The sequence below is a fragment of the Protopterus annectens genome, chromosome 2.part0 (assembly GCF_019279795.1).
Source record: "Protopterus annectens isolate FY-2018-M chromosome 2.part0, PAN1.0, whole genome shotgun sequence".
In the NCBI taxonomy this organism is placed as follows: Eukaryota; Metazoa; Chordata; order Ceratodontiformes; family Protopteridae; genus Protopterus; species Protopterus annectens.
The window spans coordinates 237,603,416-237,666,144 of record NC_056728.1 but is presented as its reverse complement, the minus strand read 5'-3'; the positions used below and the strand labels follow the sequence as shown (position 1 = coordinate 237,666,144).

At 38.3% G+C, this 62,729-nt stretch overlaps 1 pseudogene; it reads right to left on the bottom strand.

Annotated features, from left to right (window-relative positions):
• Positions 1-23,615: 23,615 nt before the first annotated feature.
• LOC122793712 lies at positions 23,616-32,654 on the bottom strand (annotated as a pseudogene).
• Between the last annotated feature and the right edge of the window lie 30,075 nt (positions 32,655-62,729).

Below are 62,729 nucleotides of genomic sequence, written 5' to 3'. Positions count from 1 at the left end.
TTCAGTGGTTGTTTTTTCTTGTTATACAATAAACTTCATTCTTCCAGTTCGAGTCGAGGATTTGGTCAGTTTGTTTCAGCTATTACACCAGGCATTTGTGGGTGTTTTTTATAAAGTTGCTTGTGGTTTAATTTGACTCCAATCTAATGATAGGGCAGTAGCTTCCATTATTATAGTGTCTCCTGGCTACAGAAAGAAAGAAAGTATAACAAAAACTGTAAAAAAACACATTCACTTTCTTTCAGAAATGATCAGTACGACCATTAGTTTCTTTGTCTTTTTTCCTTCTTTTAATACAAACATTATTGTTCATGAAAAATAAATTCAATTAATTTAAAAATGGAAAAAGTAAAGCCATTGATTACCAATATTTGAATAAATAAGCATTACTTAATAAAAAAATGAAGTCACCCAATGAAAAGATATGATCAAAAGACTAAATTAGGGAAAATGGAATATATTATACTTATATTTACACTCACACATATAAAAAAAATCACCATGAATAAACAAGATATAATACAAACAATGAAAAGTCTGAAACAGGGTAATAAATATAATTCAATTTATTATGGTTAAGCATTTTCATATTATAAACTTCTGTATAATAACTAGAAATGGTACAACTACTGGATATTTAACAATATTCGACAATATTAATTGTTTATTATTGTTATATTAAAAATTCAATAATTTTTGTGGAGAAAAAGAGAAAGGATTGGACATAAAAATGAAGAAGGGTTTGACTATGAGGGTGTACAGCTAAGAAGGATGAGTGACAAAGCATCACTCTATTGCTGACAGGTTACATTATATTATCTTATATGATATGACATTATATTTTAATTAATGGGCAGGAGCGATCATCCCTTTCTGGATATCGCATGATATTATTAATTACTCATTTTCACATTTGCAGTATGATGTCATCAAAAGTCATAAACTGGAGCACAGCTCTAGTGAGCACGTCTTCCTCTACCAACAGAATGCTTACAGTAAACTCAGTGCTTATTAAAATAGTCATGCTTAATGTTCTGATCAATCTTGCTGGTTGAATTTCAGTAACACTATCCAGGTATGAGGATGTGTTGTGTAAGATAAAAGCAAAAGTCTTTCTTAATGACATTAAAATTACTTTCTGTGATGTTTTGTTAGTTTCTATGCAATGTAAATGGGACATATGTACCCACCCCCCTTTCCCCAACAAACATGTACACAATTTAAAGGCAGTAAATTATCATGTGAGAATAATTTAATGACTTCAGCAGGGCTCGTCATAAAATAAAAATATTGTCACAAAAGAACATAAGTATAGGAATATTTGTCCCTGCCAGTTTTGTGATAATTACTCTCCCCAAATATTTTACTCATGAGAATCCTGTTGTGTAGATATAATGAAATATATACATTCATACTGTAAATTTTTTGTCATAGCATAAAAGGATGGAATGAATAACCCTGCCATGTGATAACTGTTGCGCAGGTAGACTATGGCAATGCATTACTTCACAGAGTAGCTTAAGGCATTGTACTTATGCAAGGCAGTGAGTCATTGCAGAATGTCAGTGTTGCTTTGCAGTTCCATCTCTGTATACTGTACTGATACACTGTAGCAGAGATCGAGTAATATATACTGCAAATACTATTGTAAATGGATTTTTGCAGCAAGCAGGGATTCCTAAAGAGTTAAATCAAAAGAAATTATGTATTGGCCATCAGAGATTCTCTGAGTATTGTTGCATGCTGGATATTTGGGGTAGGTCAGTAAAAAGGTTGAAACATTCACGTCCGCCGCTAGTTGGGTTTGGTTTTATTGGCCTTGAGTACCTATAATGACTTAAAAAGTAAAAAGTTATGGGCATACAGAAACTATGTAGCTGAACCACTGTATGTCCTTGAGGGATATTTGCATATATCACATGGGCCTCTGTTAGAGGGGGTTTAAGGTATCACACACAAACTCTAGCTTGCCTGCATTGTTCTTGCAGATTGTTACTGAATGGTTTGACTGTGTGTCCATTTTACCCTTTGATGTAAAGACACACACATATATATATATATATATATATATATATATATATATATATTCAAAATGATGTAAGAAAACATACACATATTGGTAAATATACATTCTTATGTTTACAAATATCTATATGCATATACAAACAAAAAGATATGTGTATACATACATTTTTGTGTGTATGACTATTTCTGTGTGTGTGTGTGTGTGTGTGTGTGTGTGTGTGTGTGTGTGCGTGTGTGTGTATACACATATATAAATATATATATATATATATATATATATATATACACACACACACACACACACACACACACACACACACACACACACACACATAAATACATATGCACATAGGTCTTTATGCTTTTGCACATATATTCTTGAAAATATATAGTTATTGTTACTTAAGTACTTATTTGTGTGACAGGCAGAAAGCTTTTAAAAATGCATTATTCTGTGTAGGTCACAAATCATTTCTTAATATAATTTTGTAGAACACACATTATTTTCAAGATATTTGATGCACATATAAGATGGGTGACCACAAATCGTCACCATACCCTAGGCAGAGCGAAAGTGGGGGGATGTGCAAAGTAGCAACTGAATGACCTGCATAGTAGTTAATGCTGGCTGCACTGTTCAATTTATTTGGTTTCAGAAATGAAAAAGTGTCTTTCTTAAAGCCACTTTGATTGATATTCAGGAAAAATGGGTAAACTATGCAAGGCATAATGCAAAGCAGGCACTTACATTATAATGTAAAACAATGCAAACCCCTTAACCTGACTACCTAAAGGCAGGACAATTGTAAAAAAAGCAGAGGAAGTCATGATGGGTCTACTTCAGTTGAGTGAAAAATTATTTGTGTGAATAACTATTTGTCGAACACTAATTGTCAAAAGCTTGCTCCATCAAATGGCCTTTTTAGCAATTTTTTTCCTAGGGGAAGAAAACAGCTGACCATCATCAGAAATTTTCCCTTTTCCCCACTCTAGTGTGATCTCAGAGTTGGTATATTTAGTTAGAGAGGTGGGGGGGCACAGTCTCTCACATCGGAGGAGTGTGGGGGGGGATGCAGCTCCCCACCTTGCTGGGTTTTAAATTTTGTGAAATTTTTAGCATTTGCCAGGCTGACCATTTGCCAGGCTGACCAAGTGTTTTTTCCCCTAGGAAAAATTTCACGAAAATGGCCATTCGATCAAGCTTTCAATAATAAGGGTTCAACAAATAAGCGTTTGCACAAACTTTTTTTGCTCAAATGATAAAGACCCCCATCATGACAGCTATCTACTTTTACCTATAGTAAAGAAACATAGGGCTTTACTTGAAAAGCTCACCAGACTTTGCCACAACTTGCTTTGAGGGAAAGGTTACTTTGCTTTTGCTTTCTTATATTTTGTATTACTTTATTGCCTTCTTCTGTTCTGTATACCATGATTTGTTTTCTTTCCACTGTGTTTTACTTGTATTCTGCTTTTAAATGCATATTAAAACTAGGAAAGAAACTACAGCTGTGTTTCTTGTGAGTCACACAGAAGTTTTTTCCCACCCTGTTACTGTTGTATTTTTAAATACAACTTTCTTTCTAGTTGCTTGCCGCGGGTCTACATTAGAAGACCAAATGTGTCTTGGTCAAACTTAAAAGGCTGAAAACGCAAAATATTGAAGTGGCTGTTGAGCAAATTCTTTCCCTGGGAAAGAATTTGCTTGGCCACTTCGGTACTTTGCCGTTTTTGGCACTGTAGTGCGGTCTCGGAGTTGGTGTATTTAAGTAGGGGTGGTGTGGGGGGCACTTAATGTAATGTTTGAAATTGATTTTTATTTTTATTTTTATTTTTTTTGTTGGAACAATGATTTTTTTCCCTTGGAAAAAAATCACTGTTCTGACACTTTGACATTGCAAGCTTTCACTTACATAGGGTCGATCAATCACCGTTCACTTTTTTAAGCATTCGGTGATTTAATATAGACCCGCTTACCCCTTATCTTAATTTGACCACATATCTCCTTCCCTCTCCACTTTCACTGGCTGTTGTAAGCACAAAAGTATCATTTTATGAAATCACTCCCCTTTAACTATTTAAAGTTATTGGACATTCCACTGTATGCCATAGAACCAGAATACAAAAGTGCCCACCTCCTTCAATCTATCTTACTCTTTTAAAATTGTGGCTCTCCACTTAGCTAAAGCTTAAGCTACCCTCTTTTTCATATCTAACTGCTTAGTGCACACTGCAGTACTTATGATAGTAACCCATTTTTTTCATTTTGCCTTTAAACATCTACTGCAAGACCACCATTCTGCCTCTCACTTATCAAGTGTATCAGAGCTCGTCAGAGATTTGAGATGCATGGCTAGGCTTAGAAGGGCCCTTGTGGTCATTAGCCTAGTAAACACCTATGAGCCTATAATAAATGTGCATTCACATTTAATCAGTCTTAGTCTATTATCATAGTAAACATGTATATATATATATATATATATATATATATATATATATATATATATATATATGTATGTATATAAAATCAGTCTTGCCTATTAATATAGTAAACAGCCACACATATTAAATAAGTCTTGGCTTCTTAACATAGTAAACATGCACAGATATTAAATCATTTTTGGCCTATTAACATAGTAAACATGCATACATTTTAGCATGAAATATTTTTGAAGGCTCCAACCAATGTTTAGTACAGGGTGCACAGTGGCACATTAGACAATTTTTAATGAAGAAAGACAGCTCTAACTCAAGAGTATCAAATGATGGAATGAATTGTCAGTTTTCATTTTGTTTTCTTTTTTTTTTGTTGATGACTGTTTAACGTTGTCTGGCGGTGGAAGTAACACCTAGATGAACTCCTGAATCTACTACGCATGGTGCCCTCTGAGAAATCAGTGTCAGAAGCAGCTAGTAGGATTAACTCCATTTCTACAGCTGTGTTCACAGGATTTAAACAATTCCACTGTGACAAGGCTGGGGAACTTAGTGAGATTCAGCCAAAAGGGCGTCGTTAAGCTGTTACAGTTAGCACAGATTTTCAAAGCTGAATAAAAGACAGCAACGCTATCTCTGGACTGGCTAATTTGGGAAGTGGTTCTCATTTTCAGAATGGGAACAGGAGGGTGTGCTCAACAGACAGAGAGATTCCGACTCTCCTCCTCCCTAGGAAAGTTTTCACCAAGATACTAGAAAGAAACCTTCAGTCAATTACTGAACTCCTGATTAATGTGGTACAATGTGGATTCCTTCTTACACATGGAATAGTGGATCAGCTCTTTGTTACTGCACAGATATTGCAGGGATAACTGAAGTCTGCTGGTTCTGTCTACATCAGCTTTCATGGACATGGTGAATGCATATGATCTTACCTTATGCCCTGGAATTTTACTGGAGATACCACAGTAGCACAGCTTTCCAAAGCCACTGCTTTATGTTATCTGATTCCTGTCCCCATTCTCATCCATGGTCATAAACCTTAGGTAGTGACCAAAAGCATGAAACTGTAGCTACAAGAAGTAGAAATGAGGTTCCTTCATCATGTAGCTGGAGTCAATTTCCAGCATAGAATGACAAGGTCAGCATTATGGAAAAATCCTGGAGGACAGCTTTTCTGTCTTTTTGTTCTTTTTTTAGGGACACCTGCAATCCAACAGGATAAGCTAGAGGCTGTTGCCAGGGATAGTGAAGTCTGACCTGACTTGCTCCGATTACTATCATTGCAATCCTTACCAGTACAAGTGATCTAAAATGTATGGATACATACATGCTTAGTTATTACCCCGTTAATAGTAAGTCACCATAACAGAATGAAAAGGGAGTCTAATTTCTTTCATTTGAGTAGAGTTATACAGTCCTGAACCCCATACTTCTAAATGTTAAAAAAAAGTCAGGCCAGCTGTGTCAAACTGCAAGTAGATAAGGGATTTAAATCAAATAGCTAAAATGTTTAACAATACTTATTGTTTTAATAGTTCAGAAGGTTATTATGCTGATTGAGATATGTGGTGTAGAAATGCTGATAAAATAAGGGTCCTACATGTGATATATGGCAAATGGTTGGCATTCCCTCTTTGTCTCTCTGCTGGGGCAGCTTGTGGTATGGGATGCTGAGTTACAGCACCCCACAATAAAAGTAAAGCTGTCAGGAAATCATATTTTATTTTTCATTTAAAAATTGGTGCCATTCCCATTTAGGGACTCAGACCTCTATGCATGCTACTGTGTATATGCCAAGTTTTAGTATCTGTCAATAAAACAAGCAAACAAATAAAACAAAATCAACGTCCTTGGTTCATCTGCTTGCTAAAACAGCCCAGTGTTTAATCTACTTGAAATGTAAAATAATGTAGTTATGCCTTATTACAGGTCTTACTGCCATTTTGAATGGGTCAGTAATGGCATTTAAGAGAAGGCTACCTGGGCTGCTGGACAAAGCTAGTAAAAGAAGTGAATGCAGATATATGAATGTGGGCTAAAGTGTTTTATTTCCAATTATTTTTTATTTAATTTTTTTCTAGCGCCATGTATGCCGTTGTCAGCCAATATCTAGGATGGTAAGCATTTCTTTGTGTGTGTGTGTGTGCGTGTGTGTGTGTGTGTGTGTGTGTGTGTGTGTGTGTGTGTGTGTGTGTGTGTGTGTGTGTGTGTGTGTGTGTAGGTGTGTGTGTGTGTGTGTGTGTGTGTGTGTGTGAGTGTGTGTGTGTGTGTGTGTGTGTGTGTGTGTGTGTGTGTGTGTGTGTGTGTGTGTGTGTGTGTGTGTGTGTGTGTGTGTGTGTGTGTGTGGTGTGCATGTGGACAATGAGCTGCACTCTGTGAATGAGAGTGCAGCAAACTGAAATAAATTCTTCCCAGCAGTTCTTACAAAACATTGTGATTGCAGGCTGTTAAACTGTAAATAAAGATTACCTTACAGAATAAGTGTACTATAGCCACTTCTGTAGTTTCTTTGAAATAATTCAGCCTTTATACTGTGTATTATTTACAAGATGGGGTGATTTTAGGGTTGTGGTTTCCTTTATCTCAACATATGCAAAATAAGAACCTACCACACAGTTTTAACTTTGAGTACTTTGTCGATTACTTCTGAATATTTCATCAAAATAGTGCTGTCTGAATGCAGATCACACAATTATCTTGGCAAAAAGTAATTTTAAATATCCAGTATTATTTTAGATTTTGTGTTTTAATGCATTGTACAGATAAAACAGCAATTAAAGATGCTTTGTAGTAATCCACAATCTCAATGAGTAAATATTCAATTTGTTTTATCTTGAAACTAAGGAAACAGCACCAAATGGATGTATGTCTCTAAGACATGTTTAGTTTTCTGTTAATAGGCTATCCTATAGCATTTGTTCTAATATTCACCATTAGTTTATCTATCAATACTGATTTGTTCTCATAATTCACTACTTAAGTGTGTTCTGACTCTTATATGCAAAATTATACCTAAACTTTCACTGTAGGTATTTCAATTATGCATATCTTTCTACCTTCTTATCTCTGAAGCAGTTACCTTTCTTCTGCATATACTTCAGTTTGGAATATCCTATATATGTCTATATTAAAGCCATCTGGTCTCTTTTTGAGCAGTCTCTTAAATGCATGTGTGTATCCACGCACCTACACACTGGCACACACTCATGCATATGTATACGTTGTGTACTTTTCCTTTTCTAAGTAGGTAATAGTCAAGAACAAGTGTTTCTTTCTACTGGAAAATGTGGAGAACTTGCTTGGTTGTCAGGTAGCTTGCACAGAGTAACTCCTTTTATGCAGGTATGGCTGATGGAATTAAACCAAGTTCACCAGGGTAAAGATTGTTTGCAGCCACATGACAACTCACTAACTTATACTGACATTCAGGTTATGTTCTTTAACTACTGAAGGCACCTTGTAAGTGTGTTAACTTTAGACTGTTGTTTCTGTGCCTTAAGAACCTCCATAAAGTTAAATATACTCTGGCTAGTTCATACTTTCCTATAACAAATCTGGATATTCAGAGCAAAGTAAATCTGGTGTCTTATCATTTCATACTTCTTGTTGAACAGACAGACTTAGGATCTCCAAGTGCTTCTGTTTGCCAAGGAACTGGAAACCTTGGGATGTACAGCATATTGGCTTCTGAGTTGGCACTTAATATTTTTTTAACTTTCCATGTAAGGCATATAGCTAGACATTTCATCCCAAAGCCAGTAAATCATATATGCAGGAGGGACTAATGTAAACATCCAACTTTCTACCACAAACAATCTGAGTACAGTTTTTATCATACTTTTATCATACATAATTGTAGGTGTGGGGGTAGCCACGTTCTTTGATTTCCTGTCCTTGCCTATTTAAGTGGTACAGTTTGAAATATTTTCTGCTTAAAAACCTCAGCTTTGGCCGGCTAACATCTAGCTGTATTCAACTGGACGTATAAGAGAATTTAAGTACCTTTATCTGCACTTTTTTCAAATAATACAGTATTTACATTGATTTAACTGTGTTGCATGATTATTAACTGAACTGGAACTTTTGACGCTATTCTTCAGTTAGTTTTTTCACCCACCCTCCCTGTTTCTGTTTTGGTGTTAATCTTAGTGGCCTTGCAACTGCCCGCCCCTCTTGTAAATTTGTGTTTGGATACTCCTTCTGGGCCCATCTCATTTGCTCACTCAACTGAGCGCAGTGAGATCATATTCTGATTTCAGGCACTCCTACTGTGTACAAAGAGAGCATCTGGGAAACAGAAAAAAAAAATTAAGCTTGTTTCCTGCCTTTCCTGTTAAGTGGTCTAGACTGTTTGTAGGCTTCTGCGCCCCCAAGCCCTTCTGTGTTGGAGGAAAGCCTTTTAGCTTACTTTTGTTTTTTATAACTAGCCATTTTTCTAATTTCAGCACTCAAATCTGTTTCTTTGAACTCAGCACTTGTTCAGAACTCATTGTAAGCACTACATAAGCTGCAAATTACTACAGCACTCAACGTTCCTCACTTGTCTAGTGGAAAGCAGTTTTTAATACTTAATAAATAAGTACCTATCCAGGCATGTCTAAGGGTCAGCTCCCAGTGATTTCTCCTGTCTACCTGATGAATCTGGGCATCTTGGGACAATGCAGCAATTGCCTCATGTACACAGACAGCCCTCTCCTCCTACCACCCAACACTACAACCTGTGAGAGATGCACTTATATAGCCAAACTGGAAGCAAAGCTCTCTTCACCCAAGACTGGACTAGACAGTCAAGAGGAGAAGGTAAACACTTGCACCACACCACACTCATCACATAGTCCCTCAAAACCTACACCACCAAAACACATACATAGAAACACAAAACACACACCTACATTCGCGGAGGCTCTCAATAAAAACCTGCCCAAGCATCAGGGACATCCAAAGCATAAACTCAAGCAAACTCTGCCCCCCCAACACAACCCAAATGACACATATCCCACAAACTCAGTGTGCCACTCAACCACAGCCCATAAGGCATAACAACGTACCCAACACTCTAGTCATAGGTGACTCTATAGTCAGGCACACTGATGTTCCACTCACCAGACTAAACAAGGAGAAAGTTACTGACAGCTGCCTGTCAGGTGCCAGGATCCGCCACATAACGCATGCAATCAGGTCACTCCACAATAAGTACAAATATGACACTGTCATTGTCCATGTTGGTGTGAATGACCTGAGACGTACCTCCTTGTACTACATGAAAAGAGACATGGAGGAGCTCTCCAATGTTGTATCCCAGGCAGGTATGACCCTAACCCTGAGTAGCATCCTGCCATCACCCAGAATGATACCACAGTACAAGAACACAATGATTGACTTCAACAATTGGCTAAGCTTCTGGTGTCATTCTAAGGGGATCCAGTATTTGTCTGCCTGGGACAACATGATCGACAGTCCACGATGCTTTGCCAGAAATGGCCTGCACCTGTCGCCCTTAGGATTCTGGCTAAGGCTCTTGCCACCCCTAGAGTGCCTTTTTTAGGCAAGGTTCAAATGACAAATTTACCACCGTAACAGGTACAAGCAAGCAAAATCTGAGGGTAATGCTACTCAATACTAGAAGTCTAAACCTCAAAATGCACTCACTCGAGGCACTCCTAAAAATGGAGAACATTGACATCTGTGTAGTGACAGAGACCTGGTTCAAAGCTCCAGAGAGCACCCCTGCATTACCAGGCTTCAATTCATACCACACCTTTCGGCCACCTAACCCAGAAAGAAGCACTAAAGGTGGAGGTGTGTCCATATTCATTAAGGGTATCCACACCTCCAGGCTAGTTGCACAGCATAATGCATCCCAGATTATCCAAGTGCAACTAACTCTGGGCAAGACCGCAATCCAAATTGTAGCTTGCTACAGACCCCCCACCATGCCCCAGGATTCAAACTCCTCATTTCTTGATACACTGGAAAGTATTAGGGTGCAACCCAACACCCTAATAATGGGCGATTTCAACTACCCCACCATTAACTGGGAAAACTACTCATGTACCAACTCTTTTGCTCAACGTTTTCTAGAATTCATAAATTCCAACGCCTTGGATCAACTTATTCACACCCCCACCAGGGGCGGCAATATCCTAGACCTGGTCATTACCAACATGGGAAACTGGTGTTTCACACCAGAGGTCAATTCCTCGTTGGTCAGATCCGACCACAAGCTAATCAGCCAAGACATCCACATCCCACCCCCAGCCCCAATTAGGGAAACCATCGTAAAAAACTTCTCCAAAGCCAACTTCACATTTCTTAAGACAGAAGTGGCAAACTTCATGACACCCATGCAGACGGGCAGTAGAGGTATGACTGCCGAATCCTACACAAATGCACTTTATAAGCACTTACACAAGTGCATGGATCATGCTATCCCTAACAGAACCAATATGTTATCCTCCAAAAAAAGGAAGCCAATCTGGTGGTCCTCTGCCATAAACAAATTCTAGAACAGAAGAAAGAAACTGTTGCAAAAAAGAGTAAAATCCCATGACTGGAGGAACTCCCTGGTCAACCTCAGTAAGAAGCTGAGATCCCTCATAAAATCCTCCAAAGCTAGTTACGAAAACAAAATTGCCACTGACTCTAAAGACAACCACAAAGCATTCTATAGCTATGTCAAGAATCGAAATGGGAACACTCAGATCTGCTCTGAGTTACAGCACAATGGCACTAAATATACAGAACCAACTGATATTGCCAACATCCTAGCAGATAGGTTCAGTGCTAACTTTACCCCCCTCTCATCCCCTAGAGGCCCATCTCTATACTGGAAGAATGTAAACTTCCTATAATCATGGCTGCACAGGTAAAAAACACACTCTCCAAAGCCAAGAACACAGCATCCATGGGACCTGACAATATCCCAGGCTACGTTCTACATGAACTACAGAATGAACTGGCACCCTACCTAAGTACCATGTTCAGTCATTGCCTCACCTCAGGGTTTGTACCCACTGAACGGTGCACTGTGATGGTTATCCCACCCCACAAAGGGGGAGCCATGACGGACCCCGGGAACTACCGCCCCATTAGCCTGATGAGCCTGGTCTGCAAGACCATGGAACGTATCATCGTGGAACTCATAAACAAAGACATTGGTAATCTCCAAACTCTGTACCCTACCCAGTTTGGATTTGTAAAAGGCAGATCATGTCTCCTAAACCTGATTGATTTCTTAGAAGCAGTCACCAAAGCCATAGATGAGGGTAAAATGGTTCACACAGCTTATTTAGATCTCGCCAAGACTTTTGACACCATCCCCCACTCTGAAATTATAGATAAGCTCACTAAACTAGGTATAAATCCCTATGTCACAAGATGGGTTGCCAACTGGCTCACGGACAGAACCCACACTGTGAAAGTAGCGGATTCCAAATCCGACATCAGACCAGTGACAAGTGGAGTACCACAGGGTTCAGTCCTGGGTCTTCTCCTGTTTGGTATTTACTTCTCTGAAGTGCAGGCCAACACAGAAGGTCTTTGGCTAACAAAGTTTGCAGATGACTGCAAACTAGGAGCCATAATCGAAACTCCTAATGATGTGGACAAACTACAAAAGGGCCTCACTGAGACAGATACCTGGTGTCAAAGTCATGGCCTGAAGCTCAATGCCAAAAAGTGTATTGTCATCCCCTTTGGTAAAAACTCTGTACCCATGAACTGCCACATAGCTGGCAGTCTACTTTATGCCGAAAATGTGATAAGAGACCTTGGGACACAGGTGGACAGTAGTCTCTCCTTTGATAATCACATTGCCACAGTGGTCAGGAAATTCTTCTACATGGCTCATCTCATCACTAAAGGATTCTCATCCAGAAAAAAAGAGGTCATTGTTCCCCTCTACTCATCACTCATTAGACCCATTATAGAGTACAACGCCCCTTTTGGTATGTACCTCACAAGACATCTACAACAGCTGGAAAGACCACAGAAATACCTCACAAAGAGGATTACTGGCCTCAAACAGATGCCCTATGCAGACCGTCTCAAAAAACTACAGCTTTACTCCATCGCATATCGCCTACTCAGGGGCAATCTCTGGCTAACATACAAAGCTATGTCAAACCCAGAGCTGTTGGACATGCTCCACTTATAGAAATCCCAATCCCTCTGAGCTACACGCTCTAGGGACCTAAACCTTGTCACCACAATAAACAGAACATGCTGGAGAGATAGATTCCTGTCCCAGAGACTTCCCATACTCTGGAACAGACTACCTATTTATGTCAAACAGAGCTCCTCATTAGCACTCTTCAAGAAAAATCTTGATGATTGGATGGGAAATGGGAAATTCACCCCGGGGATCACTTCTGTGGCTCTGCTCGACAGGGGCACAGGAAAATAAATTTCTTGGGTGGCGAAAGCCAGGGTACATTTTTTGGCTAGGCTTGTATGGGCCCTAGGTCCAATAGCCTAGTACCTACCTATGAACCTATGAACCTATACTGGTTATTGTTTATGTATTTTTTTTATTCATTTCATTGCAGTCAGATATTTGAGTTTTCATATACTTGGGTGTAATTTATTGTGATGTGTGTGTGTGTGTGTGTGTGTGTGTGTGTGTGTGTGTGTGTGTGTGTGTGTGTGTGTGTGTGTGTGTAGGGGGCTGGGGGTTGCAAAGGGTTTCACTGTACAGTTCTAATACCAGCAATCTGAAATCCATTACTCTAGTCATTATTTATTAATTCAGTTGATTATAAGACATATGAGGTGTACACAGCAATACAAGTTGCTGTAACTCATAGGCACATCAGACTGTGTGTGTGTGTGTGTGTGTGTGTGTGTGTGTGTGTGTGTGTGTGTGTGTGTGTGTGTGTGTGCACAAGTACGGGTTACAATGGGTTGACTGTGAGCTGCAGTATAATACTCTGGTCAATAATTATGTATTCATTCAATCATTTGGTGTCTGAGGTGCACACAGTCAAGAAAGTGTGTGTGTGTGTGTGTGTGTGTGTGTGTGTGTGTGTGTGTGTGTGTGTGTGTGCACATGTGCAGGGGTTACAATGGGTTGACTGTGAGCTGCAATGCAATACTCTGGTCAATAGTTATGTATTCATTCAATCATTTGGTGTCTGAGGTGCACACAGTCAAGAAAGTGACTCAGTGTCAGTAGCACAACAGGTAGCAAATTTGTCTTTATAGCTGGAAGATGAGAAGGATGTGGTTTCTATGCCCACTTCAGGTAATTGGTTTGCTGCCTGACACTGCAGTTAAGCATTAGAGGGATACTACAATCCTTAGTGTGTCATCCTTTGTACAAAATGTTAAACTGAGGTCTTATCTGCTTGATTTTCTGGTAGTTCAAACACACAAAGGCATACTCGGAGGCTCTGAGTAAAAATTTACCTAAACAGCAGAGGCCTCCAAAGCAGACACCCAAACAACTGCTACCTCAAGACACCCCACAAGCAACACATAAACCACAAAAGCAGTGTGCAAAGCAGTCACAGCCCTTAAGGCCAAATGCAACACCAAACATACTTGTCATAGGTGACTCCATAGTCAGACACACTGACGTCCCACTCACCAGGCTGAACAAGGAGAGGGTCACAGTAAGCTGCCTATCGAGCGCTAGAATCCGCCACTTAACACAAGCACTCGGGTCACTCCACGGCAAGTACAAATATGACACAGTCATTGTCCATGCTGGTGTGAACGACCTGAGACGTACCTCCCTGGACTACATGAAAAGAGACATAGAGGAGCTCTCTGATTATGTAGCCCAGGCAGGTATGACCCTAACCCTGAGCAGTATCCTTCCTTCACCAAGAATGATGCCACAATATAGAGACAAGATGATCAGCTTTAACAATTGACTTAATGTCTGGTGTCATTCAAAGGGGATCCAGTGTCTGTCTGCCTGGGATGACATGCTTGACAAGCCACGCTGCTTGAGGGACGGCTTGCACCTGTCACCCTGGGATTCCGGATATTGGCTAAGGCTCTTGCCACCCCATAGTGCCTTTTTTAGGCAAGGCTCAAATTCTAAACCTACCACCCTAGAAAACAAAAATGGGAAGAAACTGAGGGTAATGCTGCTCAATGCCAGAAGTCTAAATCTCAAAATGTACGCACTCAAGGACCTTCTCAGTATGGAGAACATCGATGTCTGTGCTGTAATTGAAACCTGATTCAAGGCTCCTGAGAGCACCCCGGCACTATTAGGTTTTACCTCATATCATGCGTTCCGGCCCCAAAACCCGGACCACACCACAAAAGGAGGGGGTGTATCCATATTCATAAAGGATACCCACACTCCAGGTTGGTGGCAACGCACGAAGCTTCAGAAACCATCCAGGTGCAACTAACCATAGGCAAAACTGCTCTACAAATTGTAGCATGCTACAGGCCACCCTCTCAAACTCAGGAACCCCACACAGTCTTCCTGAAGACACTGGAGGGTATAAATGTATCTCCAAACACCATCATATTGGGTGACTTCAACTACCCGAATATAGACTGGGAACATTACTCAAGCCCTAACTTTTTAGCCCAACGGTTCCTGGAGTTCATAAATTCAAATGCCATGGAACAGCTAGTCACTGTTCCCATGAGAGGAGAAAATATACTAGATCTCATTGTCACAAACATGGGGACAAAATGCTCCACACCGAAGTATATCCCTCATTGGTGAGATCTGATCATAAACTAATCTCACTGGAAATCCACATCCCGCCCCCACCCCAAACAAAAAAACCATAGTGAAGAACTTCTCTAAAGCAAACTTCACACTACTCAAGACTGGTGTGGTATCCTTCAAGGCCCCTGAGCCAGTGGAAACCACAACCCAAGCTGCGGAATCCCTTACAAATGCCTTCTATGAACACCTCCAGGACTGCATGGATCAGGCAATCCCAAATAAAACCAAGACTCTTTCCACAAAGGGCAAACGTCCAGTCTGGTGGACCCCAGCCATTAACAAACTTTACAATAAGAGGAGAAAGCTATTACATGATAGAACAAAATCCATAAAAGGGAAGTCACCCTGATCATTATTAGTAAAAAATAAGAGCACTCATAAAATCAACTAAGGCCAATTTTGAGAGAAAAATTGCCATGGATTCAAAGGACAATCATAAGGCCTTTTTCAGCTATGTTAGGAACCTGGGTGGAAACTCCCAGATATGCTCAGAATTAGTCCAAAATGATACAAAAATCACTGAACCCACAGACATTGCCAACATACTGGCAGACAGGTTCAGTGCAAACTTCACCCCTCTCCCCTAAAGGAGAGATAACTATCCCAGCCGAGTGTAGCCTCCCGGACATCTCAAATGCGCAGGTGAAAGCTGCTCTCTCTAAAGCTAAAAACACAGCATCAATGGGACCGGATGGTGTCCCCGGCTGTGTGCTACATGAGCTAAATGAGGAATTAAACCCGCATATAAGGCAGCTGTTTAATCTCAGCCTTACCACAGGATACGTGCCCAAGGAGTGGCGTACGGCAACTGTGGTCCCACTGCACAAAGGCGGCGCCTCTACGGACCCTGGTAATTACCGCCCCATAAGCTTAACAAGTCTAGTCTGCAAAGCTATGGAGAGGATCATAATGGAGCTCATAAACAAAGATATAGGGGACTTGCAGACATTGGACCCGACCCAGTTTGGCTTTGTCAAGGGAAGATCATGCCTTTTGAACTTGGTCGACTTCTTCAAAACAGTCACCAAGGCCATTGATGAGGAAAGGCAGTCCATACAGCCTACCTTGACCTTGCAAAGGCTTTTGACACAATACCCCACTCGGGTATTGTAGAAAAACTTACCAGCTTAAATGTAAACCCATATGTCACAAGATGGGTTGCAAACTGGCTTAAGGACAGAACCCACAGGGTTAGAGTTGCTGGCACTATGTCAGACTCCAAGCCGGTCACAAGTGGTGTCCCACAGGGCTCGGTCCTTGGCCCCCTGTTGTTTGGCATCTACTTCTCAGAAGTACAGGCCAACATGGGAGGACTTTGGCTGACAAAGTTTGCAGACGACTGCAAACTGGGCGCCATAGTGGAAAGTGCATCGGACACGGATATCCTTCAGAAGGGACTCACGGAAACAGATAGCTGGTGCCAGAGCCATGGCCTGAAGTTAAACGCCAAAAATGTATAGTCATACCCTTCAGGAAAAACAAGGTAACCCCAAGCTACCATATAGGTGGCAATCCACTAAGCACAGAAGAGGTTATCAGGGACCTGGGGACCCAGGTTGACAGTGGCCTTTCTTTTGACACTCACATTGCTAAAGTGGTTAGAAAGACCTTCTACATTGCCCTCCTGATCATGAAGGGATTCACATCCAGATCTAGTGAGGTCATTGTTCCCCTGTACTCTTCACTTATCAGACCAATGATCGAGTACAATGCCCCATTCGGGATGTATCTCACCCGACATCTGCAGCAATTGGAGAGACCCCAAAAGTTCCTCACCAAAAGGATAAAGGGACTCCAAAATCAGTCATATGCTGCCAGATTGAAGAAACTCCAGCTCTATTCAGTCACATACCGTCTGCTCAGAGGTGACATGTGCCTGACATACAAGGCCATGTCCAACCAGGAATTAATGGACATGCTCCACCTCAAAAAATCCAAATCCACCAAAACCACTAGAGCAAGCGACTTAAACCTTAGCACGGATATAAATAGGACGTGCTGGAGGGATAGATTTATCACTCAGAGACTCCCTATGCTGTGGAATAAAATCCCGGTCCATGTGAGGCAGAGCACCTCGCTGACTCTGTTCAAGAGAAATCTAGACCTGTGGATGGGAGATCGTAGGTTTACCCCGGGAATCATCTCTGTGTCACTGCTGGACAGAGGCACAACAAACTAATGGGCACAGTATTTTTTCATATAAGGGGTGGCGTAAGCCACAAAAATTTGGGCTAGGCTTGTAAATGCCTTAGGGCAGATAGCCTAGTATAAATCTATGAACCTATGAACCTATGTAAAAGATCCCATAACACCTGTTGAGAATACTAACAGAAACTCCGAGATGCCCTTGACAAATTCCCCATAGTAGTATAACTACCACTTCAGGTTTCTCCTGAAAAGTGGCCACTAGCCTAATGGGACTAACCCAGTCTAAAAAGAACAAATAAAAAAATAAATAAATGGTTGTGATTGGTGCAGACTTGTTTGCATATATGTATGTTTGAGTGTGTGTGTGTGTGTGTGTGTGTGTGTGTGTGTGTGTGTGTGTGTGTGTGTGTGTGTGTGTGTGTGTGTGTGTGTGTGTGTGTGTGTGTGTGTGTGTGTGTGTGTGTGTGTGTGTGTGTGTGTGTGTGTGTGTGTGTGTGTGTGTGTGTGTGTGTGTGTGTGCTTGTATGCATGTATGTTTGTAGAGGATTGAAATAAATTAGTGTGGAAAAGTATTATTATTTTTATTTCTTACATTCTGCTATTTGAGGTGTAGACAGGCTATATAAGTGGATATAATTACAGAGTACAGAAACTGCTTGTGGAAAAACATAACCTTAGTGAGCCTGTGGTGATTCAATAACGTTGAGTAGTATTTATTCTGGATATGTGGGACTAATGTGTATTGTGGAAACAAGTTAGAATACATGACTGTGTTTACTGTTTGTGTGAAACAATGTTGGAACATTAATGTGGTCATTTCATATCACAATGACAAACCTGCAGTATATGCAATCAATAGAACAGCTATAATTGCTTGGTAATGAATTAAAAACTGAGTGATGCTGTTGTCATTAGTGTAAGATAAATAGTCACCATTTCAGCTTTGTGAGACTAATGTGTATTTCCATGAAGGAAATTGGACTACTTTACAGAGTTTACTGTTTGTTTAAAACAAAGCTGAAATATATTACAATGGCTATTATTTTTTGGTTGCAATCAGACATATGAGATGTGCACTGTAAAAAATGGCTATTGTGCATGGGTATGGAGTTGTCATTAGATGTTAGTGACTGACACTGCCATCACTGCCTCAAATATAGTCATTTGGCTTTGTTGGAATAATGTGCATTTATGTGAAGCAAAGTGGAATACTTTATGTTGACTATTTACATGAATAAAGCTGAAATGTGTTACTGTGGCATTTTTAATTATAATCAGAAATCTTATATGTGCACAGTGAACAAGGCTAATTGCTGGGCATGGGGATCAGTCTGTGGATGACAGTGACTGATCCTGCTGTAATTTGCTCAAGTTAAACAGCCATTACTCTGGCTTTGCAGGACTATTGTGTATTTGTGATTTCTTTGAAGGCTGTAATTCTTTACTGATGCTGCTCTTTGGGTTGAAAGAATGTGAAATACATCACTGTGACATTTATTTTTATCACAATCAGGCATCTGAGGTTTACACGGTTAATAAATGGGTATAATTCTTCAGCACAGATGGTATGAGTCTGAAAAAGGCTATGTTGTCATGATCAAGCTAAACATTCATTAATCTGTTTGGCAGAGCTAGTGAACATGTGTGTGAAACAAAATGGAATTCTCTACAGTGCCTGCTTTTTTAAAAGACAATCATATGTCTAATGTGCATAGTGAATACATTGGCTGAAATGCATGGGTACAGGGGCCTTCTATTGATGAAAATGACTGTGTCCTTGGTTGTGTGCTATACTTTATCCAAAATAAATTGCCCATAATTTCTTTCACTTTACAATACAGTCAACTTTTAGCACTGCGCTCAATAAGTGTCTGGTTTTGGTGGTCTGGGCAAGATGTGTGAGATGTGTGCAATAGAAACTTAACCCTGGCACAGTGATGCATTGAGTACCACTGTCATCTCACAATGATTGTTTTTCTGATTGTGTTCTTGGCTAGACCTCCACCTAAATGTAGTCTGCATGTTCTCCTTGCCTGTCTATGCTTTATCCAGGTGATCTTGTTTCTTCTAGCACCAAAGAGACATGATGTAGGTGAGCAAGCATCCCTTTAGGAAAAGGTTTCAACTTTTGGTGCTGCCAGAGCTCTTTGACTGGTGTTGCTGTGTGACTATTTTGAAATTCTTCATTTATAATCTGTATACTTGTGTTATTTGTCTTTTGAGGGGTGCACAGACAGTGACTGTCTTTTGGGGTATGGGTGAGGGGCATTCTCTTTATAACTATGATCACAATAATATGAACTATTAGTCTATGACCATATGTTATTTTTTTTCATCCCAATCTAATGCCATAGGGGTACACATAAGGTGGCTACCATTTTAGAGGAGTAGAGATGCAGGCACTATTTCTAGATATGATTTATATATTTTCAAATGTGGTTTTCTTAGTTTATTGGCAAAAATATTTAGTCAGCTTTGAACATTAAGCTACGGTCAAAACTTACTTTTTCTTTGAAAGAAAAAAACTAAGACTGAATTTCTTTTCTTTGTCATGATGTTCGTTTAGACCACAACCAGATCAAAAAATGGGACAAAATGCACCACAGGACATCTGGAATGCTATGACATTTGTGGGACTGTGTATAGAAACACCCAGAGCCTCAGATTAATTCAGGTATTTCCTCCACAGTTATTACAGTGCAGTATTGGCCAGTTATGGAGTGTTGGAAGGATGGAGGAAAAAATGAAAGTGTAACAACAAGAAATTTCTAGATGGTTGTGGAAAGGTCACAATGAGGAAAGGCAAGGGAATAATGGTGGAGTTGCAGTGGGCAGACCAGTGTGCTTTGGTGGTTGTCATGTAGCCCTCTGTCTAGGACTCCATTTCAGCTAATGTTGGTCATGCTGATTACGGTGGGACATCTGAGGTGTATATAGTCAATACAGTGGCTAGAATGGATAGGTAATTTATGCAGTCTAAGAATGAAAGTGACTGAACCCAGCTGTTGTTTGACTACAGTCTTTGACTGAAGAAGTATAACCCACCTCATTCCAATTAGTCACACCCATCAAGTTTTTTTTTCCTGCAGTGTCCCCTGCTATGAAATACCAACCTTAACTAATAGTTTCATAGATTTATAGGTAATTACTAGGCTAGCTGCTTCCAAGGGACATTTTAAGCATAGCCAATTTCCCTTACAAAGGTGAGAATCAAAGCATGTACCTTGTGTTTATGAAGTAAACACCTTAACCATTATGCCAGCCCCCAGTCCCTCTCATCCTCATTAAAGGACTGTATAGCTAAAAGACAGGGTGAAAAGAGAGATCATAAAGAATGCACTAGTAGAAAATGAAGGAATACAGAGTGAGCATTCTGTTGCTATAATGGTGGGCTTTTACTGTATATATAGTATAATGCCAGTTTGGTGATCTCTAGAAATTGAGCTGTCAGGAATTGCATAACATATTCAGTTACTGGTGAATGAAAATAAGGAGAAAATGATGTAATGAGGTATAAATTTCTGCAAGGTTTTAAAGTTTTGGTTGCGAAAAAGAAAAGCTACTTCTGGACAGGTGTGGACTCTTCTGTGTACTGTATTAGGGAGGACCGTTTTGTGGATGTGTGGAGGGTGTTGATAAGAATGTGAAAGAAGATGGGTAAAAGAACATAGCCTTATGATTCACTGCTGGTGACTGTGAGGTATGGAGAGAGGGTGAAGTGCCATTTTACTGACTAATACCTATTGGACAGGTAGCTTTTGAGCCATAGAAGGGTGGGCTAACAGAGACCTAATAAGGACATTTGATATAGAAGTTTGCTGTAACAAACTGTGCTGAATGCTTTAGACAAGTCTGAAAATAAGGAGGACACTTGTTTGCCATTATTTCTAGCTTTATTGACATTATCTATACAGGCTAGAAGTGCAGTGTTAGTACTATGGGAAGGATGGAAGCCATGTTGTGTGAAGGATAGGAATTCTTCCTGCAGGTGATAGTCTAGCAATTGTTTTTGAATATGTTTTCAAGTATTTTGAATAGGAGGAACAAGACTGCTTAATGTCTGAAGTCAGTAATGTCTGCTGAATTTCTTCCTTTATGCAAGGGGATAATGTGTGTGACTCTTTCCAATGGGGCAAAGTGGGATTCCTGGACTGACTTATTTATAAGGATTGAGAGTGCATGCAATGCTGTCAGCTGCTAATTTCAGGTATCCACTTCAAAGGTTATCAGCTGAAGTAGAGCTTGGTCTGAGTTTGTTTAAGAGTAGGTTTATATAGGATGTCTGTACAGTTTTGAATGTGAAAGTGGATATGGTGATACAAGACTGCTGGGCAGGGTTAGGATTAGATGTTGGGGAATCCTTGATTAGACATTCTATACTATGTATGAAATAAAGGGTGAATTTTATTGCAGTTTTGAATGATACATTAGTGGGAGAGGGATTAGAGTTGAACTTTTGGCCATGATGCAAGATTTCTTTTACGGCTGTCCAGAATTTTTTATGGTTGTATTTATTATTATTATTGTTATTATTACAAAAGTTATTACAGTATAGTTTTTGCCTTCATTATTTTGTTTTCTAATATGATTGCAAAGCATTTTGAAGTTTTCAAGATATTCTGGTGTTTTGTATTTTTGCCACTCTTTCTATACTTTTTTTCTATCATGTATTAGTATTCTACTCTTTGTGGATAGCGAAATTGCATTATTTGTTTTTACTCTCTACCTTGTAGGAGGTGTAAGGATATTTAGGATGTATAGGAAAGCTGTATAGAATTAATTTACAGCATCATCTAAGCAGAAGATTTTTAGGAAGTTCCAGTAAATAGGTGATATATTAGTAATGAACATTTCTGAGATAAACTTGGAAAGGTTGTACGTTGTTTTTAAAACATGCTGTTTAAGTAGATGATTGTAATGTCAGATTATATACGTTGGGAAATCAAAGTGAAGCCAACCATAGCGGGCTTCCACCCTCAGGTCAGACTATAAGAGAGAGTAATCAGTGTATAGCCAATACAAATAAATTAGCTGAGAGGTAAAAGGTAGGTCAGGTTTTTCAGTAACTTGTTAGCCAGGAAGTCAAGTAAGTGGAATACACAGTGTAATCTGTTGGTCAAGAGATTTGTTCTAGACCTGCTCTAGCTGTAATCCTTTGTGACAAAGGCACTTACAATGGTACATCTTTCTGTATATGTTTCCTTACATAGTATATAGCTCTTCTAATGATGTTTGGCAGAAGAAGTGGGATGTTATAAATATTTCATTTTTATTGGGCAGGCATACACACAAATGCACACACAAAGGTATACAGACACAGTACATCATACAGTGGTTTTATTTCCCACTATTTATATTTTAAATGTACAGAGTAATATTCTTATAAGCACTCCATTTTGCGCACTTCCTATGGAATAAATTGATAAATGTAAGATGATTACTGTAGTAGAACAAAGCACAATTGTTGGTGCATTTCCTACGGGTTCCAGGTAGTACTTTGTATAAGACAGTCTTTTGTAGAGGTGCATTTTCATGTATGGTTTATCACAGCCTGAATGTTTATCATGTTTATTCTTCTACAGTAACCAAAATTGTTGGATTCTCCACAGTTACATTCTTCAGGTCATGGGAAACAAATTTCCCCAGAGCAGATACTTTTACATCTCTTGCTCCGTGAGCTGAATATGATATGAAGAACTTCTTCCAGATAAACTGCTGTACTGCAAAACGTTGCAAAAATGTTTTAGCACATAAACTGCAAAATGGGAAAAGTTTTCATGTTGACAGGTGCTTTTTGTACAGAATGGTCCTCCCTAAGCAGAAGAAATTGTGAGAAACTAACTGTACTGAAATAATCAGAAACTCCATTGGATTGAAACTTAACCCAGACATGAATGATGCAGGATTTAGCAGAAACTTTTCTTGTATAACAGTTAAACTAATGTTTTACATTTTTCAACACAGAAAAAATAGGGAAAAAGTAAATTTGTTTCAGCCTTTGCCCTTCTATTATTTCACCAGGATATCGCAGATACAGCTCTCACTAGACATTACTGCACTCTGTTCATAAAGCTAATGGAGGAAGCCATTAAATGACTTTCTGAGATCATACATGAGTTATTCTTCTCTAGGATATTTGCAGTGGGTTTTATGCTACTCACACCTATTATGAACTCGGTAAGTTAAACTGCATATTACCAAAAATTTTCTCTCAAAATTAGATATATCAGTACGCAAAAAAATGGGTTCTTGATTTAAAGCTTTATTAATTTACTGCACTAAAGAAAATACATTTTTTGATAATTTAATAACAATCCATGATGCGTTTGAAGGAGCCAATTCAGGAAGTCATGGCACCCCAGTCAGCAAACCTTCTGTACTCACCGGGCCTCAGGAAGTACTGTCTTCCCCTGTAGTTGGGATGTTCATAGAAAAGCCAGTAACCTTGAGACACATTGCAGGAGTGGATGTCCTGATAATGGAATCGATCATGGACAGATGGGCAGTCATCAGTGAATTTCATCATCTGGCCTCCAAATTCAGGTCTCTCATACAGCCTCACTCAATATAATTCCCTGTACTGTTAAAAAGATAATGCTATGAATTATTTCTGCTTCTCTAATAAATTATAATGGATTTTTGTTATATATGCTGACATTTTACAAGTATAACTTAGCTATATACATACACACACACACAAACACACATACACACGTATAATATATATCTAGTTACCTAATAGTTCATATTAAAAACTAATTTTTTTTTACAAAAAAAATTTATTGTCCAGAGTGTAACAAAACTTTACCCTGAAGGATACAACCAGAGTGCATTTATTAATGCAGAAGTTGTATTTGTATTTGTATTTCTAGAGAAACAGGTTTAGAAACAGACATGAGCTGCAGAAAGCAGCTGTGAGGCCAAACCTTGGAGGTGTAGAAATGAGCACCTGAGAAAGTATTTTTCATTTTTGGTGGCAGACTACAGCACAACGTCTGCCACTAGCTATACACTAGTGGAAACCTAAAGACTTCATGTGAAGGACTGACACCTTAAACATTTGGGACAGTTGGTCTTGTTATTAAGCTGGTAACAATGCATATTTGACTCCTCAACATGCAGAGGAACAATATGAGTCTCTCTGATGGACTGAAATGATGATTACTGTCCCTGAGAACTAGAACTGGATTCTGTTGTCATTAGCTATCTGCCTCATGTTGGATCGGGCTGTTAATTCACATTGACTCTAACAACTTCCTGTGTGGCACAAAGTGTTAAAAACAAAATAATAAGCAATGTTGTATACATGGTATCTCAAGGTGTATCTTTCCCTTACAACTTATATGTAGTGACAGTGGTCCAAGGTATTACAGACCCAAGGAGGTTGCTAGGCAAGAAATAACAGGGCATGTCATCGGACAGCATAGGTTCCTTCATGCCAGGCAGGATTTGGCCACTCTGAATATCAGCAGGCAGTTTGGGGGGCCAAGGCCTGGGGCAAGCACATTGCAGATTCCCTTCAGCTATTTGTGTTGACTGAATGATGCCCAGGTCCCAACAAATACTATATTTGAGAGGATGGTTTAGAGATCTCTTCTGCAACTGATGCTGGTTGAATGTTTTAAGGATCTGCCAAGTTCAAAGACCAACGATGTTTTGTGGCCTGATTGGTTCTCCTTCCAAATCCTTCCATTTTCACACATCTGGATATTCAATGATTGGTAGCTGATTAACATTTGATTCAATGAAATGGCCTTGATTGGCACTTGCTCTAACTAATTTTAATTAATTTCATTGGCACTATAAACACATTAGCTCTGGCTATTGTCTTCCATGCAGGTGTATCCATAGGTAGAGAAATTCATTGAACATTTGTTAAAACAAGCATAAATAATGCGTTATACAACTGAACACACACATCCCATAATAGGGATAAATGTGTTCAACATATTAGTTCTGGAAGGTAGAAGAATGTACATAATGTACACTCCTGCTGTCTGCACCATGAAATGTCAGGTGTACACCATTGATTATTACTTTGTTTTTAATATTTCATTCACACAGGAAGTCACAAGAAGGGGCAAGGTGCTGAGGCATTAGGAATGGTCCAAAGAGCCTGCAGGGGTGGTAAATAGTAAAGGCTACTAGGGCAGAGTACAAAGGAGTCAATAAGCAACAATATAAAAGATTATGATTCTAGTTTTCCAAAATAAAAATGGGAATGAGAAAATTTTAACAGAAAGGAATGTAGAAAATTTGTTAAAAATATTTGTTTTTTTTCTATGCACCTAAAGTACATAAGAGACTAACAAGCCCTCTCACCTGGGTAATCTCATGCCATCAGGCACTGATTCTTTTCTGCATAATTCAGACGTACCTCTCAGTCTCTTAGCACAAGAAATCTGGAGAAATTCTTAAATAATGGGGGGGCAAAGGTGCAAACATAGGGATTTATTTAAGTATTGCTCCTACAATCTTAGAGATTTGCTAGAATAACAGATTTTATGTTAACATGTATTTTCCGAAGGATATAAAGTCTGAAACTCAGATTTGTGTCATTATTTAGTGAATTCAGTTCTCAGTCTTCTTCTTTCGGCTTTTCCCGGTTAGGGGTCGCCACAGCGGATCACCTTGTCCGCACATTAATTGGCAGTGGAGTTTTACAGTGTCGAGTTGCCAGCCCGGCGCCCAACCTTCCACAGAAGGCACACTCACACACACACCTAGGGCCAATTTAGAGTGTCCAATCCACCTGAAGCATGTCTTTGGGATGTGGGAGGAAACCGGAGCACCCGGAGGAAACCCACACGACCACAGGGAGGACATGCAGACTCCGCACAGAAGGCACCCCAGCCGGGGATCGAACCGGAGAACCTCTTGCTGTGAGGCGGCAATGCTAACCACTGCACCACCGTGGCCGCCCGAATTCAGTTCTCAGTGATTTGAAAAAAAAATAACAGAGCTTTCTTTTGAGGAACAGACCAAAAATATGATCCAAACATCCCATATTTTTGAAAATCTGGGCAAATGAGAGGTATAAATAAAGATGTCTTTTTGGATCACATTTTAAAGTAATATTTATAATTAGGAACATCACAGATAACAGATAGCACTCACTTTCCAAAAAAACAATTACATTACAAAAATATAATACAATAATAATAAAGTTATGATACTGAAGACCCAGTTTTACAGGTCCACAACAGATGGGCAAACATCCCCAGTCCCACTATTTACAAGAAAGGCCTAGTATAAATTATATTTTATTATTGATAAATGTTTGTCTCCCACACAGTTTTTTTCTTGCAAGTTTTGTTTGCAATTGGTAGTAACAACAAATAGAATATCTTTCACCCGAGTTTATGTTTCTGTGGAAATCCATAGATAATTGGCTGAAAGAATATTGTTTAGCTGCAGATCTACCAATCTTACTATTTTTTTAACATGAAAATGGTTTTAAATAACAATCAACAAGAAACTCTTCATACTTAAGAATACAGGTAAAGTACTTACTGCAGGAATCATGCGGCAGGACCTGACTGTGTCGTTAAAACCCATCCAGCGCTGGTAATCAGGGTATTCGCCCCTGCTCAGGAAGTACTGGTACCCTGTATAATTGGAATGCTCATAGATCATCCAGCAGCCACTTTCGACTCGGATGGAGTTACAGCGACTGATGTAAGACTGCAGTTCGGCACAGTCACTGTAGCACTCATAGTGTCAACCCTAGAAGTTACGGTTCTCATAGAAGGTGATCTGTGATTAAAGAGAAACAGAATACAATGTTCAGTGTGCTAATTATTTTAAAAGTACTTTGTATGTCTACAGTAATTTTGACAAATGATCTGTAAGTCGATTTCACAATCTTGGACAGCACCCACATGGATATACACACATGCATGTACACCATTTTCCACATTTTTCCCCAATATGTCATCTGCCTGTGACCCTTTCAAGGCCAGCTCCTACTGCCCTCCTGAAAGTTTTAGAAACAAAGTTCCTTAAAGCAAGTAGAAACATCAGGGTAATAAGAGGATTCCATATTATAGATACAAGCAAAGCAACTATTAATGTAGGTCATGTATGCTGTTTGGTAGGAGGTGCAGGCTATGCAGAACATTTATTGCCTTTCATAGTTCCTTGATGCTTCATTTGGTAACGTTTACTGGTGAAATCTCATGAGGAACTGCCAATAAGATGTATTCATTGGGGTGGAAGGAATCAGTTGTAATTTAATAATGCCTGTTAGATTTTCCTATACATATCACACCTGTTAGAACTTGATCACTATGAATGTGCAGTTTGATATGTTGCTAAGTGCAGTAACATAAAATAGATTATCAAGATCCTATTTATGTCAAAGAGATGGGTGCTGCTGTTTGCAGTACTGTTTCCTTTGGAGATTGAGATTTGACATAAGTGTAGTGCTACATTTCTATTGAAATATTTATGTGCTTTTGTTTAGTTATTGAGACTTCTGTATAATTCATTTTAGTTGTGTATTTTAGACATACATGGATTGTAAAGATTCAGCTTTATTCAGAACAGGACTAGGCAAGACTTTGGGATTAAGCAGGTTTTACATATACTCTAGGTTAAATTATTTCACAGTCAGTATATTTAACCATGCACAGGTGTAGCTGGGGCTTGTCCAGGGGAAAACATTATTTTCTTTGTGTTTCTAGAGAAAGCTGGCTTTTCCTGCTAGTAACCTTATTTTTATAATGCTTCTCAATATTGTAATACTAGGTGCAATTATTTGCTATGAACCTATATTTTCCATTTTTGTTGCTTGCAAGTAATGCAAATAGTTGACAAATAAGTTAGAAGAAGCTAGAAATAGCGATATAAAGTCTAACTTGGTATTCCTAGACTTCAAGAAAGCATATGACAAGATTGCAAGAAAGGGACCCAGTTACACAAGTACGTATAGTGTTTGGATTCACAGTGGGTTCCCAGTTGGAGTGGGTGTGCATCAGGGTTCAGCTCTGAGCCTGCTGCTGTTCATATTGGTGACAATAAATCACATTAGCAAAAAGATCAAAAGGGACAGATCAACAAAGCTGCTATATGCAAATGATGTGCCATAACAAGCAGACCCTGTACAAGAACTTCAGCAAATGTTAGGGGAATGGAGTGAAATGTTAAACTGAAGGCACATGGGATGAAATTAAGTACCGGTAAGGCAGTTGCCATGGCAACAAAGCAGAAGCAGCTGAAAACTGAAATTGGAGAGAAAGTAGTTGAGCAGGTTAACAGCTTCAGGTATCAAGGAAGGACAGCTGAGAAGAAGAGAAGTCTGAATCTGAAGGTCAAAGCTAGAATAACAGGAGTTGCATCCAACTGGAACAGGGTTTCAAAGGCAGTGTGTAACAGAAGAAGGCCAATAAAGCTGAAAAGTAAGGTGTACAAATCAGTGGTATGACCAGTACTACTGTATGGTGCAGAAACCTGGGAAGTGAAGAAAGAGCAGTTGAGGAAGTGAGAGGTGATGGAGATGAAGTGTCTGAGACAGGTGGTATGATGCATAGTATGGGGAAAACAACAAAAAGAAGACATCAGAGCAGAAGCCAAAGTAGCTCCAATTGCAGAGAAGGTTCAAGAGAACATAATACAGAGTTTTGGGTGCATGCAGGAAAGCAGAAGGCAATTTCAAAGAAGATTTGGGAGTGACAAATCCAGCAAAGAGATGGATGGATTACATGAGAGAAAACCTGCAGGAGTCAGGCATGACCTTTGAAGAAAATACTAATGTGGCATTAAACTGAGAAAGATGTTGACAGTTGATGCTACACCCTGATGCCATTTTAAAAAATGGGGTAAAGGGGGTTGATGACAATCATGACGATAATGATAAGTGTTGTAGATGTGGTGTGGGGGCTGATGTTTTATTTGTAAGTGCTTTTACCCTTTTAACATGGTTGTGTGACCATGTAGTCAGTATACTGAAGAAAGGAGAGGTGGGACTAAAGTCCTGCATATGGAGTGATGCTGGCGGGTGATCCCCTAAAAAAACAAGTGCTCTATTTTGCCATTGTTTTAAGAGATAATACATTTTTTTATTTTTATATGATCATTTGCATGAAGGTCCTGTTTGGTAATATTTTTCGTGTGAAACTTTTTTTTTCATTTTTCCTGTTTGGGGGAGAAGTAGTATTAATGTCAGATTGGTGCTGTGTAGATGACCCAGCCTTTGTAGTCCATAAACATGTAGCCACAACATTCATAGGGAAACATTACTTCATACTATGCACAACAGCATGCAAAAGGTTTAACTATTATGTAACCAATCCAAAACAGCTACAGAAGCAATGTCTAAGGACAGAGAAAGACCAAAGCAGGAACGAAGACTTGGTTCAGACCACACAAGGAATTAGTTTATTCAGACAAATTTAAAACACTACAACTTCTAACATACAACATTCCCTCAGGTTTAACTGAGACAAGTTTTATTTTCAGTTTTAAATACTGACAAATGCCCAGTTAAGAAATCGTTCAGTTAATGATAATTCCTAGGTTAGAAAACTGAAAACAAAAATGTGATGTATTGACAGATCAAGTTTCAGTCAGATATGTTTTTCATGCCCCCTATAAACCATTTATCTAATCCACTATTGCAACCATAGGTGGGCTGCCTAATATTTCACTATGACAGTGACCCCCCCACACCTCTGCCTAATCTTTAGTCCTACCTATCATTACCTGCTATAAGTTGTCATGCAGTGCTCAGTTTGTTGTGCCCAGATGTAGTGTAGCTGGAGGGAGGGATTAACCCCTTACTGTACTTCCAGGTGAACCACAAAGCTAAATATTTAGTAGAGCTTCACTTACACCACTTGACGTATTCGGGTCTATATTATATACTTGAAGGTACAGAATATCTCCTTTATGAATATATTACAACACTGAGGGAATGCTGTGCTTTTATTGGAGAGACTGAGATTTTAGAACAGACGTGACCTGAGCTTCGTAACTACATGAACCCCTTATCTAGAGCTAGTGAAATGAATGAAATAAGCTGACCATTGTGACTTCACCCAACAAATAACTCTATACTGTGTAAGGGTAGACACCCCACTGGATCCTGGATACTTCACTGTTTGCCATTTTAATAGCTTTTTTTGTTAATCTGCAACATGTAAAGTACATTCATTCACTATACCTACTTACAAGCCAGGATCAAAGACATTGTGAATTTTACAATGTACCTACATTTCATTGAATAAACAGTGAGTCATAAATTAACTAACATTCAGTTTTGAAACGTATAACTCAAAAACTAGCAAAAAACACAAAATTAATCTTTTTTTGCAAGGGAAAAGCCTTCAAAGCCACCCACATCTCCTTAAGTTTGATACACACACACACACACACACACACACACACACACACACACACACACACACCAACTCCACAGTTGCATTACAGTGGATGAAAAATGAAAAATCCACTGAAAGTGTACTGGCATCTCAAGCAGAGCAACACATTGCAGTTAAATGAACTGTGACATTCACATCTTTAGGAAAAGAATATAATGTAACAGTCAGCAATGAAGTATAAATAAGTCAGATTATGTTCTTGTTCTTTATTCAGCATTAATAACAATTGCACTCAGATCACTAGTATCCATGAAAAAGCCCTCCCTCCATAATCTTCAAAATATTAATCCAGCATTTGTTCCAGGTAGTATGGTCACTTCTGGATCTGTTCCCTATTTCCCTACAGTATGTCATGACAGGTAGCCAGGGAGCATGACAGCCATTGCTGTAGGCCCAAGTCTTCTATCCACAGAATGTGTATGTCTTCCCAAGTGCCACAAACTTTCTACTTCCACATAATGGGCCTATTTACAATCAGAGCAGAGAAATCTTTGCTGCTCAGACTGGTGCTAGTAACACCACAAGCGTGCCTACATCTGAAGGTCTTCCTTTTGATCTCACTGTCCCAGTAGGTTAATAACTTTGACTCTGTTTCCCTACTGTAGACTCTCATGTTATGTCCTGCCATTTGTGATTCTGTCAGTCACATCTCTGTGGAACAGTCACATGGTATGCATGAGTGTCATTATAGCACAACCATTATGGAAAATGGCTGAAGGCCACCCCCACAGGGATACCATGTATGTCCTCTTTGTTATTTTTAAAGTTGTGAATAACAACACTCAGTGCTGTCATCACTTAGACACTTTAACTTGATGTTTACTGAATGGAACCTCTATTTCTTCCTCTTCCCTTTGTTATATTTTCCTTTTCCTGCCTGTTTCACATTTTGACACCTTGCATTCTTAAGATGCATTCTTTTTGCTAACTTATCTGTGCCCCATCATACTTATACATTTCTTGTGCCCTTTCCCAAAGGTCAAGCTTCCTATGCTCAGTCCTCTGTTTGCCATTGGTTCATGAAGAAGTAAATGGACCCCTTGTTGTTACACACCCAGCCAGGAGTAAGTTACAATGTATGGGACAATTCAGGTTTGATCTCACACTTGGAAAACACCGACTTTGTTTGCCATATAATACAACCACATTCTCCCAAGCTGATCTCATGATGTGACCACTGATGAAGTCCATCTCTGCATAATGCCCTTTTATCCAACTTTTAAACCCCTTTAAAGCTGTACTTTGGTTACTTCGCATCTATATCATTTTGTCGAACAAACTAAACATTGAATACCTGTTTGTCGAACTTTATCCATCAAAACTAAATCCATCAAACGTTCATTTAAGCAAATTCTTTTCCCAGGGAGTCAAACTAATTGGCCATCATCGGGAGTTCGCCCTTTTCCCCTCTGTAGTGCAATCTCGGAGTTAGTATATTTAGATATGGGGGACGCCCACATTGGGGGGGTGGGAGGGTGCAGCCCCCACCAGAGAGGGTGTTAAATTATGTGGTTTTTGTGATGGTCTTGCGATTGGCTGACTAATTTTTCTCCACTTGAAAAAAATTTGCTTCAAGGAGCATTCAACACATTTAGTTTTGAAGGATAAAGTTTGAAGAACAGGTATTCAATGTTTAGTTTGTTCAACAAAATGATATAGACCCTGCTACTTCTGCTAGCTCTGCCCAGGAAACGCCCTGGCAAATATCTGTGTGGATTGTTGACATTAGATGCAGTCTCTCTTCCTTCCAGAATATTCTTTCAACAACACTGGTTCTAATTCCTCTGAAAAGTAGTGCAAGTGACTTTTCCAACCACAGTTAAAAATAAAGCACAACTGAAAAATGTCATTTTGTAACCCACTATAAAACAACAACAGTCTTAATTACACTATTTTGTAACTGAGCAACAGTTCATTCAAAAATTAAAAGTATTATTGCCTGAAAGACACATTACCTTTCCCATTGTGCTGTTTATACCAATAGTGCTGTATGAAGTTTGTCGTTCTGGTAGGGAGAAGTGAGGTTCACTTGCTTTTATAACACTTGTAAATTAATTCTAAATGTAAACTTCTCCATATGTACTATACAGTGTTCAGAGCCTGTCAGGCCTAATTTGTGCAGGGATTTGTTTGTCATCAAACCTGATGTGGACACACTGTGTGCCATTGTTAGCTAGCATTGTTACAATGGCTGAAAACTAAGCCAACAAGCCTGTAGTCATTAGATTAATTAAATTCAAGAAATGAAAAGCTGTAGAAAAGCAGAATGCTATCATTATATAATACACTCTCCAGAGCTTTCAGGTATGGTACATTTTGCATTCATTGGCTATTGGCTGGCTGTGACCGATCTACAATCATCTGGACATACAAGCTGATTTAAGTATACTTTTATTTGTACTTGCATTGTTTCAGTGATAGTTAACAAAACTGTACTGCATTTATTTATTTGTTTCATTGAATATTAAGTGAGTATTGTGGTGTCTCTCTCTCTGACTCTCTCTCTCTATCTGCAGTTAGTCTTCCAGGGCTAATTCAGCACTAGAAGTGTAAGTCATCTGGTTTCAGTGGGGGTTGTTTTACCTCTTTGTTCCGTGTTTAACTGCTAGCCTGTGGGGTTTATCCCTTGTCTTATAGTACTGGTATAGTCAAATTTCTGTGTGTTTATTTGTGCTCAATATCACAGTTGTTTGGCTGGCTGAAACTGATCTGCAATCATCTGGACATACACGCTGATTTAAGTACACTTTATTGCACTTGCATTGTTTCAGTGATAGTTAACAAAACTGTACTGCATTTTATTTGTTTCATTGAATATTAAGTAAATATTGTGGTCTCTCTCTCTGCAGTTTGTTTCCCACCTTCTCTCCCTAGTGTTGTTGTAGTCTTAAACTTGTTGGCTTTGGAATTGTCCACCCCTGCTGCAAATTTGTGTTTGGACACTCCTCCTGTACCCATCTCATTTGCTCACTCAATTGAGTACAGTGAGTAATTTGGGAAGGACCACCCCCTTGCTTCTTCGATTTCAGACACTGCTACCAGTCCCATCTCATCAGCTCTAGCTACTGTGTACAGAGACAGCATTTGGGAAGGACAACCCCCGTAGTCTCTTACTCTTGCTCTGTTTCCTCCCTCTACATTTTTATACTTTATTCGGCTGCTTTTACTGCAACTGTGTTCTAACTACTTTATTACATTAATTTGCTATTCCGTGTGCTCCTAAGTGTTTGAGTGCTCTTATTTTGCATTTATCACTGCTTGTTAGTAGCCTAATTAAATTTGTCTGCTGTTCTAAGCATCTCAGTTTTGTTTTAGCATTTGTGCTTCAGACCAGTTATTTTACATTTAGGGTTTTGTGGTCTACATTCTAGTGGACAAACTCTTATCAAATCCTGCTCTCCATAAGTCTGTCAAGTATTCAGAACACTATATCTGGACAATTCCCATCAATTTCCCCTGCCAGACTGGTCAACATGGACATACTGAAACAGTGTAGCAACTGCCTCATGTTTACAGACAGTCCTCTCCTCCTAGCACATAATTCTTCTACTTGTGAGAAATGCATCTACAGCAATAACTTGGAATCCATGCTGTCTCGTGCCACAGTCAGTACTCCTGACAAAGAGGAGATTGCCAGCACACCACACAACCCACATCACAGAGCCAATCACAACACCCACCCACCTATGCAGGGGTCCTCAATAAAAACTTACCTAAACAACAGAGACCTTCAAAACACACTCACAAACATTCCACACACAACACCAATCACATCATACACAGTAGACAACACACCAATGTCTCACAAACACAGCCCACTAGGCATAACAATAAACCAATGCAGCCTATAAGGCATAACAATAAACCAAACATACTAGTCATTGGCAACTCAATAATGAGGCACACTGATGTTCCCCTCACCAGGCTCAACAAGGAGAAGGTCACAGTCAGCTGTCTGTCAGGTGCCAGAATCTGCCACGTTGTGCATGCACTTAAGTCTCTCCATAACAGGTACAAGTATGACTCTGTCATTGTCCATGTTGGTGTGAATGACTTGAGATGTACCTCCCTGGACTATATGAAGAGAGACATGAATGAGGTCTCAGATTATGTGTCCCAGGAAGGAATGACCCTAGCCTTAAGCAGCATCCTACCTTCACCAAGAATGATACCACAATAGCAACAAAATAATTGACTTCAACAATTGGCTTAGTTTCTGGTGTCTTTCCAAGGAGATTCAGTATCTGTCTGCCTGGGATGACATGGTTGACAGGCCTCGATGCTTTTCCAGAGATGGCACCGACCTGTCACCCCTAGGGTTCCAGATCTTGGCCAAGGCTTTTGCCTCCCCCATTGTGCCTTTTTTAGGCTATGTCCCAGAGACAAATCTTCCAACATAAAAGATCTGTCAGAAAGCAAATTAAAGGTTATGCTGCTTAATGCTAGGAGCCTTAACCTGAAAATGCACTCACTGGAGGCTCTCCTCTCACTGGAAGATGCTGATGCCTGTGCAGTCACAGAAACTTGGTTCAGGGCTGAGGAGAGCACCCCTGCCTTACCAAGCTACACCTCATTCCACACTTTATGACCCCAAAATGCAGTCGGAAAGACTAAGGGTGATAGAGTCACTATCTTCATTAAGGACAGGCACATCTCCAGACTGGTTTGCCAGCATAACACACTGGAATTGCTCCAGGTGCAACTGACAGTTGGCAAGGCACCCATCCAAGTTATAGCCAGCTATAAACCCCCTTCCATGACTCTGAACACCCACTCCTCCTACCTGGACAAACTTGACTCCATCAAAGTACCCTGTAACACCCTGATCTTTGGTGATTTTAATTACCCCACCATAGACTGGGTGAACTATTCTTGCACTAATGCACTCACCCAATGATTCCTTGACTTCATCAGTTCTAATGCACTAGACCAGCTCATCTCATCCCCCACAAGGGGAGATAACATTCTGGACTTGAATTTTACCAACATGGGCGACTGTTGCACCACTCCCATAGTGTGCTCTTCCCTGGTGAGATCAGATCATTGGTCTGTCTCATTCAAAGTTTCTATCCCACCCAAACCCTCCACAGACTTAACCTGGCTAAAAATCTTCTCAAAAGCTGAACACAACCTCCTAAAGGAGGGTATCAGTAGCTTCACACCACCACCCCCCTCAGAAGATGCAGACAACTATGCTGAACAGTATGGCAATGCAATATACAAGCACCTGTACAACTGCATGGACTCAGCCATACCCAACAGAACTAAAACCTGCTCCTCAAGGAAACACAAACCTGTCTGCTGGACATCCTCTATCGACAAGCTTTACAACAAAAGGAAGAAACTGTTGTCCCAAGGTAAAAAGGAACAAATTTCAATTTGGAAAAACTCCCTCCTCAGCCTCAACAAGCAAATTAGATCACTAGTGAAAACCTCCAGTGCCAATTATGAGTTGAAACTAGTCTCCAAAACAAAGAGAAACCATAAGTCCTTCTTCAGTTACATCAAGAACCTCCATGGCAAAGCCTAGATTTGTCCTGAATTAGTACTTAATGGTACCACTTACACTGATCCTGTTGACTTAGCCAACCTGCTAGCTGATAGGTTCAGCACGAACTTTGTCCCCCATCCCCCTCCAAAGGCCCATTCAACATCCCCAATACTTGTCCCACACCTCACATATCTGTAGATCAAGTGTTAAAGGCCCTATCCAAGGCAAAGAACACAGCTTCCATGTGACCTGATAGTATCCCAGGCTGTATTCTGCATCATCTCCCGCAAGAACTAGCATCGCCATTGAGCATCCTATTCAACCACAGCCTAATTACAGGCGTCATTCCAGCAGAGTGGAGAACTGCCATTGTCATTCCCTTGCACAAAGGTGGTGCCACTTCTGACCTTGGAAACTATCACTCCATTAGCCTGACAAGTCTGAACTTTAAAGCCATGGAGCATATTATTATGGCTCTCATAAATAAGGACATATGCAATCTCCAAGCACTTGACCCCACCCAATTCGGATTCATCAGGGGCAGATCTTCTTCAAGACTATCACAAAGGCCCTGGATGAGGGGAAGTCAGTACATACAGCTTACCTTGACTTGGTCAAGGCCTTTGACACAATCCACCACTTGGGCATCATCGAAAAGCTAACACAACTTGGCATAAATCCCTATCTCGTCGGGTAGGTGGCCAAGTGGTTCACTGATAAGACCCACAAGGTCAAAATAGGTGCCACCACTACCAGCAGAAGACCTGTGACTAGTGGTGTTCCCAGGGATCTATCCTGGGACCCCTACTGTTTGGCATCTTCTTCTCAGAGTCCAGGCAAAGACAAAAGGCCTGTGGTTGGTGAAGTTTGTTGATGACTGTAAGATGGGTGCTATCATTGACTCTCCAAATGATGATAACGTACTGCAAGAGGGTCTCACAACTACAAATAACTGGTGCCAAAGTCATGGCCTTAAGTTAAATGCAAAAAATGTATTGTCATACCATTTGGCTAAACTACGACCCTTACTGATTACCACATCAACGGCAACTCCCTAAGCACACAATCTGTGGTGAGAGACCTGGGTACTCAGGTTGACAGCAATCTCACATCCGACCATCATGTGGTGACTGTGGTCAGAAAAGCCTTTTACATGGTCCCTTCCATAAGTAAAGGGATTGCATCAAAAAAAAAGGAGGTTATTACCTCTCTGTACTCCTCTCTCGTTAGGCCTATAATAGAGTATAATGCCCCATTTGCTATGTACCTCTCCAAACACCTGCACCAACTGGAAAGGCCACAGAAATACATCACAAAGAGAATCCATGACCTCCAACATCTGTCCTATGTGGACAGGTTCAAATCACTATCACTCTATGCGGTATCATACAGATTGCGCAGAGGTGATCTGTGTCTCGCCTACTGCACAATATCAGACCCTGCCCTACTAGAGATGCTCCATATCCATAAGTCTGACTCCTTGCACATTATCTGCTCAATAGGCCTAAATCTAATATGCGACAGCAACAAAACCTGCTGGAGAGACAGATTTGTCTCCCAGAGGCTGCTCAGTCTCTGGACAAGACTTCCCATACATGTAAAACAGAGTGCCTCGCTGACCCTCTTCAAGCACAACCTTTGAATGGGAAACCACAAATTTGTCCCAGGGTTCCACTTTTGTCCCTCATTGACAGGGGCAAAAGGTGCTGTCACTGGGTTCTTTTTGGGGGATAAACTCTTGGCCCCAGGGTCATTAGCCTAGTAATCTCCTATGATCCTATAGCAATGCAATACATTTTTTGCTTAACCATTCGTTGGGAGTTTGGAAACCGCTCCACTGACAAATGCCACAACAATGTTACTGGTTAGAATCGGAACAATTCTATAGATGTTGATACTTTCTTGAGAAATTAAAAATGAATCAGTATACAAAATGATCTACTTGTGAACTCTGCTTTGACAGCAATTTTGATTTACTAAGAAGAAATGCATTCATGCAAAATTAACTAATGTTGTCATTTAATAATATATAACTACAATTACATAAAATAATATATATATAATTACATATGTGTGGGGGTATATATATATATATATATATATATATATATATATATATATATATATATATATTTATGTATTTACACTTTCTTCTGAATACCTTATCTGTAGTAAAATGCAGTTCACATAAGTAAGCTCTGAAGTGGCTACAACACCTCTTTACCTTCTTCCTTCCCTAAACCTCTGTCCTACACCATGTGAACTCAAAGGTTTTCATCTGGATTTGCAATCTATTCTCACATTTTCTTGACCTTCAGTCAAACAGTATTAATTAAAAAACTCTGCACTCACTAAGAACTAGAGGTCATGGATGAGTTCCAGGAAAGGGGGGCATACACGATTATTTACTGATCCCTAGCTATATGACAAAATAAGTAAACTGCAAGACATTTCCCCTTAGTAGAACTGTAAGCCTTCACTTTATATATTTTATCTGTCTGCATACATTTCTGTGTGTGTGTGACATGCACACACACACACACACACACACACACACACACACACACACACACACACACACACACACACACACGTATCGTAGGGTTGCACATTATCACATAATAACTCTTTGTCCTACTACTAACCCACATAACTCTGAAGAGTCTCCTCCAAGGGTCTCATTCAAAGGCCTTTATGAACATCATATAGATTGCATCTGCTAGAACCATTCTCTATAGGCTGCAGTATAAATGCAGAAAGTTAGGATTAATGTCTGTGTATGAGACAGACTCCAGGGATCAGGAGGTCACCCTCCTGCTCTACTGCACATAGGTGAGGCCACAGTTAGTGCAGTTATAGAGGTCATGTAGGGACAATGACATAACACAGTTAGAAAGTGCCCAGAAAGAGGCCACAAGGGTAATCAGGGGGTACAGAAACAGGAGTTAAGGCAGTGCCTTGCAGTACTCATTCAATAGCATTGTTCCTTGGAAGCCGTGCCTAGGAGTATTAAACCAGTACTCAGTGTGAACCGGGAGGGATGGGGACATGATATGGGTCCATAAATTAATGGCAGGTAGATGTCAAGAGATGTAACAAAATGCAAATAACAGATGGGGCAAAGAGTGTACTAGATACAGATGGAGAGCAAGCACTTCAACGTGGATCTGAGGAAAGCCATACAACAGGCTGCAGTTCTTGTTAGATGGAACCAAGTTGCATTTTGAGGCAATGCTTAGAGCTCCTAACTCTACAGACTGCAGTCTGTAGTCAATAATACTGAAAACTGTGAAAGATACAATTTCAAATACAGATTCTTTGGGTTGGTGCATAACATATACAATAAAGGCCTTCAAAATAGTCACTTTGTCAAAGCTCCTAAACTTACTAAATCACCTGCAACACAGAACTTAAATTAATTCCAGTTACAATAGATAATTATTTTAATGTGCGCTGCATTTGCTGTGAATAAGCAGTTTCTTTAAAAACTACATAATATAATACATGCCGAAAGCACTTTCTGTCATAATGTATGTGTCATTCCTCACTCTGCCTGCAGGAGGCAATGCAGCACTGTTGCATTCTTATTAGTGCAAATGACTTTTCTCAAACACAGTACTTAAGACCCAAACTAACTGAAGCATCACATGCTGTATTGTTTATACTCTTCTGGCTGTTGTTTTACACTGCCTCTGACAGTACCTATGGGACCCACTCTGGTAGAAAATATATGCTTACGTTTAGGGTACAATAGTACAGAGATGATTTAAGAAGTACTGCACATGCTCTGGGCATAGTATTTCAATAACTTTTATTTGAAAATATTACTTTCTGTATCTCAGTAATTCCTTTGCCACTATGTTCATCATTGGAAAAGTGAGCTGTGCTCTAGTTTAACATTAACATTAATAAAGCAGGCATGTTTCACAGATAAGTACACATTATGTGAGCAAAATAATGAAACTCAAACAAGGATATTTTATCTTAAGGGGTGACATTCATGGTTCGAAGTTTGTACTTGTGCAGTGGTTATCTGAGAATAGTGCAGCTATGCCTAAATGTAAATATACTGATTGCAGGTTATTTGTGATGACTACTGCACTGTGAAAGCCATTGTGATGAATTGCCTACTTTGTAGAACTGCTTAAAATGGGTAAAGTGTTGGTTTAGTTTTTTGGGAATTAATGCATTACAGTATAAAGTTTTGGTTGATCTTGGACATTTTTACAAGTTATGAGCAAAAGTGGTAGTTAAGGGATGTGGCGCAGAGCTCAGCTATTTAACATAGATTTTTTAAAAATATAAAGGGGGTCCTTGTGGGAACACCATGACTGGATCACTGAAAGGAGTGAAAGGAGAAGACAGGAAAGCTGAAAAATGAGGAGGCAGAACACAAGGGACACCCAGTAGGAAGACATCAAGAGGGTTATGTTTCAGAAGGTGGGATATAAGAGATTCTTTATTTTTGGTGGGATTAGACCCCTTTATTTTTCAATTTTTCTTTTTATATAAGAGGAAAGTTTGGAAAGGAAGTAGGGTACATGGTGTAGGACAGAGGATTAGGGAGGAAGAAAGGAAGTAGATGAAGAGGTGTTGTAGTTAGGCACACCCTGGTCTGCAGCACCTTAAGTGTTCCCACTGCTTGTTGATTGTGCAGTGGAAAACCCTGCAGGTGAGGAACCCTACAATAGCTCGGTGGTCGGTGTTGACAGGTGCAGTGAGTCTTGCACCTGTTGAAGAAGATTCTGCATGTGCCAAAGTTGCCTGTCCACTGCATTCTCTGCTAAGTCCTGAAGTTCACATTCTTTGTGGCTTACCAAGATGCACTGCATTAGGATTCCTATAGGAACAGAGCCTGAAGATGTCGCTGGGTGAGACAGGCCGAGGGCGAACGTTCCTTGACCTGGGAGGAATGTGGTTGGCTCTGCTCCTGGGATCTCTGAATGTGTGGAAAAATTAACATAAAAGGGCGGGAAAGAAAAAAGAAATGAAAAGTAATAGTTAAAATACAAAAAAGCGAGAGGGAGGGTAATGAGACACACAAAATGGAGACAATAAATTCACTCATAATTTAATGATACATCAGTATATGCTTTATTAATAGTGCTTACTTGGCATCCAATAAACAGGTGAAAGGTAAGAATGGTAAGACATTTTAGAGTGAGAATATAGTCTTCAGTTTGGTAGTGATAAATATCAAATAAGTAGGTGTAAGATATGAAATGGTTATACATTTTAAATAGAAAAAAAGTGTTCTGCAATATGCTAGCGAAATGGATTATTCTTTAATTGTGTATTAGTAGCAAATTGCTCATGAAGTTATATTTCATTATTACTTCTATCTGAATGACTGATTAAAAATATTTTCAGTTCATATTTGTGGAATGTTGTAAATAATTATGTTTCATTTGTGAATGTCAACATGATTTATATAGGATGCTTGTGTTACAACTGCATTAGAACTGTATGTTATATGTATATCAAACTCGTTTGTACAGACGTGTGTTAAGAAAGATATTTTGTAAAGTACTGAGCTTAAAGATGTATCCACAGTGTGTCCTGCTGAAAGAGAAAGAAATGTACATACGTTATTGTAACTGTTTAAATATATATATATATATATATATATATATATATTTTTTTTTTTTTTTTAACAGTGGGAAGTGGAATGCAGGAGGTTAACTTCAGTCCAGCAAAACCAGAAAAATAGTTGAAATTAAATTACTTTATGGCAGCCACAGACACAATGTCTGTGCTGAGAAGTTTTCTGTATTGTCTTGGAAGTGTTTTATCATTTTATGACTTCCAGCATCTGCCAAAGATCTGAGGTCTATGTATTTTCACAGGTAGATGCTAAATACTGCTAACTTCCAGCAGTGGGGGTTTCACCTGGGATAGAGTCAGATGACAAGAAATGATGTCATTCTGCAATCCTTCCCAGCATTAATATTTGAGATAATAATTTGAGAGGTCTCTGAGTGAGACAGGGCATTCTATATTCTGTCTTGGACCTTACAACAACTAGAACATCCATTCGCCACATGTGCCTTGCTCTGTAGTAAGTTCTTAGGTTACAGTGTAACTCTTTTAGATATAGTCAGGAATATAGCAAAGCTCAGTTAAGATAATTATCTTTATTTACTGGAGACTGCCCTGCAATGTTGTTTTAAATATTTCCTGTGGTTTTGAACTATGATGTCACTGTGGATATATTTAGTATTGTCGTGTTCTTTTATTATTTTTCTGTGTGAGGCATAGTTAAGTTCTGAGAGTACTTGCATATTTATTTGGTGATACTGTGTAGGCCACTCCTAATAGCCTTGCTCTCGGTCAAACTAACATTTGCACAGATAGTAGTAATATTACATAGTAAAATTGGACACCTTTTGTTAAGGGCCTTAAAGTAGCTGATAAGGAGCTGGCTGGTGGCAGTGATAACTACATTATAGTGGAATAGCTAGTAAACCTGTGCCAGCCTTTCCCAGGTGTGTGTGTGTGTGTGTGTGTGTGTGTGTGTGTGTGTGTGTGTGTGTGTGTGTGTGTGTGTGTGTGTGTGTGTGTGTGTGTATGCGTGTGTGTGTATAAATCAAACCTCAAAGAGTGTGTGTGTCAGCTACTTGGGCAGGTACACAAAGCACTAGTTGGACAGAGAGGGTGCTGGAAGTCTTGGCTTGACCACTCAGCTGAGATCTCAACTCTATAGCTGTGCCAGTGGGGAGTCTTATTGGGGATCTGGAGAAAGAGGGAGAAACCAGCCCCGGACTGACTGTGGTCTCTGCATGCTCTTAACGGAAATTGCACTTGATGCAGAAAGCTGCATCTGGAAATATTGTGTGTACCTTGTCATCCTCTCGGTGTATGTCCCCTACTGTTGCCAGTGGTGAGGACTGAGGCCCCTTGATTATGGGTCCAGTGGAGGGTCGTCACAATATTCAACAAAATGCCATGCTTAATCATACATATTTATTTCAGAAGCATGATTAATGTTTTCATATTCACTAGCATCATCAATTAGACTTTCTATCCTTCTTTGTGCCTGTCTAAAATTATATTCACTTCAGCTATAGAAAGAAGAACAAAATGCAGAATTTTTTTTATCTATCTATTATATGTCTATGCATAATTATCAGATGTGGTTAAATTGATTAAACAGCACTGTATACCTTTATACACTAGATGCACATTCCTTAAAGAAGGAATAATTTCTCTTTATTCTGTGACAATTTTTTCAACTTCATATTAAAACTTCCTAAGTTTGTTTGCTGAAAGTAAAAGCAGAAGGCTGTAATGACTCCCTATGCTTTTTTTTTTTTTTTACAATTGTCCTGACTTCAATTAGTCTGTGAATAAAGTCCTTGGTTACCACCACGGTCTAGTCGGTATAACTGTTAAAATAAATTTTAATGTAAATAAATAAAACACTTTAAAAATGAAATCTTAAAAATGGGTAGATAGCTAAAAAAACAGTTCCGGTAAGCGCTTTTGGCTAAAATGCCTTCATCAGATCATAATATTTCTTCCGCTCTCTCCAGCAATAGAAGTCGTGATCCTTCCAATAGGGTGCTGCTATTCAGTGCACACCTTAATATAGTCCAAGAGGAGATTCACCATTCATCATATTGGAGAAGGCAACTCCTCTTAATGTGAACCAATTAAAACACAGATTTCTTAGAAACGGGTGGTGCATAACCTGGTGTCTACCCAGGATTGGTTTATTATACCACATTTAATGGCTGAAAGGCTGTGAGAGCTTTTTTGAGTCCCTAGCAGGGAAATACAATCAAAGTTGGTGATAATATTCGCTTTTTATAATATATATAATTTGTCTTCATCAGATCATAATATTTCTCCTGCTCTCTCCAACAATAAAAGTCGTAATCCTTCCAATAGGGTGCTACTATTCAGTGCACACCTTTATATAGTCCAATAGGAGATTCACCATTCATTGTACTGGAAAAGACAATGCCTCTTAATATGAACCAATTAATACCCAGATTTCTTAGAAGCGAGTGGTGCATAACTTGGTGTCTACCCAGGATTGGTTTATAAGACCACATTTAATGGCTGAAAGGCTGTGAGGGCTTTTCCAAGTCCCTAGTAGAGCAATATAGTCAGATTGGATAATATATATATATATATATATATATATATATATATATATATATATATATAAATAAGAAGAAAAAAATATTATTACAGCCGTAATATCAGCTTCTGTATAGGCCTAAACATAACTGGAAACAATGTAGCCTGATTATTCAATCCAAGACTATTCTTGTAAATAAAACAATGGTCACAGTCTTTTTCAAGAGCAATCATTATAATATCTAGCCAGGGTAAATATGGCCATAGTTTCTTGATTATGTATTAATATATTTCCTATTTGGGAGTCGGAGCATAGCCTGATTGTTCAATCCAAGGCTGCTCTTATGCACAACTATCACAGTCTACCTCAGTTTTTATCCTTCATGATGTCTATGTAGATTAGTTACTTGATCCAAAGCTGCTCTATGCAGGCAATCAACTGTCTCAATCTACCTATAGCAGAAGAGCAAGCTCAGATATTTATTTGCATAAGTAATATGAGGCTCCGATGATTATAACTCGTATTGTCGGGACTTTTTTACTGATATTTGAGAAGTATTGGTCTGGGCATAACTTAAAACGTTATATTAACGTTAGAAAGAAGAGTTTGATGTTCTTATTACTAGCACTGGAAATCATAATTCCATTTAGAAGGGACATATCTGGTAGATGATTATAAACCTTTTCTGCTCATGGACATGCATCTGCAATCTAGTGATAATCAGCTAATAAAGCATTGATATTCAGTTTCCTTGGAGTCAAGGGCTCATTTTAACCAATTTCCCATGATGGTCCCTGCACTTAAATGGTTGTCTTGAGCCGATATTGAGTTGCAAATATGTTATTATATTCAGTAGATGTTCCATCTGCGAGCTCTGTGAGAACTATCAGTCTGAGTTCAATCCTCACTTTCATTTAGTCCAGTCACTTGCTGTGCATTAATCGATCCTCTTTATTGAAACAAATAGAAAGCCGTCTTCCTTTTAAAATGTGCTTAAGGGGGGACTAAGTTATTCAACCCTGGATAACAATTGGCTCTCATATTAGTAATCCAGATGATCTCCCGAGTTTCTGCCTGATTGTTAATAAACAGGATTGATTCATATACACACACACACACACACACACACACACACACACACACACACACACACACACACACACACACACATATTTGTAAAACATAGGAATGTATATTTGCAAATATGTATGTTTACATGCATTTTTCTGAGTACTTACATATACATATATATATATATATATATATATATATATATATATATATAGGTTCATAGGTAGGTACTAGGCTATCTGCCCGAGGGCATTTTTAAGCCTAGCCAGAGTGTGTCAGCTTTCGCCCCCCATTGATTAATTAACTGGGCCTCTGTCAAGCAGAGCTAATGAAATGATCCCGGGGGTGTATTTTCTGTTACCCATCCACTCGTCAAGGTTTCTCTTGAAAAGTGTTAGTGAGGAGCTCTGCCTAATGTAGTTAGGAATTTTGTTCCAAAGCATGGGGAGTCTCTGTGACAGGAATCTATCCCTCCAGCATGTTCTATTTATTGTTGTGGCGAGGTTTAGCTCACTAGAGCATGTGGCTCACAGTGACTTGGATTTCTTTAGGTGGAGCATGTCCATCAATTCTGAGTTGGACATGGCTTTGTAAGTCAGGCAGAGATCACCTCTGAGTAAGCGATATGCCACTGAGTACAGCTGGAGTTTTTTCAGTCGGGCTGCATAGGACATATGTTTGAGGCCAGTAATCCTCTTGGTGAGGTGCTTTTTTGGTCTTTCCAGCTGTTGGAAGTGTCTTGTGAGGTACATCCCAAATGGGGCATTGTACTCTATGATGGGTCTGATGAGAGACGAGTAGAGGGGCACTATAACCTCCTTATTTCTAGATGTGAACCCTTTAGTAATTAGATGGGCCATATAGAAGGATTTCCTAACTACTTTGGAAATATGATTGTCAAAGGAGAGATTACTATCTATCTGGGTCCCCAGATCTCTTATTACCTCTTCTGTATTAAGGGGGCTGCCGCCTATGTGGTAATTCGTGGGTGTTTCATTTTTCCCAAACGGGATGATTATGTATTTTTTGGCATTTAGCTTGAGACCATGACTTTGACACCAGGTGTCTGTCTCAGTAAGACAAGTGACTCAGTAAGTAATATATATATATATATATATATATATATATATATATATATATATATATATATATATTTATGTCTTTATATCAACGGGTAAAAAGGACACACAGTCAAACCATTCATTAAAAATTGTCAAGAACAACCCAGCCAAGCTAAAGTTTTCACTGTGTAATACCTTAAACCCCCTCTAATGGAGGCCCATGGGATATATGCAAATTACCCTTTAAGGATATGCAGTGTTTCAGCTACATAGTTTCTAAATGCCCTTGACTTTTACTTTTTAAGTGTTTATAGGTACATTCAGGCCAATAAAATCAAACCCAACTAGATGTAGACATGCATGTTTCAGCCTTTTTAGTGACCTACCCCAAATATCTGCCATTAAAGAATATTCACAGAATCTCTGATGGCCACTGCATCATTACTTTTCATTTAACTCTTTATGAATCCCTGCTTGCTGTAAAAATCCATTTGCAATAGCATTTGCAATATATATTACTCAGACTTCACATCTGTCTCTGCTGCAATGTAGTAAACACAGAATGCAGAGATAGAACTGCAAAGTACCGCTAACATTCCACCATGACTCACCGGTAGTCTTGTGTAAGTACTCAGTAGTGTGAAGTAACGCATTGCCATGTGCTACCTACACACTAACTATTTCATGGCAGGGATCATTCATTTCATCCTTTTATGCTATGACAAAAAACTTATGGCATGAACGTATATATTTAGTTATATTTACACAATGCATACCTATAAGTAAAAAAATGGGGGGAAACCTGCAGTGAGCAGTATTCATACATTCATGTTCTTTTGTGAATTCATTAAATTATTCTCAAGTGATAACTATTTCCTTATTTTAACTCGTGTGCATTTCTGCATGTTTGCTGGGGAAAGGGGGGGGGGTTCTACACATGTCACATTTGCATTGCAGAGAAACCTACAAAACATCACAGTAATTGTAATGTCATTAAGAAAGAGTTTTGCTTTTATCTTGCACAGCACATCTTCAGTACATTTAGTACCTGGCTAGTATTACTGAAATTCAACCAGCTTGCTTGTTTAGAACATTAAAAAATGTCCATGGTATAACTACTGAGTTTACTGTAAACATTCTGTTGCTGAGCTCCATTGGTAGAGGAAAAGGTGCTCCCTACAGTTATGTTCCATTTTATGAATTTTGATGACATCATAATGCAAATGTGAAAAAAATAAGTAATTAATGATATCATGTGATATCCAGAAAGGGATGATCACTCTTACCCGTTAACAAAAATATAATGACATATGATGTAATATAATATAACCTGTCAGCAACAGAAGGGGGCTGCTTTGTCACTCATCCTTCTTAGCTGCAAACCTGTACAGTCAAATATTTCTTTATATTTGTATCCAATCTTTTCTCTTTTTGTCCAGAAAATCTATTGAATTTTTAGTTTAACAATAACAATTAATTTTGGCTAATATTATTACATATTCAGTAGTTATATCATTAACTGTTTCATCTTTTGTATTGAATTTTATAATATGAAAGTGCTTAACCATAATAAATTGAATTATATTTATTATCCTGATTCAGAATTTTCATTATTGGTATTTTTTTTTTGTTTATTCAAACCAAACCTGGTAGAGTGAATAGTTTTTATATATATATATATATATATATATATATATATATATATATATATATATATATATATATATATATATATATATATATATATATATATATTGCATTTTTCCCTGATCTTTTGACCATATCTTTTCATTGGATGGCTTTACTTTTTATTAAATAATGCTTGTTTATTCAAATATTGATAATCAATGACTTTACTTTTTTCTTTTTTTAATTAATTGAGTTAACTTATTTTTCATGAACAATAATGATTGCATTAAAAAAGAAAACAGAAAAAATAATGGTTGTATTGATCATTTCTGAAAAACAGTGGATGTGTCATTTTGTTACAGTTTTTGTTACATTTTTTTCTTGCTATAGACATGAGACACTATAATAATGGATGCTGCTGCCTTTATCATTAGACTGGGGTCTAATCGCCATGAGTCTGCCACTAATTCTGATGACATCCCTCACTGCCTTCTGAATCCTCTGCCTCACCACAATTCCCACACCATTTCTAGCCTGTTCACCTCCTGAGTAGTAGAATCTGGATCACAAGCCAAATGGCTTTGCTGTACTGCCCTGCCATCTTGTCTCCTGGATTCATAGGATGTTCAGCCTCCTTCTAACCATCATGTCTTCCACTTCCCAGCAGCTGCGTCGGTAAGCCTACATTGAGTTTTGCAATTCTTAGTTCATTTTTAGCAGGTCAATTGGTTTAATGTTCAGCCTTTGCTCAACAGAGCTATCCCAGATACTAACAAATTAATACCTAGAAGCACAGGAAGGCAATACATAGAGTCAGAGAGGAGATTTATCACCACACATTTGCTTTACCCTACATAACCTAGTACAGCACGTATTGAGACAATGACAATAAAAAGCATCCAGAAAACACTTTCTGTAATTTACCAGAGAGTGCAAAAATATGGTTCCCATTTATAAATGTGACAATTCAAAAGTCAAGTGAGCACATAGATGAATTCAGGGGATTGAGAATTGAAAGTTTTCTAGTTATTTTCTCTGAGGAGTCACATATGTGTATTCTTTTACCTGAGGTTTTGTTACCTTGCAGTGAATATTTTAAAACAAAACGAAGCCAGCACCAAGGAGAATCCAAAATATTTTATTGACTGAAACTACTAGACCGGTTTCAGCACAAAGCTTTCTTCAGTAGTAAATTTGCAATGTGTCATAAATCATCAGCTTAAATAGCTGAAAGGCATGTTAAGAGAATGACATCACTTCCTGTAATCAACATACACCAAAAAGTGGTTAATAATTATATATGGTATAAAAACCATAAAAAATATTAACATAAGAAAAGTGATGATGTAGGTCAACTAACAATATTACATTTATATACATGATTACTCATATAGAATCAAAATGAATGGCATAAAGCCTTATGAATAGTAAAAGTCAATTATCAGTGACCAACATCAATGAAACAATACAAATGGTAACATAATCAACTGCTGAGGAAAACTAAATGTCACTAAAGATAGAAATATATGAACATTTGTTGAATGGGATATCTGTTCATGAGACATGAATCATAATTTGTCATTCAGCCCCGGAGGGAAAAGCCCTCCAAGTTTGATAATCCATCTTTTTTCTTTTTTGTTAAGAATGTCATGCCACCCTGTTTTAAATGATTGATTACCAGTTATACGATCAATGATGGTGAATGAAAATTTGGCAGTGGGGTGTTTGGTGGTATGTCTGTATAATGCATTAGTTAATCGTTGATTCCTTATGTCCCCAAGATGTTCAGAGATCCTGATGCGGAACTGTCTAGATGTTTGTCCAACATAGAATGCCTGACATGTACATGTGGCAAGGTAAATTATTCAATCTGAACTACAGTTTCCAAAGAATTCAATGTTATACATTTGCCCAGAGTTTTTGCTAGTGAAGCTAGTAGTTTTGAAAATGTAACTACAAAAACTGCAATGACCACAAGGAAAAATGCCTATGAGTTTGTCCCGTGTAAGTGTCCTCTGAGTAGGGGTATCAACCTTAGGATTTATTCTTTTATAATGTGAAAAAAGAGAGCCTAGAGTTTTGCCCTTTCTATATGAAAAATAACAGCGTTCCCCTAAATGATCTTCTAAAAGTGGGTGAGAATTAAGGATATTCCAATGATTATTGATAATATTAATCAAATTTCTACTGTTCCTGCCATAAGTGGTAACAAACCTGCAAAAATCAGTATTTTGCTTTTTCTGATCAGTATGATATTGTAAAAGAGAATCCATTGATTTATTATTGCTAAAACTGACTGCTGAATTGATGATATATGGAGAGTAACCTCTGGACAGAAATCTGTTACTTAAATCCGCCTGGTATGTTGTAAGATCATCCTCTGAAGAACATATTCTTTTAATCCGCAGAAACTGAGATTTAGGTATATTTTTGATAATATGTTTGGGATGAAAGCTTTCGGCATGTAAGAGGGTATTAAATTGTGGGAATTTTCTGTACACAAAAGTTTTAAGTGTATTATCATGTTGTCTTGTTAGGTGGACATCCAAAAAATGTATTTCATCCTGGTGATGTTCCACTGTAAATTTGATACCCCAGATGTTCCCGTTTAGATGTTCAACAAATTCCTGGAGGTATTCTATACCTCCCTTCCATACTAACCAGCAGTCGTCCAGGTATCTTCTCCATATATCGATTTCTGGTAGATAAATATTGTGCATTGGATCATAAATGATGTGTTCTTCAATGTAACCCATAAAAAGATCTGCATAAATTGGTGCAAATGAGGCCCCCATCGCCGTACCTTGAAGTTGCCAATAGCATTCTTGTTGAAAGTAAAACACATTTTTAGTAAGAATGTGTTCAGCCATGCATACTAATAAAGTATTCATGCCCGGGGGGTACAAGTTGGATTTGTTTAGCCAAAACTCCAAGGCCATTAGACCAGCCCAATGTGGAATGCTAGTGTATAAAGATGTTACATCGAGGGTGCACATTAACCAATCTGGATCCAATTGAGATTCCGAGACTATCTGCAGGAATTCAGTAGTATCCTGGATTCTAGCTCGAATGTATGAGAGCAGTGGTTTTAATTTGTCAGTGAGAAAAACGGATAAGGGTTCCGTGAGTGATCCAATACCAGATACTATTGGTCTCCCAGGTGGCTGATGAATGCATTTATGAATTTTGGGTAGTAGGTAGAGGTATTGTTTGGCAGGGTCTTGAACAGTCAAATGTGATTTAGTTTTATCTGAAATAATAACAGATTCCACCGCTTGTTCCAAGAAGTTATTAATTTCTAACTGAAAACCAGGTGTGGGGTTGATGTCCATTTTCATGTAATGATGATGGTTGGATAATTGCCTATACCCCTCATCCCGATAATAATCGGTATCCATAACTACCACCGCACCTCCTTTGTCAGCGGGGATAATAACAACCTCCGTGTTATTCTTAAGTTGTGTGAGAGCTATTTGTTCTTTTTTGGAGAGATTACGCCTCATATTCTCTTCTGAACTGAAATTAAAGTGTATATCCTTAATAACAGCCTGCTGAAAAACAGCAACATGTTTATCCATGGGAGGATTGAATCTAGATTTATGAAATCTGAAATCAGATGATCTTTGAGTGTCATCAGATTTATCCTGTTGTTTGAAAAATATTTTGTGGTTAATCTTTCTACAAAATTCTAAAGTATCAGATACTAATGAGCTCTCATCAATGAAAAATCCAGGTATAAAACCAAGGCCTTTATTGAGTAAAGAATATTGGTCATCAGATAAAACATACTTTGAAATGTTAACAACACTGGTACATTGTTCATTTATTTCACTATTGACATGAATAGTTCTTCTAAGCTTGTTACCCCTGTGTTTCCTACCTGCCTGGTGTTTCCTACCCCTAAAGGGACCTCAGTTGTTCTTCCCCTTTTGGCATTTGGAGATTCACCAGTATATATTGTTTCTGTATCAGTGGTAGAGGATTCCTCACCTGAAGTGGTATTGCCTAATCCAGTTTTTTTCAAAATCGACCTGGGCCTCTTTTTGCGTACAAATGAGGCATTCCTAGTGCCTTGAGCAAACCTAACAACCCTCTGTGATTCAAACTGTCTGCCCCTCTCATAATCCTCCTTATCTCTGGCAAATTTATGCAATTTTTTATTTTTGACATTCTTTTCCACTGTAGATATATCATTGGATAGTTTGCTCAGACAATCTTTAAATTTAATGTTGTCCTCAAATTGCTTTAAATTGTTACAAGTTTTTTCCACTTCCAAAATATTTCCCTGTACAGTACGCTCGTAGAATGATGCCAAAATATTAACTTTGGCCATGGCTGCCTCCTGTTGTGCTGTCTGCCAATCTTTAAGCAAGGTGTCATCCGGTGTGCCAACTAGTGGTTGGATTTTACATCTCAATCCCCGAGGGGATATATTTTGCACCTGATATGCTTTAAACAATTTATGGTGCCAGATATTTGTTCTCAATATTTTAATCTGTTTACCCAATTTGTGAAAAAGATTTTCGCAACCGTCAACTGGATCAATAGTTTCCAAATTATTGCTTTCAATAGAGCCAATACCAATTCTAAAAATTTTTAAATCATCCTTGTCGGAGCAAAGGCCAGATAATAACTTTTGAAGATCCATGACAATAAGTTGCTTTGACTAATCAAAAGAAAGTATGAACAGGACTCACCAGAAAATAAGTTGTCTAAGCAAACTATTCAAGAATATAAAGTAGAAACCCGTAATAGTTTAAATCACAGAGGGATGCAGGTCTGAATAATAATTAATCGCAGCAAAAAAGAATTGCAGCAAAAAAGACCAGGTCAATATATCAATTATTTAGAGGACCACTCTCTTGAAGCTATATAAGAATCAAATTGCAAATATTTTAGTGTCAGAAACAAAATCAAATGAAGAATATGGGAATATAATCAATTCAATGGTGCAATTATATTATATAAAGCAGACAAACATAGTCTAGAAATAAGTCCCCGTACTGACCACAATAGGCAGCCAAAATTACAACAGATGGAACAATTCAAAGTTTTTAATGTGGTTGTATATATATGTCCTTGATAAACCTATCATGAATGGTGTCCAGGATAATATCAGTGAAACTTTATTCAATTATTCTATCCCTGGTGGAAACCACAAAGAATTGCTTCATGTGGAAATATGGCATAAATATGCCTGAACCATGTGGCACAAAAGACAAGGTCAATAGGTCACAATTAGTAAGAGGACCACAAACTAGATCCTTAAATGAGAATCAAATAGTAAGCTATATTGCAAATGTATTAATGTCAAGAGCAGAGTCAAATATAAGATTTGAGACCAATCAAATCTGTAGTGCAATAGTAAAAAGGGGCAACAAGGCCTAGAAATGAGCCACAGTAGTGGCCACAATATCCTACAGGAGTATCAAAAAAAGGAACAATTCCAAGTGGTGAGTGTAGTCATAGATATGTATCCAAATATCCTGTTATTAATGGTATATAAGGCTATATCTGAATAAACATCCTTAGTAAAGATATCAAAAAACATAACATTAATGTGAAAATATGGCATAGATAAGCCTGTGCAAAATAAAACATTTATGCCAGCAATTCAGTCCCTGTTATAAAAATAGAAAAAACAGAGCTAGATATAAGCTCCATAAAATAGGGACAAAAGATGAAACTGTATATAGATCACAGTATCCCAAGAATAATCAAAGACATAACTATGCAACTAATATAAACATTAACTAAATGTTATGATATTAGTATTCAATAGTCAGCGTGAAGAATTGTATATTGATCTGATAGGAAAATATATTTTTGTAAAAAAAAAAAAAATATATATATATATATATATATATATATATATATATATATATATATATCGGACATTCATAAATAAACCAATTCTAATATACCAAATAATATCAAATATGTTGCATCAAGTAAGTCTGGAGCAGATATTTGTCAGTATAAAACTGATTGCCAACTGTTATCAGTATTGCTGAAACAATAATAGATTCAAGAAGCATAAATCATGACAACATAGATTCCTATCTGCTCACTGGTCCAAGTATATTATCAAAATTTTGAAAAATGCAGAGTAGTGCATATAGAAAACATCTAGTCAAAATACAATATACTGGTACAACAGTGATATCCAAAATAAAGTTGACAGTATAATAGTAAACTGTAAATAAATGTCCAAAATATGAAGTATGTGCCCAAGTTTCAATAGTAGGAAAATACATGAGACACAAGCCTATGTTCTATGATAGTTCAATAATAGGAGTAATTATTAACAAGATAATCTTATGCAAAAAGTGAAACTAGATCCATCAGATCCGTAATGAACAGAACCTATAAGTTCTGAGTAGTAAACACATGAAGAATATACCATCCGTCAATATTGCTCATCTGGTTGAGATATATTAAAGTCAAAAAAATTTTTTACAGCTTATTAGAAGCTTATGGTTAAAACATGGAAAGGTGATACCCAAAATAGAATCAATGATCCAACTCAAAGCATGTAAATGCACCAACAAAGATGTCGAGAATGTCAGCCCTTTTGTTACCAAAATATAAGAAGGTTTCGCAAATGAAAGAGAGTTCCATCATAGGTATAAAGAAACACTATCCAGCTGACCCTGGAAATGATGTCCAGATGTTAGACACCAAATATAAATATAGTGAAAGTACAAATATATTGATGGCAACAGTCCAGTACTCCAAACGCCAGCTAATTGTAAAAACCCAAAATCACAGTACCTGAAAGCATGTGGTAGGCTTCCATGTTAAGCACAATCCACTCATGAACCCGCTGATACGCTGGCCCAAATTGTAGTGTCACCAGTTGCATAATCCAAATATAGATGCCACGCATAAACCAAAAAATAATATGTCCAAAGAAGATAAATCCAGTCATAGAATGCTATCTGGCCAGTCCTCCGTATCCCGAAGTTCCAAATATGAAGGAGAATGAAGTTGTAAAATTATAGAGTACAAAAATGAAACCCTGAAACCGAAAATCAGCGTGCAAACATGGCGACAGCGTATAGACCTTCAGCGTAGAGCGAAACCAAATATGTTACCAAATGAAGCTAGCCCAAGTTGTAGTATCACCAGTTGTATTTTCCAAAATAAAATGCCATGCATTAACCAAAAGACGATATGTCCAGTCGTAGAGCACTATCTGGCCAATCCTCCGTATCCAAAAGTACCAAATATGAAAGAGAATAAAGTTATAAAATTATAGAAGCAAAAATAGAACGCTGAAAACGAAAGTCAGCGTGCAAACATGGCGACAGCGTATATCATCAGACTCGTGTACCAAAAGCAATTCTCCCATCCAACAAAGAAATATAAAGACCTTCAGCGTTGAGCGAAACCAAATAAATTACCAAAATGAAGCGATGTGAAGCCTTGGACAATGCCAGTGTCTTGTAAGGGATCCTCCACAGAAGACACCGAAAATGGCAACGCAGGTGGAATCTCCAAACGCCAACAGCCAGCAACACAAGAGGAAGCAAGTACACAAAACAGGCTAGCAAGTAAGGCTGGTGCCAGGCAAGCAGGTTAGGTAGATAAAACAAAACGAAGCCAGCACCAAGGAGAATCCAAAATATTTTATTGACTGAAACTACTAGACCGGTTTCAGCACAAAGCTTTCTTCAGTAGTAAATTTGCAATGTGTCATAAATCATCAGCTTAAATAGCTGAAAGGCATGTTAAGAGAATGACATCACTTCCTGTAATCAACATACACCAAAAAGTGGTTAATAATTATATATGGTATAAAAACCATAAAAAATATTAACATAAGAAAAGTGATGATGTAGGTCAACTAACAATATTACATTTATATACATGATTACTCATATAAAATCAAAATGAATGGCATAAAGCCTTATGAATAGTAAAAGTCAATTATCAGTGACCAACATCAATGAAACAATACAAATGGTAACATAATCAACTGCTGAGGAAAACTAAATGTCACTAAAGATAGAAATATATGAACATTTGTTGAATGGGATATCTGTTCATGAGACATGAATCATAATTTGTCATTCAGCCCCGGAGGGAAAAGCCCTCCAAGTTTGATAATCCATCTTTTTTCTTTTTTGTTAAGAATGTCATGCCACCCTGTTTTAAATTATCGATTATAAGTGAATATTTTAAGTTGGATGTTGGCTGTTGATGGTGCAGAGGACTTTTACCCCCACCCGAACAACAATTTTCTAAAATTTTGATTAACCTCCATTCTTTTTCCATTTGAATTAATTTTTGGATTGTTTGACATTTGGATTATCAAAAAGACAAACAAATATGTCTTAACTGATTGATATGACCATTTCCATTAACATGTCTACCATTTTTATTGGGTTTTCAGTTGTGTGGTCCATAGGTTCATAGATTAGTACTAGGCTGACTGCCCTCATTGGCCAGTTTAAGCCTAGCCAATTACCTCATGTGAGAATCAATCCCTGCACTTTGTGGGTGTAAGGTAAATACCTTAACCATTATACCAGCCTTTCTGTTTTAATGCCATACAATATTTTTGAAATATGTTCATATTTTTATTCTGAACCTCAGTTTATAAACCTTGAGCAACTTGTAAAAAAATAATGTCTTACAAGTGTCCTATACTTCACTTGAGGTGTCATTCCAATGAAGTCACAAATGCACATGTAACATTCTGCTCACAACATCAATTAATGACTGATAGTGTGATGGTGGGGAGACAAGTGATGGTTTTATAACCGTGCTCCATTAGTCAATGAAAACCATCAGAGCTCTGTTGGAGCATCAGTGTAACCCCTCTCATCTACCACACACACCAAGTGGTTTGCAGCATTAAGAGACATAAAAATGATGTCATGCCTATCACCATTTCAAGTAAATATGTCCAGCTGTGTTCATCAAAGGTGTCTTGAAATTATCTTCAGTTGAAAGTCAAGCGGGTTTATAACTGGACTCGTTTTAACTTGTCTCATGGCTAGTCAAGCTGGTTTATAATTGGACTCGTTTTAACTTGTCTCATGGCTAGTGAATGCAGTGGTCATTGCAGTTTCATTTGTACTTTTATGATTAACATTTAATTGCATTTCAGGCATGTGTACAAGTAGACCATTTTCACTGATTTATTACCATTTATATGATAGGTACATGTGTCCCCAAACACCACTCACATTAACCAGTACACAGACAGTAGCCATATTCCACAGTTTATTTAAAGTGGTCAAAACTGCTGAGATCAGTGTTGTATCTTACTAAGCAATACCTTCTTGGTGGAAACCGCAAGTTCTAAATTTTCTTCAAAATAATCATAGTGTACAGAAAATAAATAGGTAATTATTGTTTTCTGTGAAATAGCTATAACTTTGCAGAAGTTTAAGACTTCTTTTCACAGTTTAAAAATGCTGATATCTTACTGAGGTGGAGGCTGTCAAATCTTTGTTGACTGACATTTAGAGGTATGTAGAGGTAAGAACACAGTGAAATAAAATGACATTTCTGACACATTTTTTTGTAATTTCCAGACTTCTGTAAACTTAAGCTTTGTGTCAGCTAAATTTTGTAGTTTTCTTGCCTTTAGCAGCTGCAAAGCAAACACACCTATCACATAAACTGAGGAACATCTGCAGATGTTAGACACTCACAGACACACACACACACACACACACACGCACACACACACACACACACACACACACACACACACACACACACACACACACACACACACACACACACACACACACACTTTCATAGTTTCATAGGTGTTTACTAGGTTAACGAACACAAGGGCCTTTTTAAGCCTAGCCATGCATCCCAAATCTCTTACAAGTTCTGATACCCTTGATAAGTGTAAGCATGGTCCTGGGAGATGAACTATTTACAGGTTACCTGCGTCCACAACACACACACATATTCTGTTTCACGAGACATCAACAACTGAAACTATTAAAAAAACTAAACAGAAAAGGTCCAAGTATGGCTTTTCTACAAATATGCTGTTGAAGCAGCCACATACCCCTACATCCCAACTAATATCATCTAATTTTAAGGTCTCACATCCTCAGAGGCTGATGAAATGGTTAATTCACAAAAGTACTTCAGATATTGTGTATGGGTGTGTGTGAGTCTTAAAGCCATGTCCTTATACTAGGTCTCCTACAAGCTGCTTTGTGATAATATATATATATATATATATATATATATATATATATATATATAAAAATATATATGGATCTACTTCAGTAGATTGAACCTTTACAAGTTCGAACCACATATGACCGAGACCATATGTTCGAACTTGTAAAAGTTCAAACACTGAAATAAATACACATAAAACAAAAAACACAAAACTAAACGTCTATAGCAGGGGGCCCCCCTGCACCCCCCCCCACACCCCCCTTACTTAAATATACCAACTCCGAGATTGCACTACATTGCGGAAATGGGAAATCTTCCCTTTCTGTTCTTTACGGAAATCTCCATTCAGTCCGATCAAACTTTTACAAGTTCGAACATATGGTCTCGGCCATATGTGGTTCGAACCTGTAAACGTTTGATCGACTGAAGGGGACCCATATATGTATACGTGTGTGTATATGTATGTGTAGATGTATTGATGTCAAAGGCTGACATCTGGAAATCAGAACCATGTCTCCAGGATTTATAATGCCTTTTAACTCATTGTCATAATTCATTTTTGCTATTCTGTCAGTGAGTCATATAAATGAGATGCCTAATGCCCCATTCCTCTCCTTTATCAATTGTCAGCAAATAATGATTTTTGAGCCAACAACCTGCTGTTCCTTTTGAGCATTCTTTATCTATGTCCTTTATTAATATGACAAACAGGCATGCCTTTCCATTCTTACCCTTGTATGGAGTTAGTTACTGGATATCATAAGCATGTTCTGGCCCCACTAGTGGTCTTTATACTAAAGATTTACGTCTACCTCTCAGCCCTGAGCTCCATGTATCCTGGCCTTATTCATTTCTGGTTTAACATTTTGCAGTCATATTCCCTGTTCCTGATCACAAAATGTTAATTGAAAATCAAATCATCACTCATTGCCTCACCCAGGCATTACACCACCCTACTAATCTGTATCAAATTATAGTTTAAAATACGTATTTTCATACTAACTTAGTAAACATGAAAACAGAGGTAATCCAGAGTGAAGTCGAGTATCCCACCTGTCACCCAAGGAAAACAGGACTAACATGAAACAGAGTATAAATGATAAGTCCAGATAAAATCACTTTAGCTAGCAGATCTAGGAGACTCTCTCTCTGATACCCTCCCTTTGGGAGGAATAAAGACACCTTTTTGAAGTTTCCAGTTAACAATTCACAATCGAAGTTCTAGGAATGTTATTGGACCTTACCCTCAGGAACAACTAGCTAAAGTGATTTTATCTGGACTTATCCTTTATACTCTGTTTCAACTTAGTAAACATGCATGTGTTTGGCTGTTAACATAGTAAACTTACATACATATTAAATCAGTCTTGGCCTATTAATATAGTAAACCTGAATACATATTAAATCAGTCTTGACCTATTAACATGGTAAACGTGCATACATATTAAATCAGTCTTGGCCTAGTAACACAGTAAAAATCCATACATATTAAATCAGTTTTGGCCTATTAACATAGCAAACATGCATACATATTAAATCAGTTTTGGCCTGTTAGCACAGTAAACATGCACAGGTATTAAACCAGTCTTGGCCTATTAACACAGTAAGCATCCATACATATTAAACTAGCCTTGGCCTATTAGCATAGCAAAAGTGTACATATTTTAGCACAAAATCTTTCTGAAGGCACTTACCAAACTTTAGTACAGTGTGCACAGCGGTACTTAAGACTACTTTTTAATGAAGAAAGATAGAGCTAATTCAAATGATGGACAGAATTTTCAGTTTTCTTTTTTTCTGTTGTTATTATTGTTGTTCTTAACAACTGTTTAACACTGTCTGGAGATGGAAGTAACACCTAGATGAACTCCTGAATCTACTAGGCATGCTTTCCTCTGAGAAATCAGTGCCAGAAGCAGCTAGTAGGATTAGCTCCATTTCTACAGCTGTGTTCAGAGCATTTAAACAGTTCCACTGTGACACATCTGGGGAAATGGATGAGATCCAGCCAGAAAATTCTGAGGGCCACTGGGCATTCTTAAGCTGTCATAATTAGCAAAGATTTTCAAAGTTGTTTGAAAGAAAACAAACTATCTCTGGACTGGCTAATTTGGGAAGTGGTTGTCAATTTCAGAAAAGGGAACAAGAGGGTGTGCTCAATAGACAGAGATATTCTGACCCTCCTCCTCCTTCAGAAAGTTTTTACCAAGGTACCGGAAAGAAACAAAAATCAGTCAGTTACTGAACTCCTGATTAATGTGGTGCAATGTGGATTCCTTCTGATATGTGGGACAGTGGATCAGCTGTTTGCCTTTGCACAGATATTGCAGGGATCACTGAACTCTGCATGTATTGGCTACATCATTTTTAGTTGACATGGTGAAAGCATATGATATTACTTTATGTTCTGGAGTTTTTACTTGGAGATACCATGATCGCAGAACTTCCCAAAGCTACTGCTTTTGCTATAATGCCTGTCTCCATTCTCACCCATGGTCAACAACTTTGTGTAGTGACCAAAAGCAGAAACTGTAGATATAAGAGATAGAAATGAGGTTCCTTCACAGGTTAGCTGGGGTCGCTGTCCAGCATACATTGAGAAGATCAGCATTCTGCAAAAATCCTGTAGGACAGCTTTTCTGCTATTTTTCCTTTTCTAGGGATATATGTGATCCCACAAGGTGAGCCAGAGGCTGTTGTAAGGGATAAGGAAGTCTGATCTGACTAGCTCAGATTACTATCAGTGCAATCCTTACTAGGACAAGTGATCTAAAATGGATGATCTAACATGCATGCTTAGTTATTACCCCATTAATTGTCAGTTACTATTACTGAATAAAAGGGGAGTCTAATTTCTTTCCTTTGAGTAGAGTTCTGCAGTCCTGAACCCCATACTTCTAAATGCTGAAAAGAGGTCAGGCCAGCTTGGTCTAACTGTACAGAATATGCAAGTAGATAAGGAATTTAAACCTTCTGGCTAAAGTGTTTAACAATACTTACTGTGTTTTAATAGTTGAGAAGGTTATTACACTGACTGACATATGTGTGCAGAAATACTGACAAAATAAGGTTCCCACATATGATGATGGGTATTCTCTCTCTCTCTCTCTCTCTGCCAGAGTTAGCTCATAGTAAGGGCTGCTGAGCTACAGCCCCTCCATCCATAACAATAAACCTGTCAAGAAATCATATTTTATTTTTTAATTTAAAATAGTTGCCATTCCCATATCAGGGACTCAGAACTCTTGTCAGTCCTGTTGTATATATGCCAAGTTCTGATTTCTGTTTAAAAATAAACACACAAACAAACAAACAAACAAAAACAAAATCAACATATTTGGTTGATCTACTTTCTAAAACAGGCCAGTGTTAGAACTACTTGAAATATAAAATAATGTAGTTATACCTTATTATGGGTCTTCCTGCCATTTTGAGTGGGTCAGTAATGGCATTTAAGAGCAGAATAGTGTCATATATGCTGCTGCCAGCCAATATCTAGAATGGTATACATTTCTTCATGTGTGTGTGTGTGTGTGTGTGTGTGTGTGTGTGTGTGTGCGTGTGCGTGTGTATGTTTATATGGTGTGCAAGTGGACAATGAGCTGTATTCTATGAATGTGAGTGCAGCAAACTGAAATATGTTCCTGTCAGCAATTCTTATAAAATACTGTGATTGCAGGCTGTTAAACTGTAAACAGAGATCACCTTACAGAATAAGTGTACTATAACCACTTCTGCAGGGTTCTTTGAAAAATGTCAGCCTTTATACCATGTATGATTTAGAGGATGTAGTGATTCTAGGGTTGTGGTTGCCTTCATCTCAACATATGCAAAACAAAAAACTACACAGCTTTAACTCTGAGTACTTTGCTGATTACTTCTGAATATTTTATCAAAATACTGATGTTTGAATGCAAGTCATATAATTATCTTGACAAAAAATAATTTTAAATATCCAGTATTATTTTAAATGCTGTGTTTTAATGCACTGTAAACAGCCATTAAGGATGTTTTGTAATAATTCACAATTTACATGAGCAGATATCCTTTTTTAGTCTATAAACTATGGAAACAACACCAAAAAAGGTATATCTCTGAGGTTGGAGATTCCTTAATGCTTAGTTTTCTGTTAATAGGCCTTACTCTAGTATATCTCCTAATATCCACCACTAGTTTATCTATCAGTACTGATTTGTCCTCATACTTCACTAATTACTGTATTCTGACTCTTAAAAGCAAATTTGTACCTAAACTCTTTCACTGTAAATATTTCAGTTATTTATCCTTTTCCATCTTATTTCTGAAGCAGTTACCTTTCTTCTATGCTATTTCTGTTTTTGGTGGTAGTAAAATTTATAACTTTTCCTCTGTTCCTATTACTGAAGAAATTGGTACCCTGTTTCAAAAGGGTTTTAAATTTGTGCTGTCCAGGCAACCCAATATGGTTGACCTTTTAACTGAACTCAAACTGCATACAAGGAAGCTCAATTAAAATTGCATCTTGCCTCCTACTGGTGATGGTGCCTGTGGCTTGATG